Source organism: Buceros rhinoceros, unplaced genomic scaffold, assembly GCF_000710305.1.
Source record: "Buceros rhinoceros silvestris isolate BGI_N320 unplaced genomic scaffold, ASM71030v1 scaffold5886, whole genome shotgun sequence".
NCBI lineage: Eukaryota > Metazoa > Chordata > Aves > Bucerotiformes > Bucerotidae > Buceros > Buceros rhinoceros.
The window spans coordinates 68,025-119,444 of NW_010416839.1; the positions used below are offsets into that span (position 1 = coordinate 68,025).

Sequence of the window (51,420 nt, forward strand, 5' to 3'; positions counted from 1 at the left end):
CTGGTGAAGGAACAGCGCTACGAAGTGTGCACCAGCACCTCAGGGCCCCTAACGCAGTGTGCTGGCCGAGCAGTGTGCATCTCCTGGCCCTCACTTTCCGAGGATCCCACCAGATTTTTCTTGCTGAATGAGCACATCTAAGACAGGGAGAGAGAAGGTATAAAATCTTCTTTCTTTAACCATTTAATTTGTTTTACCAGAAGTGAGTTTTGTGAAGGCAAACCCCTAGAATCTCATAATCAAGAAAGTTAAATATTTTATGGATTTCAGACAAGACAATAAATTCTCAAGTTTTTCAACAACAATAGTGAGAGGCCTGTAAGCCTGTCTCTTGAAGCAGCTTACACTAGCCATGCTATTCCCTCTAGAGGAAGTACTGAAAATCATTTGCAGCATTTCCCCCTCTCTCCCCATCGGCCATCATCAGGTTATAGATCTTCAGAAACAAAAGCTGCCCAGCCCTCCTTTCACACTCTCAGATGGTCTTCTGAAAAAACAAAAACAACCCCAAAAAAACCAAAAAACCAACGAAGACTTTCAAGAGCTGATCATCTGTTCTGCTGCTATTGAAATTAAACAGCACAGCAGGTATTTCTTCCATGATCTTTAACCCTTTGTCCCCAAACCTTTCCATTCCTAGTTAGTATTTGGCTGTGATTAAGTTTATGGTTCAGCTGTGGAGCTTTAACTTTATCCAACAACTGAAGTTCTGTAAATCGTTGCTAGACATTTTCAGTTCTGATTTTTAGCTCCCGTTTTCAGTTAGACTTTTTAATTCAGCCAGGTAAGGTAGAGCTTTACGTTTCTGACATAAAATTAGGCTCGGATCTTCACTTAAAGTATTATTTGTACAGCTGCTGTTGCTGCTTAAAAGTGGCTCACTGAACTCTTCCTCAAGGATAGGGTCTTCTGGTGAAACCGTTGTCTTAATTCTTCTCTAGACAGAAGTGTGGGCAGGAAGGAAACAGTTACAAGAAAGGATGTTCGCTGGGAGAAAGCCAGTAGAAAGCTCTTCAGCATTTAATCAGAACAATTTAATTCTGTGGTTAATTGATCAATAGAAACAACTGAAAAACGCTGCTTGACATCAGAACGGCTTAGCCAACAAATATAAATGTGTATTTGTCACATGAGGGACAGATAAGAAACCAGAATGTGTAGAACAACATCAACCCCTCCGCAATATGAAATCTGGCAAAAAGAAGACCTTTAATAATAATGCTCAGGAACTGCTGTAAGAGTTTCATACAAACTTGCTTCAGTGTGCCTTGAAAAATTAATTTGGATTTTGAAAGAAACAACCCACACATTTGGCTTGATCATTGGCTAATAGAACATATTTTTATTCCCACCCCAAATCACACACAGCTTGTCTGGAAAGAAGACAGCTGCTTGGGCACTAGTGTGTTTCAGTTCGAAGTACATCTAATCTTTATTGAGTTATTTGCGCCTCGTGTGCCAAGTGCAGAAAGGCATGCTTTTGTGGGGAGAGGATTTTTCCCCCCCTTTTAATATTAATGTGTACTTTTTGGCCAACAAAGTAGTGCTTAGGAGACAATAGCAATTCTCTAAATGCATTAGACTTAAAATCCAATAAAGATACCAAATGCTTTGTATAAATCCTCATCCAGTTTGTTGTTTTTGCAGGAACCACTGCTGTTGGAAATCCATCTCAAACGTTTTATTGGTCAATTAATTCTGAAAGCTCCTTAGTGTCTTCTCATCTGATTAGCTTCAACATTTTTTACTCCTCTGCAAATTTTCCATTAGTAAGTCTGATGATGAATTTGGCATGAGTGCCTTAACTGCATGTGAGATTTTGGGCTCATCAGTTTTATGTGCAAACTCCGACTACGTGTTCTCCTACCGAGTGAATGGTTTGCTAGGAGCACGGGCTGGCTAAATCCACTTACCGCAGATCTCAGCGGCCAAATCTGCAGAGTCTTCAGAGGCTCCAGAAAATGTACATCTACGGGTTTTGTTGGTAAAACAATCGTAGATGGCTTGGAGGGGCAGCGGGGAAATCTGCCCGGGAACCAGCAGTTCCCAGTACATCGGTTACAGCTTTGTCCCACTAGCTGAGCATTGCAGTCCCACTGAAGCCTGAGAGATCACTGAGGAGGTCAGGTACTACCCACCGCCCCCACCGCGGCGCATTCTGTCTCCTCTCAAACACGCTGCTGTTACCAGGCTGTGATGTGGTATCTTGCAGAATCTCGTAGTTAGTTACTTTTGACACAAGTCCAAAAGCAGAGGATGAGATAAGATCAAGAACACAAATCTTTCGTCTCTATTTTATGGGATAATGAATCTCAGAAGAGTGTTCAATGAAGAAACTGGCTAAGCTGAAGAGCTGAGACGGGACAGATGGGACAGCAGTTTTGCTTGGCAGCGCTTTCTCTGCCAATCCTGTGTGCACTGGGAGGGTGTGTCCAACCAGGCTATATCATGGGGAGCAATTTTCAGTTACAGTTTTATGTCCCTGTAGTTTTATGCTCCTTTCTGCACTGTGAACTAGTCTCCTATCAATACCTACCCTTCCATCTCAAAACTAGCATTTAAAATATAATTTAATATGCTGCATGGTTCACAGGTTTTGTGACATTAAGCCTTGCCTTCCTGTTTTCACGCTCGTGTTACTTCGCAGTGTAAGTCCTTGTATAGAGTTAATTTTTCTTGATGAAGCATATAATCACAAGAATTGGAAAGCACTGCTTCAAGCCTGCCTGTAACAGCTATGGTTTGCAAAGTATCTTTTATATAGAAGCCGACAGCTCTTGTGAGTATTGTTCTGGCTGTATCTTTGTTTAACTCTACATCTGATTTGGGATTTAGTGCACAAATAAACCTCCTAGTTAGCTGAAAATAAAATCACTTGACTGAAACTGGAGTGCAGTTGGAGCAGTTGCTCCAACATATCAAGATGTTATTAAAGAGACACATGGACTTGGAAAGGAATTTCAGAAGGATGAAACTGAGTTTGGTAACACAGCAGTTACTAAAATGAAAGGTGGCACTCAGATCCTATTAACTAGAAACCAATATTCCCAAAGATGTCAGGTAAGTAATTACTATATACTAGGTCACTGTAAGTACGCGTCTGTGTGCACATGTGTGTGTGCTGTGTCCAAGAGAGCAGGTGTCAAATACACAGTATGATCCCCTGCCATCAAGTGGACGGGAAAGTCACTCACCTTCCGCTTTGGAGCACGAGGCTGTTCCTGCATACAAGACACACGGTCAGCAAATTCAGTCAGTGATGAAGACGTACATGTCAGCGGGATTAAGGTGATACAGAACATTCCCGTGGCACCAGCAGTGCTGCTGCACTTCGATGTCTAACAGCATCTCTGTTCCAAATCCTTTTGGGAAAGGTTTAGAGCCCATTTACTGCACAGTAAGATTAAACTCATGATTGAATTAATTACAGTCAGACATAATACGATAAAATCTTGCTCCGCTGATAATTGTAGCTCATGCTAACGGGATATCACCTCTGCATATATTCTGAGGTTTAACTTCATTAGTTTTCCAAATTATATCTATACGTGTACGTGTGTGTGTATATAACAAACAGCACTACAGAAGAGAGAAAACAGTCAGAAAAAGTGATTAAAAATACAGATCTTGAAAGACTTGCTTAGGAAATATGAGTTCCTCCTTTATACACAGAAATCTTCATCCAAACCAAAATCTTCTTGCTTTATTGTTAGGAATACTTGTTAGGAATCCTTGCTGCTTACCTCACACGTTGTGGGTATATCATTCTCATGCTCTTGATTATCAGGGGTTTTTTACCGCTATGTAGAAAAATGTCTTTGAAGATTTAAAAAGCAAATGAAAGACTCCAAAACACAGACTCGTTCAGGGTTTTTTTCCTTCTAAAAGCAGCATTTACTTCCTGTCAGTAGTCAGTAAATGAAAGTGCCCGAGTGCCATTTTTATGTACGTAGTTTGAATACTGTCTTACAATGAAAGATACGTCTCAATTTTATTTGATGATTTCAGCGGAAGTATAAGACAGACATTCAAGCAATGAAGAACAATCAGAAGTTTAGAACATTTGGTTCTATTCTTTTATATTGTGCCAGTTTTCTGTTTTCCTTTTTTCTGTTTATGAGAATATAATTTATAAGATTTATTGGCAGAAAAAATTTGAAATGTACTGCAGCCCAAAAACTTGCATGTTTTTGGAAGGATTCCATGATTTTGTGTGTCATGATCAATTTAAAAAGAAGGAAAAAACCCCTAAAGTATTTTTATTCTGCTCGTACACTGATTAGTGCTTCCATGAATCCAGCTGAGCTAAACTGCAGTGCAAATCTATCAGTGAAGGGACTGGGGCGTACTGGGGTGTACTCCATTTTTACACAGGATACGGTAAGAAACGGGAACTCACTGAATAAACTGAGCATTATATTTAATAAGGCAGCTGGTAACAAACCCATGGCATTAATTTCTTTACAATCTCTATAGTTATCTTGGAGATCTTGAAGATGCTTACCTATTGTTGTTTGATTTTTGGAGTCCCGTGTTGCCAAGTTTAGTTGTGCGTACAGCGTGTCTGCTGTACGTTACAAATGGATTACAAAATACTAAATTTCCATAGACAGGAATGGTGAATGTTTTGAGAGAAACATTTCTGTAACTCTGCCTCTTTTTTCTTACTTGTCTCCCTTATCTCTCGCTTTCCCTTTCTCAAATGCAGCCTTTTAACAGTCCTCCCTCCAAATCCTCTCTCCCTCTCTCCCCTCGGTGCCCAGACCCCATCCGTTTCCTCTCTGGAGCACTACCTTTGCTTCGTCCTCAGTACTCTCGGTTCCACTTTTCCTGGTTGTCAGAAGAGAGAAATCTCTAGTGAGTGTTACCAGTCTATGTCCACTCTGAGGTTCCTGAAAAGATCTGGCAGTTTGCGTTGGCTGCTGTTCATCTGCTGAGTTAAAATTTGGCAGAGTCCTCTCACAGAATTAGTAGCCTCTAAGAATTTAGTTTTGGCCTGGATCAGCATGGGTAATGTACAGAGGATCTCTTCTGAGAGCGCTCTAATTTGATGCAGACTTCTGGATGTTAACTTGCGCTTAGCGTTCAGAAGAATGTGCACAGGGACAAATCTTGCTGTGTCTTTTACGGCTGCAAAGGTTATGACGCTAGTGAAACCGTTCTTGAGTTTTCGTTGTAGATTCAGAGAAGTGGAAGTTTGTGAGCTGTGAGAGAGGGAACCTAATTTCCCACAGGGAAGCAGGGTTAGGACGTCTTCGGGGAATCCTGATGTACAGTCTAGTCTGTGGTCGGAGGTGGGTTATGAATTGCGGATGATGTACTTCCAACGCATTGCAGTTACAACCTGGAGACTGCCAGGAGTGTGACGTGGGAGTGAGACGGGGGTTTGTCGGTAACACGTCAGTGACACCTACTCTTGGTCTTACCTATTTACTTTTGCTTAGTACAACTGAATGGATTATCTCCTGACTTATTCCTTACTGATTTTAACTGCTTCTTTACATGGTTAATGGATTATATTTAATCCTTTGTAATAGTTTTGCATAAAAATGCAAATCTTCTACCTTGTAGAAGCACTGTTAGGATTCAACAGTTAGAATGTGGTGTTTGGATAACTCAGACCCAAACTTTTGCTTCATTATTTGTTCATTAGGGGACTTAGGGGACTATGTAGTCAATCTGTTCAGCTCACAGTTAGCGTTCATTTTTGTTGAAACTTCCATCACAAGTCATCCTTGCACAAAGAGATATTAAAAACACAGCTAGAAGGAAAGCTTTTCTGCCGAACATAACGTATTCCTAATGTTTTACGTGGCCTGCAGGTGCTCCCCTAACGTAGTCATTAATTACAACAGTAATAATCCTGTTTGAGGAGAGTACAAAACTTCTGATGTTTAGCAAGGTCCTTCCAATTTCTGAATGCTTCAATTTAATCTCCCATTTTTACAGGACAGGAAACAAAAGAATACGCAGCACCCAAAGAGAATAAGCACGGAACAGCCCCGCAAACCTTGCGAGGTTCCTGCCCCACAGTGAAATAGCTCATTGCTCCACTGCTCTTGCTTTTGTGACAGTAAACAGAGAAGAGAGATCTACTGTGACAAAGCATCGTTTTTATTTCAATTTCGGTTTTTCTCGTCAATAGGTTTTTGTAAATCAACGTTTATACTGAAAGATATATTTATTATGAAAAAAGGCTTTACAATCAAAGATTTTTCTTTTAATCAGTTCTTCGGAAATATTTTGATTATAGCAACTGCTCATTACAATGAAAACCAGAAAAGGCATTCATTTACTGCGGCATAGGAAGTACTGCCAGTTCCACATGCCCTACATAGTTTCTTTAAAATTTTTGCGTTCTTTAGGCTTCAACAAAAACCAAAGCTCCTCTTCCAGGTTTGGTAGCAAACAGACTATTATTCTCCAATGCTAACCTTTGGACATCGGTTTCATAATACGCTTTTTTTACATTTTTTAGAAAAATGTTCAGCTTGTCAGTAGGCACCATTGACACAGTGCAGCCACCCCATCCAGCTCCAGTCAGACGTGACCCGATGGCCCCAAATTGCCTAAAACAAAATAACATAAAAAAAATCCTGTAAAACAAACCTAAAAGGCGTCATTTGTCATATATAAAATTCCTATAGAAAACCAGCAAGCACTTTACTCAAAACACATCTACGTAATCTGATTTTTCTGAAGTTCACTTTGTTGTACGTAACATGACAGCAACTGGCAGTTAGAGTTTTGGACAAAAAAAAAAAAAAGCTTTAAACAGTCTTATAGTAATTTCTGTCCATTCCAAGTCACCCTCTTTTATATTGCTTCAGCATCAGCTGTTTTAAGGATCACAGCACAGCTGAGATGAAGAAAGGAGGAGAAGAAAGCAATTGTGTTAGCAACATTCATAAGACATCAGAAGTGAAAACAGAAATACATGACAAAAATAACAAAAGAGGGTTCATAAACTAATTGCACAGGATGGAGGCATGCAAGCCGTTTTCTAATGTGGCAAAGACAAATAGCTCTATTCTTCCAGGGCAGATCTAAAACATGCTGAAGATTCACAGGCTACTGCAGGACTCTGAGCATGCCAGTCAAGCAGGGTTCAGAAACGTCACACAGAGTCCCTGCACTCCAACATCTGCTTATGCTGAACGGACAGAATTCAATCTCTCTCTTTAGAGGAGCCTCATGAACTTAATGAATTTACAGGAGTAGAGGTAAGACAAGAATCAGCAAAAGAATAAATGCTCTTAATAAGGAGGGTGAATAGAAAGAACAATGACAAATAAAATACATCCAAAATAGAAACCATTTCTAGCCTCAAGATACTGGCCTGCCAGAAATGTCCTGCAGCAAATCCCATGCCATTACTCCACTAGATTCAGACACCATCTCATTAGAATTTAGTAGAATTATTTTCATTAGTTTGCTTACCTGTGTTCCTGATCTTTACTTAGACTCAGAAAAAGTAGGAAAATACTATATAATAAGTTTTTTCAAGAATTTTCTAACCTGGTCAGAACAGGATGATTTAGAAAACTCACTTGAAATCTTATTCTCATGAGAGATCTCATCTGATTTGCAAACTAATACTTTTGCTATGTTTCCAATAGCCACACAGGAGAGATCTACCAGTCCCAGAAGGCGTCTGAGGAAGAGGCTGTATCATGTGAGTAACACTGGAAAACAACAGCTCGTTCTGAGTGGGCTGTGGTAATTTTTCACGTGTGCATTTTATGTTAAATGAATCTGATACGCCGCTGGGTTAGTAGAGGCTGAGGTCATATTTCAAGCAAGAACTTACATATGTGTTTGATTCTAAACACGCTTACATCTCTTCTTCAACAAACACTTTCTTCAGTGTCTCTGTGGTGCCGCCCTTCACATTGACTCGATTTTATGTTCATTCTTTATTTCCTGTTGGTGGTTTATTTTACTTATTCCTGTAAGCCACTCATTCTTTGATGCAATTTTTGTCCCTTCTGGTCCATGGAGCAACCTACTAAAATAAGCAGGATCCAATCCAGTCCCAGTTGCAATCAACAGGGAAATTCCCATCAACTTCATAAGGCGCAATCCACTTTTCAGAGTCTGCTACATCAACTGTCTGTACTTGTTTGGTCTGTTACCTCAGCCACAGCTTCATATTTCAGATGATGTCTGGCTCTTATTTTGGTAGACAACTGAAATCCCTTCAGAATTGTTCTGAACCTTTTGCTGATTTCATAATTCTCTGTGGTCATGCTCATGCCTTGTTTTTACTGAGTCATTTAAAAATACTTAGTTGAAATAAAGCATAATGTAGACAGAAAATAGGCCTGTTTGAGAGCTGAAGTCACTGTGTTTCAAAATACTGTGGATAACAGTTTCAAATGTGGTGATATGACGAGACTCTTGGGGCTTAATGCTGAAGAACTTGGTGTATTGATGGGCAGTGCTGTAGCACCTTGAAAACTAGGTACCTGACACTACACAAATTCAAAGGAGAGCACCTAACGCCGCACCTGGTGGAGATGCGGCGCGTGGCAGATGGAACATGAGAAAGTTAACTTTGGAACGGGTCTGAAACTGTCTATTTTGAGTCTTAATCAGTTCAGTCCTAAGCTAGACTCCTCTGGACACGCTCTTCTTCTGCACTGGCATCTACGTCACACATTTATGAAGAGTAGTATGAGCAGACAGTCTTGTGGATGGAGTGCTCGCCCACACAGTGGGCAACGTGGATTTAACGTGTGGGAAATCACCCCGCGTGCTGTGAGGATGAGTAATAGAGGGAGAGATGTGGCAACAAGAAAGTATCTGTAGCCCAGTGTGGGGGCGCTCAGCTCCCAGTCCTGGGTTCTGGCCTTTGCTTCTTGAAGTGGTTATATATATTGTTCCAGTATTCACCGGATAAAAAGAGAATTATCTTAGGAGGAAGGGCATGTGTGTACATGAGAGTGAAAACATGAGTACTGCAGCAAAGGAAAGAAGAATAAAAATGGAAATCCCATAGTTTGGTAAATGGAAGCGATAGGTAAGGCACTGCAGTACCTAATTTTAAAAATAATTGTTCTGTAAGAGGTGAAGAAGTCAGAGCAATAATATTAATTCTAAATACTCCAATTTATGAACCAGCCAATCAGAAAGGATGGAGTTACATTTTGAGATTTAAGTATATAAATGGGGGAGGTATTATACTCACTCTGTTTTGTACTTTTCGTTTGCACTTGAATAGCATCTTTAAGCCCTTCTGGCTCTGAAAGAGCTGCAAGCTTATTTTTGTAGGGTGGCTTTTTGTTCATTTTGTGAATTTTCAAATTCTGCCATGATTCCAGGCTTTGCGGCTTTAAGAAAATCATCAGTGGTAAGAGTCTTGATAAAATGCAGAGCTTTCTTGGCTACCATAATGCACCTGGATGCAATGTAAAAACTGTATATTTTAAAAGTGACAGAGAGGATTCAGCTATTTTCAACCTTAAGGGACGTGACTGGTAACAAAACTGATCACGATTTATAGCACCAAAAGATGGAGAATAAGAGAATGGAAGGAAGTTATTTGCAACACCGAAGGATCCAGAGATACCCAAAAGTACCTAATGAATATTTGTTCCTTAACTGTTACTTATAAAGACTATCAGGTAAAACAGCTACTAACAGCACGAGATAGATTAGAGTAAGCAGACGTCTTCTGTCTTTGCAAAAAGAAAAACACCCCGACTGACCAACTAGTGGTTACAGTTTTCAGCACTACAAACCACAGCAAGTATGGATCCCTTTCTCTCTTGGCAGAGGTTTTACAGTAAAACATAAAGATCTAGGCAAAACAGAAAACATCTGGATATGCAGATTATTCTTCACAGTTTAAACCTTGTAAGGAGAGAGAGTAGTAGACTCGGGCAGTTCTGTGGAATGTGTTTTTGGAAAGGCTTTTTGAAGTTACAGGGCAGCTGTATATCATTGAAGTAAAGAATCTTTATGTAGTTCCTGGCCATTTCTATTATCACATCAGCCAAGTTCTCCTAGAGTGACTATAGTGATTTTATGTCCTTTAGTTTTTTAATGTACAACCTAAGAAAAGTTAAGACTTTTTTTCCAGTGGTTTCCAAACATGAGATGCTGGCTTAAGCTGCCTTGATTTAGAAGAGCTAAACACTTTTAGAAATCTAACCACCGCATCCAAAACACGTCGTGGAATAGCAAACTTCTGAAGGAGGATAGATCTCTTAGGAAATACTCCTGATGGGACAGGTCTGTAAAGAATAATGAACAAATAATCTGCCTGTTTCTGTGCAGTGAATTTAGTAAAAAACCAGATTAAATAATTTTAATATGCCAATTAGAAACCATTTCATGTGAGTGACACTCCACTGTGGTGCTTAGCTGTGCTCATCATTCTAGCTGTGGGCTCTTCTGCTGGTAAGTTAGAAATCTGATGTAACGCGGGCACACACCACACTTTTTTCCTTTGCTACGTCTATTTTGGTGTCTGGAACTGAAATGCTCCGATTAATTTTAATTTAATTTAGTACAACCCTAAATGCATACTGCTTTCCTTTGGGTTCTGTGGCTGTGTCTGTGCTACTGCCTGCAAGCCAGCGTCACGACAGCCGAGCTAGCTCAGAGCAGCAGCTGTCTAGCTGTGAAAGCACAGAGCTCAGCAGAAATGAGAAACAGAGAATTTCCATCCCCACGCTGAGCTCCGCGCTGTACACACTGTTGTTAGCATCCATGGCAGTTTATTCAAATGGAGCACAGGTTCCTCCACGCTGCAGGGCAGATCTTATCAGTTTATACCTGCCTGTGTTCCCGTACTCGAACAGGCTCGTTTTGTCCCAGCATTTCTGAGAACAGGCCCTATCACTATGACTCGAGCTGGATACCTTAAGTGAAGACCCTTAAGTGAAGACCCTTAAAATGGCCAGTCACTGTTGCAAAGTCAGTTGATGCTACTGACTGAGGCATCAACACCAGGTAGTTGCTGTACCTAAAAATAATGCAGATGTGAAGTTTTAAGGCTTGTCCTCTGTCAATGGTGTCACAGAACAGGCAGTGCTGATACCCTGCATTGGATCATGACTTTGTAGCCCAAGAATTCTGGTAATTCAGTAGGGCATAGTCAGCTGAAGACAGAAACTCTGGAGACAATTCTCCTGTCTTGTGTGCATCCCTTTGAGTAGCTGGGATAACCATGGTGAAACTGCCCCACTGAGTAGGGGGCTACAACACGCTGTTGTAGCTTGTTCTATTATGTGGTCATTATGCGATACCATCAACTGAACGTAGCCTGTGAGTTACATACTGGGTTGGCTCCCACGAGAAGGAACGACAATTGTATTGCTAAATTACTATCAGACTGTCCCATGGCTATCAGGGCTGCTCTGTGTTTTATCACAAAGTAGCATGTGTATCCCATATGCCAAATAACCTGCGAATGTCCAGAAGTGTTCTGTTCGGTTTCTGAGTTTGTAGTTTTCGGGCTCAGAGGCTATTCCATCTTGTCTGCACAAGAAATTGGACTAACTGAAATAATCATCTGTATCGTACTCTATCAATTTACAAATGTGGTAAATGGGTACTGCAACTCACAGAATTAAGTAATGTGTTCATAAATTTCATATTTTCATTATAAGCCAGACTAACTTATTAAAAAAAAAAAAGGCAGGTGCTGGTAGAGAAGTGGTTTTGTAACTTTCATTTTGAGGTGGTAATGTATTCATTCACCTTTTTAGCTTCATACTGAAACAGTTTCTGTTTTCTTCAAGACTGAAAGATACGTAGGGAGGAAAGAAAGTGAAAACAACATTTCTTGTCCTCAGGCCTGCAACCACTTACGGTACCCTACATGTCCCTTCGGGCTCAGGGCAGTTTCCCAAACTAAGCGCAGCCTTCTCCAAGAGGTAGTAGGAACCGCAATAGCTGAGCAGGATTATACAGGCAGCATCCTCAGGAGCCGTGATGAAGTGAATGAAGGAAGCAGCTGGGGCAGAGGCAAGGCTGGAGCAGTGGTGGGAAAGCTCAGATAAGCAGCTGTTTATTGCCTCCAGCCACTGTTCAAATGATCAGCAACCACTGAATTCCTTCTGTAGGCACTGAATTTGGATCCCAGTTAGCATAAGACGTCTGTCCATGGTTCAACATACCAGAAAAATGGAAATTGAGAGGGACTGAAACACGTACACCCTTTCATGCTGGCCCTGCGGTACGGAGGGAGTACTGTGTAGAATGCCAGCACTAAGTATTCATTTTTACTTTCTGTGTTAACACGTGCTTGTACCAGGTCTCATCACCCGCTGTAGCAGAGTTACGAAAATAACAGCCTGCTACACACAACAACCTGTGATTTCCAGCTCTCTTCATGCCATTTCTCAAACTCTATTTATTCTGGCTAGAGGATATGAAACTGGGGAGGAAGAGAGGGAGATGAGAAAGGACAAGATGACACTTGGGGAATGCGTTTTGGCGTTGAGAGGACTCGTTTTATTGCAGCCAAACTGAGTCAGGGAACCCAGCTAATGAGGCTGGGGCAGAATGGAGACTGCATAGCGTGGGGAAAGCTCAGATGCACGATGCACAGAGGAGCAGCAGAGTGTTAGCCGCTGTGACAGTTAACACACTCATCTGAACAGTGAAATGCTGACCAACCTGTCTGATATCCTAAATAACACATTTTTTAAACTGAAAAGAATGCCATAGCATTTCACAGTATTCCATTATGATTTCAAGGCAACCTAAGAGTGTGGAACAGCTTGTTATGCCCTGGAATTTCCATGGCGGCAGTTCTGAAATGGTTAAGAAATGTGCAATAAGTAACAGAGTTCAAAGAGAGCAACTAAGATAACTTTTAAAAAAACCCAGTTATGACTTCTGCAACTTCAAAAACAATAGCCAACAGCCTAACGTAACACTTGTGATGATGAGTCAGTCCAAAAGCAAAGCCTGTAATAAAGCTGTAAATGCAGCTTTCATCTGAAAGTATTACACAGACGTCAGCAGGGAAACAATTGACCATGTAATGTCCCTGCAGGAGATTAATTCGGTAATAAGAGCCAAGAATACTTTCATTTTAAAATTGCAATAGCCAACGATGTCATACTTTCTCATCAATTCAAACAGTATTCTCAACAGGCGATTACTCTTCCTTGTGGTCAAAACTTACAGGCAGATGTCTACCAGCCGATCCAGTTCTGGACAGCTGCATTCGTACATCTCCCTGCAGCTGATATGGCTCTGGTTCATTAATTCTCCCAGCAGCTGGATTGCATTGGCAGGTGCTTCACTGCATATCTTCTTAAATTCCAGCACTCGGGCAGCTTCACTATACACATGCTTTGCACGCTGGTATAACTTAAAGCTGGAAACTAAACAAAATTGAATATTAAGTACTACAGTCATCCATTACTATTCACTACAAAAGGAACATACAAAACCATAGTAAATTACATTTTTTCAGTAATTTATATTTTCTATGAGAACTCTCTAGGCTAAAAGTCTTCTGCTTTTTTAAAAGCTCTAATAATATAGTATTTAGAGTTCATCAAAATACAAAGTTCACATTTTGTTCATGTTGATAACTTCATGCATGAACTCTGGTTATTTGCTGTGTCACTGAACAGACCCTGTCTCTCCTTTCACTCGGCAGAGGCAGCCACAAGTTGAGGAGTTAGCAGTGACATCAGTTAGAACATTAAAGCTCTCAGGTTTTCAAATACCAGCAAAGCCGAGTGATGAGAACTCCGGACAGGTACCCAGTGCCCTGCAGGCAGCCACTGCCCAGCGCCCGTTGGCCCAGGGCGTTTTGAGACTGCATCAGTTGTGTAACTGTGCAGATGGACATTTCCTTGAAAAACAACAAGCACCCACCACTTGGTTTTGTTGTTGTTTTTTAAAGAGATTCACACAAATGCTGTTAGCCGTATTTCCTGGTGCGGAGGTACGGAAGCCCTCTCCAGTACTTTCACAGTGATGCAGGCTCACCCTGACTGTAAATAACACCGGGTCACAGGTACAGTGAAGAGCATCTGTGCTTTCAGTTTGCTTTCCAGGGTTTGGTTTTGGTGTGTTACCAGCCAGCATGTCAGTGCTGCCTGTGTGTCTCTGAAGAGATGTCACGACCAGATGGGTGCTGCTTGGTGTTGACTTAAAAGATCAAAGGCTAGGGCAAGGATTTTGGCTACAACTTTTCTGTTGTGCCATAGAAAGCAGTTCCTCTGGGAAGGGTGGGGTGGTGCCCAAACCTGCATGGCTGGCAGGGTAGAGACCTCCACCAAGCGTGAACAGTGGGGCATGAAAAGGACGGGGACAGCTGTAGTCAAAGGCTGATCCTCAAGCTGCTCCTCTTGACGGGAGGGTTTGGATTGTAACTAGTATCTGAGAATATCTGCCTTTCCCAAGTGTGTGTTGTGGTTCATTGTTTTTCCTCTCCCAATATAGTTCTGTTGGCTTTAATATCACGGCTGCTGTTGAGGATGTATTGTTCACCAGATGCATGTTTGACATAATTTAATTTATGATTAAATTGGTTTACTTGAGCTGTTTGGGTGGTAAATTTAGAGAAGTGGACTTTATGTGGAGCACCAACTGTAGTACGTTTCCTTATTTCAACACAACTCAAGCACACTCTTGTTAGAGCACCTCAGAACATCCCTCACTTTCCTTCTGCATGTAAATTATCCTTTAGAGTGAGGTCTCTCTTGTCATTTCAGCTTCTTGTCTCTCTTGCTTTCTAAAATGGCTGATGAAACACTCAGATAGAGGTAAAAAGGGAAGAGGGACAAGCCCCGTATTCAAAACAGAACTTGCTCTCTGACCTGGACACGTGGAGTGCCTACTTGGCTGTTCCATGGAGACTGCCAAGTTCTGGAGCCACTTCTGACGATTTCAGCAATCTACACTTGCAAGTATATGCAAAAATCTTCCTTGAAAGACTGGAAACAAAATTGCATCCAGTATTCAGAGTCTTGTGTGTACACTCCAGATTGCAACCCTTTCAGACTAGAACTTCAGCAGCAGCTGTATAATCCCTTTATATTTCTCTGGAGTAAGTGTAAATCACAACTGTGAATGGTAAAATCACAGCGCTGAGAGAGACACGAGTAGTCTAAAATGACAGAGAAACACTGAAGGTAGCAGTGTTCTGCTACTGGTGATACTGCTTCTAGGGAGATTTATTTTGTAATTCAATACAGCCTGCTACCGAGGAGCCCTGCGTGCTGTCCTCTGAACAGGCCTTCTGAATGCACTGCAAACTAGGACAGAAATGAGAAAACAGAATGCCCCCAGAAACATCATCCTGAGAGTATCACACAGGAAGAGCACATCTTGGTTTCCCATTTCGGGGTGTGCTTTACCCCGCTGATTTGGCTGCTGCTGGAGTTACTTCCACTGCGTTTTGCAGAGATGTCACAGCATTTTCGAGTGCTGAAGAAAGGCAGCTTGGCCTGTTTTGAGGGATGGTTTCTCTTTAAATACTTTTATAAGCCATTGTTTTAGAGCAAGGAGATTTATAAATGTGCATTTGTTTAGGGAATATCTGAAGTTGCGTGAGAGATTGCCATAGCTCGCACTCTCTTGTAAATCACCATTGCACAGTAGTAACCCGAAGAATGAACTGAAAACATGTCTGGTTCCAATTGTAAGGCAACAGGCTTGCCAAAGGCTGTGATTGATTCGGAGACCACCCTTCAGAAGAGCACTGCTCTACGGGCCAGATTACCTTAAAAATCTCCAGGGCTGCGTTGCACCCTTCATGCTATGAATTGGCAACCAGAATGGGCGCTGTGGCTACTGGCTGCCAGCCAGGAGATCTGAGCTGCGTCCTTGACAGCAGTCGCTCCCAGGAGAGCCGCTCTGTGCAGGGGAGAATTTGCTACCTTGACGCTGGCTTGCTCTTGATGCGAAAGCAATTCTTTCAGGCAGCTCTCAAGTAAGAGAGCGCGGCTGTAGGCTATTTTCAGACTCCTTTGTGGGCATTTACTGAATTAGTATCGGTTGAAGGCTGGGATCGTTATGTTAGCTCTTGGTTGGTTATGGGCAGCATCTTATTTCAGAAAATTATGTTTGTGTTTAAAAATACTTTTTTTTTTTTTTATAGTTTGCTTTTCCTCTCTGGCAGTTTACTGTTCAGGTAAAATTATCTGCAGGACAGCAACCCCTCTGTACTCTGTCAGTCCTGTTCTAAAATAATGAAATGATTCACATTACTTTCAGCTTTCAACACCAAATGGCTCCGAGAATAGAGAGACCCTCTTGCACCTCTTGTGTTTGGATGGGCATTCCAACTAACCATCGCTATATCATCAAAGATGGCAGAGCACGTATTTCCAAAAATTACATCTATGTTGGAATCTCCATCACAGCCCATATATTAGATCCACAGAAATAAGATCTGAATTAACAGGACCTGCCAAAGAGCTATGGAGGCTGTGATTTTAGAGAAGTGCAGGAACAGAACAGAATCCGCATGCTTTGTGTGGCCACATTTTTTACAATTAAAAAGGACTGATTTCCTAAGTCATACCCTGTCACGGTTAAGAGAAACAAAACCAAAGTGCACATGATTAGTTTATATACGAACCAGGGCTGGAGTGCTCTGAAAGAGGGAAAACTGGAGCCCCCAAGTGAACCTTCCAGTGTCACACAGGACTGGATTACATGGTCTCACCCTCTGTGGTGCTCGAAGGAGAGCAAAAAAGTAGGTTTTAGGGAACTAATGCCAGATTCTTAAAAGCACATGGACCCTTGAATCTGTTACACTGTATGAAAATTAGGTACTAAATCTAACTGAAAATGTAAATATACTTAATCCAGTAAACTATAAAGGCCTGATTTCTCCCACTTAAACTTATTTCCAGTATAGGCATATAGATACTCTCGGCTTCATCTTCTGTCAGTGAAAAGGACAGGTCAGGTAAGGGTTTATCCCACCCGAGACCCGGATTGCCCTGTGGTACCCACTGCTCTGGTGACTAGGGAGGAACCTAAAACTGCCAGTGCACTGAAACGAGCTGGCTGCCGTGCTGCCCTCATTGGCTAGGGCATGTCTGAAGTAATGTTTCTTCCATGAGGGGATCTGTGCAGTATCCAGTTCGGGTGCTCTGCTTGTTTAAAATGACATAGCACCATTTGGACTGAGGGAGATTTGTATCAGCTGAGAGTCTGGTCTCTGACCAGAATCATGCTCTCAAAAACTGTTCCTTGAAAATCCGGTTTCCCCTCTGCCACATCCTGCATAGCTCGCTGCCACGCTGGAACGAACTGTTTGATTTTAGACCTAGACAGACTCGCACAATCAGAATCTCAGGGTCTCTTCTGTCCCTGTATGTATGGAGTATGAGTATGGAGACTGTGATTTACTTTATGTGGTATCAGCCGTGTGCAGAAGTTTCTTGTGGGCTCAAGAAAGAGGGTAAGCAATACCATTAGGGATTGAGACAGATACAGATCAGAAGAAATTAAAGTCAAAGTGAGACCAAAGAAAACTTTAAGGAGGAGAAGGAATCCCGTATCTGGGTCTGCTCTTGGTGACATTTTGTCATTAAGTTTTTAAAGCATTTTGCCTGTTTTTGGCCTGCTGTTGGAGGAGCTAATCCACCTTCCAGGTAGAGCCTCCCTAGCTGTGTTTCTGAAGTTTCAAAGGGGACACAGTGAATCTACTACAGGGCATCTTCTCCACTGTTAACTGCTTTGTATTACCAGTCCTTATCGGTTTTTTCCGAGAATATCAGCAGCTCTTGCTGACCCTTTGTGGATTCGCTGCATCTCAGCTTTGCTCCTTGGTGGAGGATTTCTGTAATGTCAGGTAACCATGAACAGGTACACTCAGTTCACTTACAAACCACTAAATGCCCTGGAAAGAAACGGTGACATTTTCCAGTGCACTCATAGCTCACATTGCAGCAAGAACTTTCCAAGTTGTTAAGACACAGCAGACTAATATAAATGGAAGTTTATCCAAAATGCATATAAAATCTCTTAAAAATAAACAAAAATCCTGGGCTATTAGGCCCAAATAACTGTGGGTTAATTAAATATTACAGCAAAGCTTACTGTGGGTTTTCAACTGCATAGTCATATTTTTTATTTGAGCTTCACAAAAATTGTGCAAACCTGTCCGCCCCAATTACAGGGTTTTCTATTCTTTAGAGTTAAACATTGTGGCTTCTCAGCAACTTGTACTATTTGTTACAACTTCAGCTTTAGCAGATTCCTTTCTTTAGAGACTTCCTGTACAAGTCTATCTGACCTTTAGCTAAAGACCAACTTCTTCAGGCTATATATTTTTTTCTAGTTGCTTTGGCAGCTTCTTTAGATATGTTTCACTGAAGATTAATGAGCTGCACATGGTTGATGGGACTGTTAGAAATCTACAACAGGAAAAACTCACTGACACAAAATCATGGAGGGGACAGTTTCTACCCCCATTACTCATGTGGAATAGTACCCTTCTCTGTTAGGCATCCTGCTGATTGAACGTGATGAGGGTGAAGGTTTCTGGCTCATAAGAAAATGCTGCCAGATGGCTTTAATTTGAGCCAGATTATGAACCCCCTACTCAAAGTGGGGTCTACTGGGACTGCTCAAGTAACTGTTTGCAATCTGGCTTTCTGAAAATAAACCAGGGGACGAGTCACTGCTGGATTCAGTGACCCATTTAGCAGACACCTGCTTCAAGATTATGATAACCACTAGTTTAAAGTGATTTTTCCTCCAAAGGAATGCTAGCTTTAACAGGGATTTCACAACTAGCCTAGGCTGTTCAGTCCTCACCTAACTTGTGGCGCACCCCAAAGGCCTGCATCCTCCAGGTGGCTGTATGGGATCTGCCTGGAGCAGCTGCCTCGCTTAGAACCATCCCAAGAAAACCTGGTTTTTGTGGAAGTGATGGTATGTTCCCAAATTTCTCCATGGCATGGATCAGCCTAAGGCTGGAGTAGGCACCTGGACCCTCAAGCTGAGAAGTGGCCTTAGCTCTACCAGTTTGGAGGTAACTTCTGCTCATGTAAAACAAGGGCACTCTGCTAACGCACATGTCAAAGCTTTATGTATCCCAGAGCAGGCAGACAAAATATCTGAGAGTCCACCTTCACAGACGCCTGTCTGTGCAAGTAAAGTTGAAACTGTTCTTGCTCTGAGATCAGCATTAATACAAATTACTTGGCAGTGGAAATGAAACGCTATTCAAGCACCACTCATTGAAGCTGCAGCACAGATTTAGAATTCTCTTTCCAGGGGAAAAATAAGAGGGCAGTAAACAGCCAAATCCACACAGCAAAAGGATGTCTGCTCCTCCCATGGCGATTTCATTCCCAGGTTTAAAAATCTAAATTAGATTACAATTTTAAACATGAAAAGGAAAAATCGGCTTAAAAGTACCTCATTTAAGCAGGAAAAACGCATTTCATGGTTAAAGGAATACATTGTTTTACAGGAGAATATCCTTTTGTGGTGAAAGTTATAAATACCTAATGTCCCACAATCACCACACGCTAAATGTTCTGTGAAGCACTCGAATCCAAGTCAAAATTATGGCAGAGTGCACCTTAGAAAGTAATAAGTATTATTTTTCTAGAGATATTCAGAAGCTGCAAGTGCAATCCATGTGCAGACATTCACAAGGGAGATTTAAACTCAGGATTTTGAGTTGGCCAAGGAACAACTTCAAGAAGTTGATGCACAATCTGTACTTCTCTACACCTGGAGATCAAGTGGGCGAACAGCAGAAATCCTTGAGTACCTGCCTATAAAAGAGATAAAAAGTTGCTGTGCGCTTCCACGCCTGGCCTGGGACTTGCCCAAAGCCTGCCCAGGCCATTTTTCTTTGGGATGTGGAGTTTTTATCTGATCAGCCTTATACACCTACAAAACTTTATGGAAGCATACGGTGCCATCACTGGAGGAGTAGAGGAGGCAAAGCTAGACTTAAAGCTAGAACTGTATTTACAAAGCGCTTTGAGATCCTTGAACACAAGATACAATGCCAGTATAAAACATTATTTGTAACTATCACTGGGCTTGGAATAATATAAAATATCAAAGTACTGAAAATTTACATTCAGCCGCAGAGAAGGCTCAGAATCCAGGAAATTAGCTAAACAGTAATTCTCATGCTAATAATTTACGAGAAAAGTTGATAAAATGTGTACAAAGAAAGAAAGATACCCTAAACATTATGGTTCTTTCTTCATGTTGAACAAAGAAGTTCAACAACATTCTGAAATTCTCTGCAGAGATTACTTACTTGTATGTTTTCTCTCAAGCAGAAGCCAGGCATTGTCATTAAAATACAGTGGGAAAGGAGAGGGGAAATAAGAAAAATATTTTTGTCAAACAGCCTCTGGTTTTCCAAAGCCAACATAAAATGTAATTTGTTTAGAGTGTAACAAAAACAAACAGTGGATTTAGATTCCTTCTTTCTGTGTCTGTCTTGTTCTTTGCATATAGTTTTACAGAAATCTGTTATTTAGTTTTGTATTGTACAGGCAAAGAGGCTTTCAGCATAACCCATTTTAACTGGCCTTATCAAATGAAATGATGGTCATGCAAGTTTAAGAGATTCTGTTCAGCAAACATCTATAAACACTGTTCAGAGCTACAGTATAAAATTACCTTTGAGTTTCTTCTATAGCTTTTATCTGTACATTTTTTATCCATATTCTTGGTTTTTAGAAAAAAACACCAAACCAAAATAACCTGTACAAACAATTAAATTCTACGGAACTCTAGAATTTTGTTTGGTAAACCAGGTGTAAGGAGTATAAACATCTGTAAGCTAATAGTCTTGTATTGCTTCATGCAGGGGAGAGTAAGGGGACAGCACAGAAGTTTACAACCTTGTAGTTGAGTGAGCTATACAGTTCAGTACATTCCTCATGTACATACAGCACACAGTTGTTATTACGCTTTCTGTGCAGATAAAGGGCTGGATTAAGAGATCGTATTCCATCCTGGTACCTCTCTGGCAATATAATTAGACAATAAGATAGTTTCATACTCTCTGATAACACTGGGATGCAAAACAGATGTTAGATTCAGGACCTGATCCTTGGTCAATATATAAAGCTTACAGTTGTTCCAGATATACAGATTATTTGATTATAAGCATCAAGTATATGAAAGCAGTCTTGGAAAGGACTGGCAAGGATATAATTCAGCTACAAAACAGTAGCGGTGTTAAGGCTAGTGAAGGGAAACAAGGAAGTAAGGATTAATTTAAGTTCTTAAAGAAAGATTCTAATCCCACTTGGGAACCTGTTATGAACGTAAATCGATTATTTCATAAATGCTCTATTACTCAGTATTACCAGCAACCCTTACATGTGCAACCAGGATCCATGCCATGTGTGCCAATGCTCATGACCGCACGGTATAATCATAAGCAATAACACATGGGAAATACTTGAAATAATAGCAAATCCATCACCTCCAAAAAAAAGAAAAAATTGATAGTGGCAGAAACTTCTTTCTCAGGAGATGACACGCTGCCCAGTGCATGTTTTATGAAGTGGTCATGTATTTATCAATTCAAAAACAGAAACACGAGCTACATCTATGCTGGTCTGTAACAGTAGTTAAGGAAGAGCAAATATGATTCATTTTAATGCTGCTGTAAGCATCCAAAATGTTTGGGTTTGTTAGAGCTATTGCCTAAAAAGGAAGCCTAGTTTAGGCTTTTCCCCAGAAAAAAAAAGTGGGTTACTTAGAGATGACTCTCAAACAGCACAGGCTAAAATAGTAAGTGATCTGCTACTACTACCATTTTAGAAACAGTTCAATCAAATTAAAATTTTGTTCTATTTTAAGTTAAAAGTTAGAATTAAAATCATTATATCAATTCTTTCACTTTCCACCGAGGGTTCTGGCAAGCCTTTCATCACTTGCAGTACTTATTAATATATAAACCTTTTATATAACACAAACATTGTACACTAAAACCCCCCATTTCATATATGCTTACCATCTTGCGTGTTTGGACTAAGGATCTGAGAGCGGAGCTCCTCCAGGCTAATTCCCAGGCATTTACAAATTTCCTCTGTGCTGTAAGGCTCAGGATGTAATACCTCCTCGACAATGGTCAGCATTTCCGCCAGGCTAACTCCTAGCTTGGTCTGTACATCGTGGAGCTTCAACATTTTTTTCCAGTCCAAGCCTTTTGACTTTGAGAGAAGCTAAAATTCAAAGAAATAAAACAGAAAATATTGTGCCTTCTTGTTTAGAACTATGTAATTGTCCATAAGCACCTTTAAGACCCAACTGTTCTTCTCACTTCTTAACTGGGAATCATGAGAAGCTACTTTCTCTCAAGATACAGCAGATAATCATTATACTTATTCAGAAAAGGTCTGTGAATGTCAGATATTCTTCCCTCAAATCAGGTGCTGTCTGTAAAAGCCCTCTTTGGCGTTATTTGTGTGATATCAAAGCGGTGATCTATCCTCCTCCATGGATGCTGTTACTTCAAGCACCCGATAACCTTTACAGTGACATTCAGGCAATTGCTTACACAAATGCTATGATACTTTAGCACTCAAAGTCCCTAAGAAGTCTGCTTCTGTACTGTTAGAATTTTCTCTAACATTGAAAACTCAGTTTGACCTTTCCAGTATGATCCTGGAGTTTTCTGATGAATATTTGAGGTTGTCATTAAAACTCTTTCTCATCATAGCCTTAGAAATATGGAAGTGTGTATAAGATTTGCAGGAGAATTAACCGTAACCTTTCTCCATCTCTAGAGTTTAAAGTAAATTTTAGGTATGTTCTTTTAACATCCAATTTAAAGGAAGTTTTGAGCATTGCAAGAAGGTTTTAATGTTAGTCAGAATCTTCTCCGTTCCTGCATGATTGCTATGATGCTGATTAGTTATAGACGTATCTGGTTTTCCCACTCCAGACAATGATGTCATGCTTTGTATATCTTTGTGATGTTTTGGCAATTGACAGTAGTTACTTCAACCCACCAGAATCCTCAAAGGAAATATGCCAAAGAGTCTTTGCTCTGGAAGGTTGCTACACATGTTGATGCTCTCATGTGCCTATCGAAAATGGTTGAGTGAAGCAGCTTTCATCATACGGTGGAATGTTTTTAATGTTATGAATTACAGAAGAATATTAAGTGGTCATTGTGGAATGCTACTGATGTACCACTTTTAATTTCAACAGATTACTACAGAGTAAAACACAGATTAAAACACATACCGATGTCATTTTACTGTGCTGCTAATTACCTGACATACCTGCAGTTCTGCACCATTTCAGTTGAGAATAAGGTTTTCAGGTGTGCCAGATCAGGCTGTATGTTTGCGGAGACTTTAAACCAGTGCACCAAGACCAGGGAATGACATCTTCCCCCTGTTCAGATCAGCATTAAAACCTCTAATCAACAGGGCCAAGATTTCACCCAGCATGTTTTGTTACTCTTCTCAATAAATCCTGGTTTTGAGTAAGATTGGTTTGAAATCATTTCAATCTCAGTTCAGCAAAGCCATTTAACTTCCTGGGTTAAAAACTCATGGGATTTACATACATTTCTGAAAAGTATTTGTTTGGCTTTGTGCAAAGTTATAGCATGAAAGTTAAGCAGAAGATCTGCTGCCCAACTATTATCTACCAAGTCTCACCCTCCTCCTCTCCTCCAGCAGTGCTTTTGCAGGGGTTCTTCCAGTTTTGCTTTATTACAGTATATAAAAATTAACTACTTTTGGTGCCATCTAGTGACTTGCTAAGATTTATGAGAGGTTCAGTAGAGCAGAACAAACAAAATCGAATCAAAATCCTAATCATATGTCTCTGTTGCCATCTAAAACACCGTTTCAGAGGTAAAGAAGCAGCACTGTCTAGAAGCTAATGCAGAAATCAGGGCGAGAAAATTTTCTTGTGAAAGACTGATTAAATAACTTCTGGCCTGCTTCTCAAAGGCTCTGAGTACCTGGAACTCCACAGCCTTTGTGTAATTGTAGTTTAGCCTACTTACTGGTAAGTTAGAAGAATGATTACCGCTTCATTTGTTTTACTCAAATACTCGCATCTTACGTTGGTGCACGTTTGCGGCACTCTTAAATCTGGTTCGAGGTATTAAATGAACAGAAATTCTTTTCTTCCTACTTTAATCCTAATGTTCAGCACCTCCTAGACTTCATTACCAGAAGTTAAGCAGAACTAAGAATTTACCAAAAAATAATGTTCTGTAAGGCAACAAAAATTTTTCTACTTTATTTTTTAGTAAATAATGCCCTGTAGAAATACGTCACATCTGATCCCGTTTCTATACTTCTAGGGAGATGCTGTATTTTAGATGAGCTGACTATGCTGGGGTTTGACAGGTCAGATGTTCCAAACGGAAATGGACCCTGTCTGGCCAGCGGGCAGGGCTTTCCTGGAAAGGTCTGTACTGCGTATAGCAAAGTTTCAATTCTAACAGCGCTGGGGAAAATGTTACGGGCAAACAGAAATGGTTTTTGAAAACAGTCTAGGCGCAGCAGCTCAACTTGTAATGGACACAGAACAGAAATGGGAAAAAATCCCATCTCTTTAATGTACAAAAGTAATCCCAATACTGATCCCACAGTTGGATATTTTGTTGATGATCTCTGACTAGATGGATTAAGGATGTGGACATCATGCAGCTGGCTCTTAACTGCCAGGATACAGCAGGCTTTATTGTCCTTCATTGTTCAATGCAGGCACAGTGGGGAACTGGAAGTAACTGAGAGGGAAACATGCTTAGCAAATGATGGGACAAATATAGATAAAAGAAATAGAAATAAAAGGAGTAAGTATAGGGATACTTAGCCCTTACACTTTGCATTTCTATAATGTCATCTGAGCATGTTTCCACTTTTAACAAACATTAGTTGATCAACTCTATGGCATTCCAGCTTCAGACATTCTTGGTGCTATTCTATAGCTGACAGTGAAGTGAACCACACACGGTGAAGCAGGGCAGAGCACAGCATTCACTAATGCTACTATTTATCCTGCAGCACCTACTGTGAGGGTTTTCTGAAATATAAAGTACAAGTTAATTTCCTTTGGAATTGCGGGCGCTCTGCAGAACATAAGCGTCTTCAGACACATTGTTAACAGAGTACAGGAAAGCACTCTGAGGCTACAACAAGAATAGAGAAAGCAAAAAAAAAACCAAGCAAACCAAATGACTGTCCAGGAGGGAAGGGAAAGGAACAAAACCTGAGGAAGGTAGGTTTGTGAGGATGATCAAGAGTTCACTTTCTGTAGGGCAGACTGGTATCAAACTGCTCTACGCGAACACCAGCAGGGATACGTTGTGTTGGCATCTTTACTTACATGGAGCTTTTTGTGAACACTATGAAATTCTAGAATGACGGGGGAGAAAAAGCCTATCCTAAGGCACTTACCAACAAGAATTTCTTTTAAAGCATTATCGCGAGGCCCAGCATGTTACTTCATAGCTTCATTAGCTTAATGGTACTTAAAAGACTTCCCTGCTTTCACTTACATACCTGCCTTCCTTCACCCCACTGTAACCCGTTCCTAAAGACAGTCTTTTCCTGGCTCACCGTACTTTCCTAGTGTGTGCAGCTGTCCATCTGGGTAGCATATGTTTAAAAACAGACAGGTGTATGTTGTTAGTCTTTAAAATCACACATCTGCTAAAGGTACCTTTTTAAGAGATTGCATCATATCTAACAGGAATGTAAAAAAAAACCAAAATCATCTTTCCTTACCACCTTTTTCCAGTTTCCTCCACAGGACCAATAATTTAAGCAATTTAGGAAAGTGTGATTCAATTCACGAAATCTGGTATATGGAACAATACTTCAAAAGGTCTTAAAACTTAACGCACTTCGTTGTAGTTTGCCTTTTAGAACAGATCATCTGTGACGGTTCTCTGTTTCTTATGCAAAAAAAAAAAATTTTCAAAAGAAGCTCTTCCTAAAATATGTACTTAGTCAATTTACTACCCTAAATTAGAGGTTTATCACTTACACCAGAACCACCACACAGACCGGTCCTCATCTTGATTTTCTTAATGGCATAAGAATCTTTTAACTTCAGTGACACCAGCTTTAACTACGGTCATTGCTACTATTGTTGTTACCATATCTTATATCCACCTAGAATGCAGTTATGTTCATTGTACTTGAGTTGAAAGCCCATTTAGAAAGTCATCTGACGTTTAGCTTCCCACCTCGAAAAATATCTCAACACAGTGTTTTCCGTTACATTTTATCAGTATCTGATCATGGTAATCTTACATAAAATTATGATGCCAACAGATGCTCAGAGTAATTTTGAGTATTACTCAGATTTTGGCCAAAGGTTTTGTGGCAAGGAGAGCCACGCTGCAGTTTTTAGAACTTTCATCTAGACTTGTGTTGGGTAAAACTGCAGTGAATCTTTATGCTTACTCCACACTTAATCTAATCTAAGAAATATCCGCTGTATTCCTATAACGGACTCAAATCAAACCCTTCACCATATTCTTAAACGTACAGTCTACAAAATCCAGAATTAAAGAGGAATTTAGATTTTTCATGTTCAAATTCCATACATTTTAGAGATAACTGCAAGCTGTAAACTGGCAGCATAACCTGAATGTTGAGGTTTGATTCAAGATTGTTTTTAAGCTTTACCCTGACATACATGCTGTTATTTGGCATTTCCATTATTACTTCCAGACCTCCAACTAGTAGCTTTGATGTCCTCTAAATCCTAGAAAATACACATCTATTGCCATATATACATATAAACATGTGACCACACTGGTTGCTTTCCACTATTTGTCATTATTCAGCTTTAATTAGAAACATTATTAACTTACTGACTGAAAATATTCTTTGCTACAAAATAACTTATTTCCTCCATTGAAATATAATAAATTGAGTAGAAATAAATCACATAATTTTCTATATGAGGGCACAGTCCTTGCACTTTCATTAAACTCAGCAGGAGTTCTGTTTCTGCAGAGATGGAGGTGTCTGGTTCTGGAAAGAAAAATGCTACTTAAAGTAGCACCTAGCCAGGTGTTAAAGACACGACTGGTCAGAAGTGGAAAAAAGCACATATTTAGATGAAGGTTTCATTAGAGTTTGACATAAGCCATACGTTACCTTTGTAGCCAGACGACACTCCATTACCCTAATATTGTAATGAGAAGTTGCTGCTTTATTCATTTCAACACAACTGTTAGCAATAACAAACGCTGCTCCACTTGGAAGTCTAACATCAGTTGCCCTCAGAGGACTGAACTCTATCAACTTGGCCTATTGAAAGAAAAATTAATGGTTAGTTTTAATTTACTACTAGCTAACAGTGCACTTACTTCTATAAATCAAATGCAAATTTGCATGTTTTTTCTCTGAAAAATCCAAAGACAGTTAAGGAAAGAAAACTGACATGAAACAGCGAGAAAAGAGGTTTAACCTCATTGGCCAAGTTACACATACATTTCAGACCTTTCCCTTGTAGCTGGGTTTTAAAATGTTTCCATTAGGTCTTTGGGTTTTCTCAGCATTTCATAGAACTCGACCCAACCTATTTTTCTTGCCTGTTTAAGACAAGAGTTTTTCTTTGATCTACAGAAAAGCACCAGGCCTGGCTGAAGCTAATGTGCGTGCCACTAGAAACAAGGGGCTTCACGTTCCTTTCCCCTTCACCAAGGTCCATCTGCCCCAGAGTTTTCTGATTTTCCACTAAATCAAGGTTAGTTCACTGAGGTACAGAATAGTACCACAATTTTAGGACTGACTGGAATCAGCGATCATGTTACATACAGACAATCAAACAGAGGAATGAAATAAAACTACATGTAAAAATGTAGTTACTCTCTCCTTCCTTCTGACATAAGACACTGCTTTGCCTCACAGATGCCTTACACAGGCTGCGTAAGATGTTCCCAACATTTGTGACCTTTTCATGGAATAAGCTAGGCATCCATTAATTAAATAATTCAGGATGTAATGTAATCAAGAGATTAAATTCACATCTGGTTTTTCATTGGGATAAGTTGTAAATCACGTGCCCTGCTTTGGCTTCTTAGAATAGACTGTAACTCTGCAAGCAGAGCCGTCTTACTGGTTTTGGCACTGTTCACCCCTAGAGAGTTCCCTGAGCAGCTAGAGTGCTAAATAAACAATGACAAATCTGCTCGTACATTATGTACAGCGTGTGTTACTCCCTGCCATTGAGATTCTGGACCACGTCACAAAATTACTATCAAGACAGACAAACTTGCTTACATATAAATATACCCTTTAAGAACTGCTACATGAGATCAGAATGTACCACTAAGCTGGTCCACTCTCTTGACAGTGGCCATAAATGGATATTTAGGGAGAATATAAAAATAGGACATATACAAAGCAATCCTTTTTTTTTTTTTGAGGATGTATTTTTTCAGCTTCCTATAAGCAAAGATTACAGCAGTTATACTTACATTGGAAGAAAAGTCAGACTATTATGTTTAATAGCTACAAATAGGCTAATACTCTATCCATGTATCCCAGAAGGTCTCTTTTGAACCCTTTTTAAACTTTTGCCTTCCACAATGTACGGTATTTCTCAATTTAACAACGAATGTTTTGGAAAAAAAACCAAACAAACTTCCTTGTTTGTTTTTAACAAGCTGCTTGCTAATGTCATTGTGTTTCTATTAATTCTTCAGTTATGAAAAACATTGAATTCTCAATTTACCTTCTTTTATCCATTCAGACGTATTACAAAGCTTCAAAATACCACCCTCAAAGACACTTGTTTTCCAAGTTGAGAAGTTTTACAATAGTCAATGCTCAAAAAAATTAAGATCTTTAATCAACCTCAGAGTCCTTTACTGTACTTTTCTCGTTCTAGATTATTTTTTTAAGATGAAAGGCCAGAACTGCATTCAGCTGCAAGTACAGTGAAGGAATGACATTTTCTGGTTTGTTCAAAATTTCTTTTCTAATATTTTCTAACATTTCTTTGCCTTTTTGGTCACCACCTTTGTACATCAGAAAAGCCTCCATTTATACAATTGTCTGTGTGTATGCCAGGAAAATATGCTGCTTCCTTCAGCACTCATGTAGCAGTGTGTTTACTACTAACTGTATAAAGTGTGAAGGAAAGGTGTAGAGTAGGTACAGGTGATGTGAAATTGAAAAGACTTGTGTTCATTCTGGAATTAAACATTTGGTGTAATTCTAGGAAATAGCTTATTTGCTATATAAAATCGTCCAAGATACGGCATTAAGCAACAAAATCTGTAGAGGTATAATATCACAATCGTAAGTAAAGGTTGTCATGAAATGCTACATTCATTTCCATTAAAGTATTTTGACAGGTATTAGGTTGGAACAGTCACAGTCCTATGCACCTTCCGGGACAGTGGGTGAACTCCACTGTAAATTCCACTGCAAGCATTCATGCAGAACTTGGCAGGTCCTGTTTGTCAGTGCTGCTCCACCTTCTGTCGCCATGTTTAAGTCAGCTAAATGCCTTCTACATCAAAATCTAGCCACAGAATTGTCTGGAATTAGCAAAACTGGGGGGAAAAAATCTCCATTGTCTTCGTAACTAGACCTGGCAAAACTTCCTAGAACTGTCTGGTTATAAGAAGTTTCAAGAAAACATTTTTGTAATAATTATCCCATTTGCACTTAATACAAGGCATACCGACCATTCAGATTTCATTATATGAGAAACATTCTAAGTTCGGCAATGAATTAGCAAGATAATGTGGATCCTGGTACTCTTCTAGAGTACCTCCTTCCCCACATCTTCTCTTTCCTCCTTGCCACTACTCATTTTCATCATCTTATTCCTTCAAACTCATCATACTCTGTTGTACGCAAGTTTACACATGCAATTCCTGTTTCATTTGCCTACCAGTGGTGCTTGTACTGCTTACTAAGGTATTCCAGTTTCTTGTCCTTCTCTGGATACACATGAATATTGGTTTTGTTTACAGAAACTAATATTACATTGTTAGTTTAGATTACAAAGATCCACATACAGTTCCTTCTTCTGCCAGGAAAGAAATTGACTGGTCCATTCCTCCACCTTCTGTGCCAATATAGCGTTCGCTCTTTGTGCAAATTTCTGCAAGTTCCACCTGAAAAAAACCATTAACATCTGAACCTTTGCCCAAGGTTAAAGATGATACTTTCACACTGCTTGCATATGAACTAGTGAGAAAACAAAGGAGATAATGGCAGAGCTCTGAAACCACTGTCTCACACACCAAGTGGTGTAAGCTGGGTATCAACCAGGATGCCACATGGCCCCTTTTTCCTTTTGTTCTGCAGTAAGACAGAACTATTCAGCCTCCACTGGACCCACAACAGCCAGGTGCTTTTCAGAGTATCATTATTTAGATGCTTAACTGGTAGCCGTCCTCCTCCCAGCTTCACTTCGCACTCTTCCATCCCAAAAGCCAGTATTTGTTGATTTATTAGTTGAATCCATCTATATATGCATCTTGGTAGCTTACAGAAAAATGATAAGTTGTTACTTTATACAATTTTAATGCAGTGACTCCACAATCAGAAATTAGAACCTAACTCAAACATCCTCTCTCTCTGTAAATACTCTAATCAGTGGTGCCTGTCATTTCTCCCTGAGATACTGTGCTCTGCTTACATTGTTTATCTGAATAATTTGTAACAATATGTGATTTGCATTCTTTTGTGACGTTTTAGGCATATCTTTGTGCATTCTGATACCTGCAGGTCAAAGGATACTATGGGAGGGTGCAGTATCACTATCATAACTGTCAAAAAGTAAAGCTTTCAGCCATCAGGCCAAGTCAAAACAAAACACAAGAGAAGCCTTGGAGAATGGTCAAAGAAAATAGACTAGTCAAAAAGCAGCAGGTCAAAAGGAAAGCATCCATGTCCACCTACTACAACCCATACCAGTTTGTTTTTCTAAGCACGAGGTAACCACAGGGAAAATGGGAAAAGAACTTTAGAAAAGCCACAGTCTGTTTTTCAGTCTGGTGGCAAAGTCAGATTCAGATTCCACACTAAGGATTTAGCATCACAGGATTGAAACAAGCTAACCGGCAAGGCAGGGACATTAGCCAGCACACGGCTGTAAAAGGCAGCAGACAGAGGCAGTAAATCACCGTGCTAAGAGAGAGGTATGCGCACCGTGCCTGCCTGCCCGCGCCCGCAAGTTCTGTAATGGCACCACAGACGAAGTCATAAAGTCGGAGCTTAGATCAATGTAATCAGGCTGAACTGTTTGCAAATGCACTGACAATCATTTTATTCAGCTTACAATGCAGTGATGGCCAATAGGCATTAAGCGGATAAGAAGAAGTTATCAAAAGAACATTAACAAAGTTACTTTAAAACTAAGCAGACTGGATCACTTTGACATGGTTAACGACCACTTACAGGACAAAGACCATTACAGATAGAACATAGAAAGTACAAGCAGCAAAAACACTCTCCTTTTCTGCACTACCTTTCTTTTGTGTATTTGAAAGACGAGCTGAAATAGAGGTCACGCTGCTTTTGTTTATCTTGAGAAAGTATAGGAACATCATACATTTTGGAGTTTTTTCTTTTTAACAAAAGCCATCTCCCAGCGCCTGACTTTTGCTGAAGACCAGCTTCATCCAAGGTTGGTTTTCCTCCCTTGTTCCATGTCCACTCCAAGCAGTCCCATTTCCAGACCTCCTCATGCCATCAAAGAAAGCTCAACATCCAGTCACTGCGCATCCCTGCTCCACTACAAGTTGGAAATAATTCTGCATAAAATGCTAATGAATGTAATAATGCTTTTTTTCCCTGTTTAATGCTCAATACTCAGCAGTAGCTCCACAGAACAGAAAAAACAAACCTCCACACAGAGCAGCCTCTAGGTGCTCACTCCTTTCTACGTGTGAAGGTGTGCCTATTTACAGACATCCCTTGCTGGGATGTGGAAATGCCGGCATGTTTCAGCCAGTTCTGCTAAACTGCCTTTCATCCCTCTGAGAACACAGCAATACCACATCCCTGATTTTTGTAGCCACTAGCAGGAGACATCAAACTGGAGTTCGTGAGTATTACTCACAATAGATACTTCTCCAAGCTGGTTGGGAAGACCACACCAGCACACTGGTCATGCACACTTAAACAGGAGCAGTGGCTGTGCAAACCTGGCCTGAAGTACAGCTCCTGAGGTACTCACAATGGATATTCCACTCTTGGGCAAGCTGCCTGAGGTATTATTTCATCTGCAATTGCCAGAAAAAGCTTTGCACAGTCAGAAATTAAGCATTTCACCCTTTACTTAGCCTGGCTGTTTGTCATCTCCATATACACATCAGCTACTGCTTGATTGCTTAAATAGTTTGGACTTTATGAGCCTGGGCTTATTAAACAAATATCAGGGTAAGTCTTGCAGAGGAGGAATGTTAACAATTAGGCCAGTGCCACTCCCCTGTCCCTTTACGTGGTCTGGTGAATTGTGCCTGGTTAAGCACTGGGCACTGCTTCGTCCCAGCTCACCAGCTGTCCAGCTGCGTGCGCTGGGCTAACAGCGCCATCTGAGCTTGAGCAACTTTTGTTTTGAAACTTAGCAAGGATTGGCAGGACCACCGAGTAGTAACTGGCAAGGGTTGAGAAGAACCCTCTCCCCAGGACAGCCCAAGGCATCCCTGAGACATTATTTGGTTTCTAATTTAAACAGGCCCTTGCTGACACAGGCTGGCCTTCTAATACTAGGATGAGAAGCATGTGAATGGAGAGGAAATTGTCAGCTGTATAGAAAGCAGTTTCTACTTACTGTTGAGATAATTGGGCAACTGTTTGCCTTTTTGCTAAAATGAGTGAAAGGGCAAAGTCCAGAGGAACTGCATTGAGGCGTTGGAATCTCATGTGAAGACTAAACTGGAGCCTTGGGTACGTATTTGATACTTGGACAAGGATGGTCACGTGACTGAACAGTGAACTGCATGTCGGGAGGTCTGGGCTCAATTTCTCGCTCCACGTTAAATTTCTTGTGATTCAGGGAAAGTCCTTTTAATTCATCATGGCTCCATTTCCTCACTAAAATGAGGATTACCTTCCACCTCTTTGTAATTAGTAATTGCTACTTGGGATTCTTAGATACTAACGCTATAAATATGTGTGACTTCATTACTAGATGTAATGCCTATATAGTGCATATAATGCCTATGAGGAAAGTAAGAGGTCATCAGCTAGCTAAAATTCAGTAAAAGCCTTGGGTTGGAAGCAAAAGATAGAATATATTAACACAAAAGCAGCCTTTGTGGATCAAACCAATGCCACTTCGAGTTCTGGATCTTGTACCTGAAGGTACCTGGAAGTGTGAAAGTGGTATGGACCAAAGGCCAAGTATAAATGGTATCTCCCCAGCATGTTATTTCCTGATAAAGAGCTTCCTGAGCTGAATCTGAATTCTGCACACGTAAGTCATCAACAACAGATTTCTTACAGATGAACTTGTCCAAACTCCCTTTTAACTCATTCAGAATTTTAACGTGTAGAACATCTAGTAACAAGGACCTCTCAGCTTGCCAGGTGAAGAACCACCTCCTTTTGTTGGTAACTAGCTTTTTTTAATACCTTCTGGCTCTTCTAATGTGAGGGGCAGTGAACAATTGATTCCCACCCACTCCATCAATTACATTCACCATTTTATCACAAGAGTCCTAGCTTCCTTTTACGGAGGTCAGTCTGTACCTTTGATCACCTACGTGGCTTTTCCCTCAATCTTTTTCAGTTTAACTATCTTGGTTGGGAAGAAAGGAGAGAGGCAGACTTACAGCTTTTCTTAGACTACCTTAGAGGAAATGTCACAGTCTCTTTTGCTATTTTTAAGTGGCGAATGAGCCACATGAAATGTGTGTTAATTAGCGTTGACACAGGCATACAGTAATGCAACCTCAACCAGTTCGGCACTACTATTCCAGCTCTTTCTCTCAGGTAACCGTCCTGACACCACAGTCAACAGGAGAGATTATGTGACCACGTTAGCCACTCCTGTGCAACGTCCCTTTGTTTAAACCTGCTTTGCAGCGGTACGGCTGAAGCAGATGGTTCCCTTCTGCTGACGGTAGTGAGGTCTGTAAAAGTCAACAATAGCAAGCAGGCAAGTTGGGCTGGAAACTTAAATATCTACAGTTAGTCTAGCAATACCCCGAGCTATTTTGTACTCAGGTATTTTGTACTGGTCTGTTCAGCCTACGAACATGGGAGAGGGACAAGCATAACATGACAGTAGTGGCTGGTAGGCGAGTTAAACCTTGAAGTCTCCCTGGTGATCTGTCAAGAAACACTAAATATTGCAGCTTTTGAATGCCAGACCCAATACGATCCATATAAATGCAAACAGTACTTTTATAGCTGCCAGCAAGTGCACGTGCCAGGTTGGCTGTGCTTCCACGGGAGATCTGTAGTATCCATGAGTTACATGATAAGGGGTTTTTTGTTGTTTATTCAACAAAAAAAGATACAACACATTAATTGAGAATATGCATAATTGCAATAATACAAAGCAACATAATTAGGCGTAGAATCTCAGTGCATACAATTCACCCACTTGACTAATAAGCAATTAAGCATTAAGAAATTAATGTGAAGTAATAATTTATTTAAGGAAGCTGCTGTCTCAAGGATTTCAAAATGAACTCAGATTTTAGACAACTTTAGTTGGAGCATTTGGAAAAATCTAAAACTAACAATGTACAAAATGTATTTTTTTCGGGCTGTTCCTTTTCAGAAGCTTAATCCTAAAGTCTGCTCAGAATGTATCCTATAGCAGGAGGCAGCACTTACCAGTTTGTCTAGCAGGCAACTGGCCCCCATGTGCAGACCTAGGTTAGCCTTTGATCTAAGAGCTCTACTAACTACCTCTGCTTTTTGTTTGAAACAATTCAAGGTTCTCCCTGATAAGGAGCAAGTCAATCTTGGGTTACAAAGGAAGAAATTACTACCACTTATATCTGTTTTATCTTTGAACCACAAGATTTCCTATCATCTACCGTGCAGAAAAGTCTAATCTGGGAAATCATATTAGTGGAGATAAAATTTAGGCTGACAAAGAAGGGTTGTGATTTTTTATTATTAGTTGCCATATGTGTAGTTACTCTAGATGGAAAGATTTCTTGTAGTAAGAACTTACAATAGCTCTGCATCATGTTACCTTGTTTTGGATTTTTAATGGAAAAAGTGGGGTTTCAGTAAAATGATACTTTTCACTAGAATGTATTTTTCTCTGCTTGTTTATGTTTCAATATGAAACACCTAAAATTCAGGTTTTAATTTTCAACTGAGTATTTTTAATATGTAAAGAATGTTGAAGAACTGATAAAAGTTTACTGTTCTGACTGCTTCCGGGCACAATCCAACATTGTACTAGATTTGGCCATCTATATCCTCATACTTCACCAGCGTGATAAATTACAGCTCACTGATTCTCTGCTGCCCCATCATTTCTTTTAGTTTCTTTCAGTTTGATATTACTGATAATGAAGACCTAAATGCACAAAGGTATTTAGGTATCTGAAGAATAATGAAAGTGAACAGATGACCACTTATAAAAAATTCTAAAAATAAAGACCTAAAGGATTACCTGAATGGGAAGAGATAAGGGAGTGTCACCTTTAATAGTCCCCTTGCTCACAGAGAGGCCAAGGGCCAACTGCTCTAATTTTCGCTCATGCAGTGGGTCTGGACAGTATATGTAAACCGTGACAGAATTTGTCCCTATATAACTGCCACTGTCAATATGTTCCATACCAATGATCAATCCCTTTCGATCTCACATAGACCTTTACAGAAGTAAACTTGTGTAAGATTAAACCCCTTGAAAGAGTAAGGCAATTAGTGAGTAGGAGACAGGCAAGTATTTGTTAGTAAAACAGAATTAGTGTTGCTTAGTATTTTTTTGGAACGGCTCAGCCTACATTACCCAGAAATTTGATATATACAAATCCAGAATGACAGCAGCCAAAGTAAAGCAACCTTCTCTATAAAATGATAGGATTAAATTACATCTGCCTCAGTGGTTTTATGTAAGTTCATTTTGGCCCAAGTTAAACCTGCTAGATTTTCTATATAAAACAATGCAGGAGTAGTGAAAGCTAATCTTTAAAATCAAAAAACAATTTTTTTCCTGTTTTAAATGTTATTGCTTGTGAAGAGGAGCTCCATGAAGAAATTATATGAGTTATTTTAATAATGTGAGTTATAATAATATGAGTTATTTTTAGACTGTCATTTGCATTACTCCAAAAGTCACCTCAGCATGCAAATTTAAATGGAGTATTTAAATATCTATTGAGACAAAAGTCCTGCGTGTCATTTACTCTCTCTCTGGCAATACGGGGATAGTTCCCCAATGTATGTTCATTAACATTTTGATCATTTTAATCTGAAAAGGCAGACTCAGGTCTGCCGCTTCCCTTTACAACAAATGATGTTGTTGATTTTAGAGCAAATTTAATGTTCGTTTTCTATGAAATTTCACAGGGTTTGGTTCCCAGCACACAGGACTGAAAACAGAGAAGGAAAATTTATCTGTAAAGATGAGTATTCTACAGTAAGAAGAAAACATTCTCCATCACTTAAGGCACATTTAAAGTCTAGTTAGATGGTGATTTTTTTTCATATATATGTATACATGTACAACAAGAACTTCTGAAATGTAAAGCACTATGTTTCATTTATTAACGTATAAAATGATGTCCACATTTTGAGGTTATTTTTACCACCAGTAATGTCCTTACTTTTAATACCTGGTCTTGACTAGGAATAGACTGCTGAAAGTTACCATCTGCTTTTAGTTTGCATGCAAAACCCTGATTAGCTAAACTTCATATATGTTTTGCAAGGTAATTATGCTTATTTTTTTCTGAAATGGAACAGTATTTGTCAGATAGTATCTGGATGTCCTCATAAGCACAGCAATCCTAGCTTGACTTGGTCTGCCCTCTAACATGCTCAAAAAGGTTATCAATTGGGTTGATGAGAGATTATGGCCTTTGATTACCGCTGCTCCAAAGTCCTCTGTTTCCCCCTGATTACAAACACACATAGTCAAGCGTAACGAGTTAAAGAACCCTGCTTTTTAATTCCACCGGGAGAAAGGAACTTTAACATTTCTCAGTATTAACAGCACCTTAAAATACAACATTTATGTACCATTTTTTGTGTAAGCAATTTGAGTTTCTTGTATAAATAACCTGAGCATGCATCTATCAAATATTTTTGATGCAGCAATATATAAAATTAGCCTAACCAGTATTATCAGCACGTTATTAATTTCAATACTCACAGATTTTCTTGATAGATAGCTAGATATTAAAGCCCAATTGCACATCAGAAAAATTATTAGGAAGCAGTGACATTTCCTTATCATATACAGGCTTGAGAAACACCACAGAAAGGATTCCCATTGGTCTATCTGTTCTCTCACTGAAATCAATGGCATTACCAGGTGTTGTAACTGTTTAAATGCAGGGCAATGTTGAAGGTTTTGAAAATCCCACATTCAAAATTCATCTGAGCCACAGCTTGTAAAAATTGAAGCCAAGGGACGCTGCCATTACAGAATAAATTTAGGTCCTTTATTTATCGTTATGTCTGGCTTAGATTTTTCTCAGATAGACTCAAATATAACTCAACTTCCTATGCTCAACATTTCACATTAAATTAAATAAACTCTATTTGCTTTGATCTATTTTCTCTAGCTCTCTAGCCTAGAACAGCAGAAAAAATGTTAGGGTGACTGAACAGAACTTAGTACCACAACATTCAACATTTGGACAGCAACACTACCATCACATCTTTCAAGTAAATCTAGTTATTCAAAAGTACTATCTGATTTTCTGTCCTCATTAATTCCTACCATGAAACACAAAGATGGGACAATTTAGAGCATTATTCTATTTCCTTCACAAAAAATATCTTCTCCTGATGAAAAGTTGTACAAAAGACTGATTTTGTAACAGTAAATTAAAAATCCCTTTAAAATCAAAAGCTAATAGTGAGCATTGCTGTTCTTTGAGTGATGCCAACAGTCTTAGACTGGTATCCTGTTTGCAGGAGAAAAATGGATTCTTTTTAAAGATCGCATTCTGCATTTTCCATCTTGTTCTTTGGCTGCTATTGCACTGCTGCAACTGGTTAGCACTGCACATCTGGCTGAATTGTCTTGGATTGGTATTTTCCCTAAACTATTGTGTATGTGTGTGATGGGTTTTTTAAAAAAAGTATTGTATGCACACTGAAACAATGCCTTATTGCAGACTGCTACACACAATAATTAGTGAGAGCATATTTTTTTCTGATTTTGTTTTCAACATCAAAAAGTACTATTTTTGAAGTAAGCCACCATGACATTCTAGCTATGCTTTTGCAATATTTTTCATTTCAGTTTTTTTTGGCTCTTAATCCCACAGGCCCAAACTTCACACTGGAAGTGTTATCTCCCAAAAGCTCTAAATTTCAACGACTTTTACTCTACAGCTACTATTTTAAACTTACATTTATCAGGAAAAGTAGCGTATAACTCAAATATTCTCATAAAAATAGTTTCTCAGAAACAAAACAGATAAATGTTCCATTCAGTAAAAGGTCAATTTTTCATAACTTTGGCTACAGAAGCCCTACAATTCAGCCAAACTTGATTCCAAAGCCAAAAGTTTCTATGTCCTGCTGGTACAGACCATCATATTAGGATTTTCAAAGTTCATCAGACTAATGAGGGGCAAAAAGTCAATCTTTTCTCATAAAATTACCACCATGACCAAATATTGTTAGTTATAAATACTACCACTTACACTTTCGCAACTCTTAAGCATTTGGGGGGAAAAAGAAAAAAAAAAAAGATGGAAAAAGAGGCAAAGTGGTATTTCTTCTTAAAAAACCCCAAACACATAAATATCCGGAGCCCTAAAAATGCAAGGTCCTGGTTTGCTTTCTAGCAGAAAGGATCTGGAAAGCCCCTATTTCTGGTCAGCTAAGAATTCCCCTGCCAGGAGGAGCTCCCAGCTGATACACAGCCAGTATTACTGGATCCTGCACAGACACCATTTGACACCAGCACAGGATGCACTAGGGGCTAGAAAGAAGTGGCCAGAGCACGTTTTATACTTCTGAGGCTCACATGCCTAGATTGCTCTAATTTATATGCAGACTAGCCCTGCCTTATACAAGGCAGTTCTGCAAGGCTAAGCATAAATTCAGTGCAACAGAGAATCTGGATGTAGCTAGATACGAGAGGTCTCTAACGCTACATCATAAATTAGCCAAGAACACTGAACTTGGTTTTGCTGTCCTGTAAGATTTGGGGAAACTTAGAGCCTGGACAAAAGTAATCAGTCTTCAGAGCTGTTATCCTCTGTGTGCTCACCACCACAATCAGGTGTTTTGGCAAGCACACAAAACCTTGGGTATGTTCTTAACTGCTCCTATGTTGGCTATTGGGAATTCTCATCTGAACAGTAATGCTAATTTTTCATCACAAGTGCAAAATATTTGGCTGGAGACAGCAGGATTTCCTGACAAAAATGTGCAATCGCATCTCTTGTGTTTGTCCAGCTATACTTGAGAAACAAGGTTAACCTTCAGCAAGAAGAAAAGGGTTTTGGTTGATTGAACAGGACACGAGAAGAAGGAAAGACATTTGGTAGGGTCTCTGTCTTCCTTCTGTTCCTCCACAACTTTCTATGAAAATGCCAAAAGGAGTTTTATACCTTTCTTTAGAATAGGTCTGGCATAATGCTGGCCAGTACTCCCAAGCCATGTGTAAATTAAGTTCGAGACACATACTGTATCATTTATTTTCTGAAGAAAGCTGTGCAGTATGTCTTGGCATAAAGAAAACCTGGCTTCTGGTTTTCCAGATACAGATTTCTACTACCTAGTAAAACTTGGGCTTTCTGACCTCCGTCAGTTTTATGGATTTTGCAGATACCCAAATTTCTGAACACATACACTCCGGTGATGACACTTGATCAGTAGTTCCCAAGCTTAGCTCATTTGGTTACTGCGATCAGAGGTGGTGCTGACCTCTGATAAGACCATCTATGCAAAACTAGAAGCTTCTTGCCCGGCCAGGTACGCATGTATAAAAAAAAAGTACATCTCTAACCCTCTTACTGCAAAGACTCATTCATCAGTGGGATCCTCAGTTCCATGTTTTCATCTACTATTGCACTACATGCCTCACCTCACAAACTACAGCCTCTGTTAGGTATCCAATCCCTTACTTATCTTCTGCCCACGTATCTTGCCAACACAAAGCAGGGTGACAGTCACTGTACCAACACCCTCCTATGCAAAGAAAGCCGCCCTGCCTCACCACCCCTGCTGCTTTCTGCCTTAACCTTGCGTGATGCCGTCCTGAAGCAGGGCCCACAATCTGTGCATTGTGGGGTGGCTCACTTCCTGCGGAGCGGATTGCTGCAGCTACAGCTACAGCTATAGCTACAGCTGCAGAGAGAAGCAATGCACAACTGATCAGCAAAACCTCCTGTGTGGACCTGTTCACCTCCTGGCTCAGATAAGCGCTTGTACACAAGCACAGTTAACAGCTGCCATCATCATGTACCACTTACGTTGGCTTGGTACCATAATTTGGGAATGTCTGCCTCAGACAATAGGCACAAATGTGAATAACAGTCACACTTAGATCTGTTCTTTTCTCTTCCTGACAATGTTCTAATTTAAGATCCTAGTTTCACTTAACCAGACATTTTTACTGGAGGGAACTTCATTCCCATATGGCACCTTCAAGGACAATGACTCCTCCAGGAATTTGTATTACATGAGCCAGATTTTGCTAACAGTTGTACTACTAACAGGTCACATACTTGGGGTTTGTTTTTAGACTAATGTTTGTTTAAAAAAATGAGGAATACATTTTGGATTGTAAATATGTTCCTTCCAAAAAAACTGTGAAGAGAGTAAGGAGAGTCAGATGGAAGAATTTTATCTCTACTTTGTGTTGATTATATAATTTATCAAGAAATTGTTCCACAGGCCTCCAACAGATGCTCTGCTCTTAATGCCATGAAAAGTCATTCAGGGAGAGGGTAAAGGCCTCGGGGGTGTGGTACACATGCCTCAGCACAGATATCCTCAGTCCTGGCCTGCAGATAGCACATCTGGTCCAGGCATGGACCTGATGGTTGGCCAAAGTACAGGCTTACAATAATGCTCCTTTTTTCAGCTTTAATGTAAGCCCGTTTTCTTGCCAAATTAAAACCCTGCCAAAATTTGGCCAAAGATGTTTGCTCAGTTGTGCAATATCTTAAGTTTATATCCAGCAGCTCTTTGAAAAAACAATTGTATCGTGTTTTTAATGTTTACAGGCATTAACAATATTTAATTTTAAGTAGAATTTTACTGCTGACACTCTTGTGTTTTACAGTAAATTACCTTAGAGAGGGTTTTTCCATTAGCTCTTAGTGTCACAAGTCCTGCACAGCACACCAAAGCACTGGAGCTAGAGAGACCAGAACTTGGAGGGATGGTTCCATCTAGCAGACAATTCATTCCAGTTGGGTTATTAAGACCAAAATGTTCCTAACAATGAAAAAATAAACAATTTCAGTTTCAAGTACAGACAGGCTCAGGCTTGCAATTATCTGATACTTAGAAAGAGAATCTTTCTGTTGAGTTGCTGGAATCAAGGACCTGCTTCTGTTCTCTCCAAAATAAAGCAAAATTTCCATTCTATTCCTTAAGAACAAAGCCAATGATAGGGTTTTAGCCAAAGGTATGTCTGCAATTCCTGTAAACAAACACGTATGAGCTGACAGAACTGTACCCCAAGCAGAATTCAGAATTCACCAAGCTTCGTGGGTGGGTGTTTCTTCAACTGGCTCTGCTCTGAGCTGCCGTGGTGACAGTACCAGAGGTTACCAATCATTTTATACCGTACTTTTGCCCTTTTTTCCACAGCTCCTCATTTAAGGCATCCTGAAGAGCTTAAAGTCCACTTTATGCTTCACTTCTAACGCTGGCATATGGTGTTAAGAAGCCACATCATGCTGATGGGGAGCTAGTAGCCATCCAGCTGTATTCAAAGCCACATACTCCCATCTCCTGAAAAACCCACGGGACTGACACTGAGAAAACCACAACAGTACTTGACGGACACTATGCTTTAGGGGACACAAAGACATACCTACCAGCACTGACAGTCTCTGTCATGCTCTTTTTAGAATAAAGTTTAAAATATTTTTACATCCATGACAGATAGCACAAATATATTTAATCCAGAAGACATAAATCCTCATGTACATACTCTTTCAATTACTCTTTAGTTGCTTTGTCTTTTTATTTATAATCATTTTAGTATAAACTTCTCTCCGTTGTTAGTTTGAAATAAACATGCAGTACTTATTTAAAACCCATTGACTGTATTTGGGGGGGTATATGAATAGCTACATTCTGATACAGATTTATATGCCAATAAACTATGTTACAATGTCAATGATCAGAAAAAACGGCAGTGTCTTCCATAAAGAAATGCCTGCCTTCAAAAGATTTCTACTGCTTTTCCTGAAACAACTTCGACCATAAATACCAATGGTAGAGATCAGCAAAGAGCCTCCTTTAATGTCTTCTGCCATCACTTCAAATTATTTTAAGTTTCCCTTTCTACAAATATAAGGGAATTCATACCTAAAATACTATTGCTGCCCCTGCCCCTTCATGAAGAACACTAGACAGGCTTGTTCAAAAACAGAAAATGCCTGAATAACCAGAAACTGATCCACGGTTTCTGGATTGTCTTGTATGTGAATCAGGCCTGCAAACTTATCACGCAATGTTTAAATAGAAAATGTACTTCAGTTTCAAAAATAAAAATAGACTTTGCCAAGTTCTGCAATAGTTCTGTCCCAAAAGGATAGCATGCTCAGCTTAATATAAACAGATTATCCCGCTGGACCCTCCGAGTACTTGTATTTCAGTGTTTCTTAAGTCTGTAATATTTATGTTTAGTTTCCGCCAGTGCTAGAGTCTGCAAACCTGCTTTGCAAATTAACCTTCAACTATGAAAGCTTGTGCTTAGGAAACAAATCTCAGTAGCAGACTACAAAATAAATAAAGTCAGTTGGTTATGCTACCCTTCGTAGAAGAATGGATGTGTTGTAAAGAAACTTAATCTATATCGCCAGAGTCAATGCAATTTAAATGCCTGTGCTACTGAGCAATACAAAATTGGAAATACTCGTGTTACTGCAAACGTAAGTAATTTATTGGGGTCCATAGGGGCAGGGGTCTGTTTAGGAACTATGGGTTGTAATAGAGTGATCTGTGGCACTGATTGTTCCAAATGCTGTAGTTTGAAGACTCTGGTGGCAGGTTTAAGGCAGGCTTTGTAGGCTGTCTGCAGTTGTTATCTATTGGATTGTCCTGGCGGGTAACCTAGATGGTCTACCCTGCGGCAAGCGTCATGCGCTTTAAAAAGCACATTTACCCGTAATTTGGGCTGGCTGTGGTGACCTGGTCCTGACCTCACTATCGCTGTTTAGCCCATCTGCCCTCCCATAAATATCACTGGATTGACATTGAGCTGAGAAGTTGCCGTGTTTTTTCTTCAGAGCCATGAATCACCTGCACACAGCAGGTGAGATTTATAGGAAGCTTTAATTGTGAGCTGAGGCTGCCTCCCAAGACAACACTGATGACCCGCACTTGCTTCTCAGGCAGTTTGGTCTGGAGCCAGGCTAGCTCACACAGGCCGAGATAAGGCTCAAGTGAGCAGTCAGGAAAATGTCTGCCTGTTCAGTGTTCCTGCCTTTACCGTAAGCGTGCTGTTTTCTGCAGAGCTGCACTAGTAACTCAGGAAATTTTGAGAAGTCTGTTCAAATTCCACACACCAAAAATCTGGATAAGTAATGGTTCTTGCTGGAATATGTCTTCTGTATTCTGTTTACTTAGTTTTTATATTTTCTTTTGCCTCCTGCATGAGTCTGCATGAGTTGCCTGCTGCAACTGAGCTTCACTCAGTTTTTGTGCATAAGTTGTAATGATGGAAAATAATGTTTTTAAGAATGTTTCCATAGGAAGAAAAGGACGTGATCTTTGTGTCCTGACAGACAAGCCTCCAAGCCTTTTAAAAAACAAATTTTAATTAATGATTCCATTGGAAAGCATTCTTTTTAACTTCAAAATACATAAATGCCATCTTGATAATGAGTTTGGTCGTGACTTTACTAAATAAGTAATTATTTGCTCTTTTAAATGATGTCGAAAATATGAAAATAGTGCTCTGCAAATATTTTAAAATAAATGCACTCATACCTTCCCTTTAGATGTTAACATAAAAATATTAACCACATGTCAAGAAAAGCTATAGAACGTAGGGAGGTATTTTGAGGGTCAATAGGAACACCTGTGGTGTATTATTTCTACATTAATTTCATAAGTTAAATGGATTTGGCTTACCTGAATACCCTGCAGTCCACACAGGAAGTAGTTATGCCATTGAGGTTTGGTTTTATTAATCTGGATGTTATTAACACTAGTACTGAAATCCCTGCAAAAACAGAAAAACCTTGAAGCTTTAAATTGTTGGTAAATTTAGATTGAAAAAACGTGGCTTATTACTGCCACCTGCTGATGAACAAAAACATTTCAATGTTATTTTTTTTTTTCAGTGCAATGTTTTTTGGGGGAGGGGGTTGTGCAGATCTTCTTTAGCAATCAACTCTCTAAGGATATTTTAGATAGAAGAATTTTTGCCTAAGTTACAGAATTTATTAAATAAATTCAGGGATTAAGCTGCTTTTAGCATCCTTAATTAAGGCAGCATGCCTTCCATCACGTGTGTGTGTTCTCTTGATCTCCTAGAGAAGTGAAAAACTAAATAATTCTATCTGTCAAACATGCAATAGAGATAAACACACTTCAGGCTCTCTGCTAATCCCTGCTCAGGAATTCATCTTTATTGCCCGTGCTCTGAATGGCACTTCACTAAAACAGGCCTAATGCTGCAAAATTAGAGTATGTATTTTACAACATATAATTAAAATAATTTAGTTTAAAATGGTTTATCTGTTCCCTCCAGGATAATGGTTTTCCAACTCCACCTTCATTTCAAAATAATAAAAATGGTAGCAAGCCTGAAGGTTGCTAAAGAAGCAAACGCTACAGATAGGTGCTGTCAAAATGGGCATGGAGCGACGTGCAGAGGCCTCAGAAGAGCACGCACTGATCACCGGGAGGTGCAGATTGTGTAGAAGTCTGTACTGCTGAATGCCCAGTAACTCTATCTGCCTGATGTCACTGCAGCAGATGCCCAGCAGAGAAAGAGGAAAGGTACTGAGAATGCCAAGAAAAGCTAACAAAAATTACTCAGAAGTTGCAGGCTAAGCTGTGCCTTACAAGTCAAGGTCTGCTGGACAATACAAACTGAGGCAGCAGAATTCCTGGAAAATATATAGGTTTAATGGGAATAAAAACACTTTCAAGAAATTACACAGGAGGGGACAGCTGCACCTCCTAAGAGGGTGGAATTTTTCATGTTTTGCCACAAGATGAAAACCGATTGATAATTACCATTCTCTGATATTCCTGAAGGCATTTGGAGAAATATCATGTCAGATATTCTCTGTAGATGTACTTCTCAATAGCGAAGATGTTATGTGAAGGGGAGGTATCGGGAAATTCAAAAGTCTGTTAACTTTTGAATACTGTTTTAGCCCAAATAACATCCCAGTTTCCTAGAAGGTACTATGAACTAGCAGGGTGGAAAAGGGCTACAGAACTGTTAGCATTTTACCAGTTCACAAAACAAGAATAAGACGGGTGATTCTACGGAGGCTTATGGTTGGTTCTTTTTCGCCAAAGGCTTCTATATATACACATTCACCACAGGCATAAATCTACCAATGTAACAGGCTGGGAAAAAAAGATATACTGTCAACAGTTTTGTTATGTGGTACAGCATTCAAACTGTTGAAAAATATTTCTTTGTTATGAAATTAGGGGCATGTTGTAGCTTTGTTTTTAAGCAGCAGTATCTCAACAAAACAGAGATGCTTGATGCCGTATTCTGAGACCTCTTCTTGGTTTCTGGTTAAAAACACATGATTTCAAACTGAAACCAGGGCAGATATAAATATGTAGTGACTGTGTATGCAATTTGCATTCAAAGCCTGTAATTCTAGACTTGGTAGGAACTGTCTGACCTTAGGAGGAGGCCATTTCAATCGTGATGTAATGTGCCAAAGCTTAAAGACCAAGTATAAATGTTTATGTTTTGGTTACTGCTTTATTTAGTATCCATTATACCAACTTTTCCTAATCAAAGCTGGTATAATTCTGGAACTATCACCTCTTGCAGAATGGTTTTGCAACACAGCTTAAGCCCCGTTGAAGGCTGCTATTAAAGAATGGGAAAGGTCCCTCTCACATCTTCCATTTCCTTTCCCGCAGCTCACCGCTGCATGTTCCCACTGTTTACCCTAAGTCAGCTTTAGTGCTGAGTACAGGGCAATTCAATTCACTAAAATGACAGAAAATTATTCAGGAAAAAAAAGGGGTGAATAATGCACTTTACCTTAAGATCAAAGAAGTACTACACCTGGTAAAAGACAGAGGGTGGATTGATGTGCAAAGCAGGGATAGGGAGACTAGGGGTAAAAGAAGCAAGTCGTTGCCTTTTGGCAGTGGCAAACTCTTAATTTAGACCAGCTATAATGTGAAAATAGACTCTGCAAAGTGAGTGCAGAATATTTCAGTATTTATACTTACCGTGGAAGTAAAAGTTCCTTTCAACCACCTTAGTTGCAGGCAGCAGTTCAGAACATGTTTTTATAACAAACTGAGCTTTAAGCAGGAATATGTGCTTAAATAGTTCCCACTTTTGGCAGTATGTTCCTGTCCCTGGGTTGCCATACACCGTGCTTGCAGGGAGTAATTTACTATTGGCTTAAAACAGCGGCTTAATAAAAATAGCTTAAAATAAGCTTGTGCTGATTCTGATTTTTGCAAAATCCCCACAAAAGTTCATGTGGATGCGTGACCTGATATGAACTACCATGCAACCACACAAATATCGGTCTGTTTACAAGGAAGGAGGCAGAAAAATGTGGCCAAAGTTGAAAAGAATGGCAGGATTATTTATCTACGTTCAGCACTTGTGAGACCATAGCTGGACTACTGTGTCCAGCTTTGGAGTTTCCCAATACAAGAAAGACATTGGCAAACTGCAGGGCGTCCAGCAGAATGCCATCAAGATGGTCGCAAGGGATCTCCAAAGGTCCTTTCCAACCTAAATTCGTCTATAATTCTGCAAACAAGCAGCTGCGGAGGAAGTGGAAGAGCCAGGATTGTTGCTAAAGTTGTGTTGTGAAAATACAGCCCCAGGTTCTCCAGAGCAGGGGGGTGTTAGCTTACATAGGCAGTAACTGATTACAAAACATTTCCCTCCCTTCTCCAGGAGAAACTGAACTGCTGCCAATTATGGGGATTACATCAAGGAAGATGAGCTAAAAGAAAGAAAGACAGGATTGCACTTTTAGAAAAATGGAAAAATCAGAGGGCCTCACAAAAGAAACCTGAACAAACCGGTGTGAGACAGAAGCAGCAAACCGATTGCTCTAAACTAATATGCACAGCATAGAGTCAAAGGGATTCCATCTGCTAACAGCGTTAATTTTACACAACTAAACTTTACTGCAATGGAAGTCTGTCAGATTTCTGAAAAGTAACCTGTATTGCAACTGCAAAGAGTTTCATAAAAGTTAGTGAATAAACAAAGCCATTACTTACAAGTACAAAGAATTGGTATTTGCCAGGTGCACAACTTGAGTTTTCACAGGTTCTACTGCAATCAGTATGTCTTGTTCTATAGCCATGGGAAGCACAGCATAACCACAGTAGTCTATGTGTTCTCCTACCAAAGAAACAGACAATTAGAATATTTTGGAATAATTATTTTTAGAATAGCAGTAACAGGGCTTCTACAGGAGTTCAGTGCTATTTACCGTATAAGACAACTTGTGCTTTCTTTAGTGATTTTTTTTATTGCATCTGTTTATAAATCTTCATGTTTTAACATGGGCTTATAAAAATTAAAAAAGATGTAGATTATTGTCCAGCAATCAGAATAGCCACATCATTTGCACGCTGTTGCATCAGTACAAAAATTAAGTCTAATCAATCACATTTAACTGACGACTGGAGAAATAAAGGCACTGTATGACTCCTTGTTATGTGATCTCCTCTGCTCATGTGAGTGACTCATCAGCCACTAGATAAAACTTGTGGTGAAAACTTCAGATTTTTGTTTTCATAAAATTTCTGGGCTTTCTTTCAAGAAGTGAATTATTATATTTAAATAACCGTTAATACAGTTACATACAACGCATAAAGTAACGTTCAAATAGAAAATGTATGTACTTCACATCCTCTCTCTTGGGAATAATTCCCAATTAGCATATGCTGTTTATTTAATCTATATGATATGTCCATACAACACCAAGATAAAAATTATGGCTAATTACACAAGGTAATAATTAATTTTTAAAGCTCTGTTTTGCAGGATCTTCAAATGCGAAGAAATTGAGCTCTGGGGAGAACACAATCCTAACATGGATGGACAAATCTCAAAATAGGGGTGCCACAGAAATATAAGTAAGTCCTATATACAAAATAATTGTGTCTCTCCAGTTTGCCAGTGAATCACAACCAACTGTTCTAAGATGGGTGGACACATCTCTGTGGGAAAGCACAGAAGAGGAGATGATGGTAGAGTCATTTCATGCTTTATCATGTGCATTGCTGTGTTGCTATTTATATTTAGTAACTTAAATTATAATGAAAGGGAAAAATATATAATTTAATTGTGGATGCACAGTTTACCAACTACTTTAGATTAGATTTCCAAAGCATTTAAAAAAAATTGTATCCAACCATTAATTACTCCAATTTTCAAAACCATCACTAATGTCTGTAAACGTTTTTTCCATAACTTGAGTGTGCAGTTGTTTATAATGAGGTGCAGTAAAAGCTAGTAAAGTATTATACTCTTCCATTTGTCACAAGCAACTTCTCAAAAAAAAATGAAATAAATTAAGACCAACATTATTTTGATTTTGTGTTTCAACTGCTAGGCTTCCACGATGGCAGATAAAATAAATAACAGAAGATTAATTTTTGTCTTTTACCTATTAAGTTGACTCGCCCTGGTGCACGAACATAAAACTTGGGAGCTGATCCAAATTTTGATATAAATATCTCCTTCAGCTTCTGCAATCTGAAAGGCAGGTTAGAAACATTTAGAAGCACTATATTTGCATAAAAGGGGGGAAGTTTCGATGTTTCTTGAAACAAATTTGCTTCAGCTTTTTGGATTACTCTGTTACATCAGGAGCGACATTAAGCTGCTTATTTTTGCTCTTCACATAACATTGATTGTGACCAATTTGGAATATTTTAATTAATAAAAAATGTGTATCTTCACTTGAACCGGATCGAAGGGGGCTTTTTTTTTTTTTAAGTTCTGTGTCTAGGTTGGTTCTAGACAGAAGCAGGGAAGGCAGGTGCCTGGGGTAGTCAAATACCATGGGCTCCACCCACCTCTCCTACGCCCCAACTCTGTAAAACTGCTTACAGTTTCCAAAAGTTCTTCAGATTTTCCATCTGGAGGTGCTAGCCCTGCCTCTGAAAGTTCCAATGCAAAGAAAAATTTGGCATATTGCTTTATTTCCTAAGACTGTGTTTGCAAAGTTGGGATGCTTTAGCGTGACATGCAGGAGCAGTGGGTAAACAAAGACTAAGAAGAGATTAAGCCATTATCTTCGTGAAGCATTAGAAATTTGATAGTGATTCCCTTCAAAACTACCTTAAAGCCATTTAGATTGCACACTAACGCATCACCTTTCATTGATGTAAGCAACAAACTAAAATGATGAAAGAGCAGTAATACAAGAAAAATAAGCTTGAAAACGGGACTTACTGACATACCCTGTTGGCTTTAAAGCATGTAGCCCATTACATGTACTTTGGGGGGTTTTAGTCTACTAACAAAAATCCAGTAACAGGAACCCTGCTAAGGCTTCTGCATTTAGTCTAAAACTAGAACTGGAAGCCTGGTTAATGCAAAGCCTAAGAAGACAGCGATAAGAAACAGATGCTACAAAATTTCACAATCAATTATTTAGTTTGTACTTCTTCATAAAAGCTGTTATTGTCCAACTACATATATTCATAAGTTTTGTAAGATTTCTTTAGATGGAAAGCTACAAAATATTACTATTTTGTAATACAATATATTATTTGTTGTGATTTTTTTTTAACAGATCTGTCAATACTTTTCCATCTGGGTGCCCAGCAACAAAACTGTATTAGGTCCCTCTGTAATTTTCCCTGCTTATAATTTTCCTGGGTATTTTATCACTCTTCCAATTAGCAGGAGCAATTTCTGCTGTTTCATTGCACAAAGGCCGCTCCAAAAGTAATGAGTCCTATTTTATTGTGTTGGCCCACAACATCAGAGGTGGTTGTTGGTAGTATGGCAGAGGACGAACATTTCCACCAATATTCCGTTAAATCCTGTTGGCGTGCAACAGACGGCAGCAGAGGGGCAGTCTGACAAAATGGTCTGACATGGAAGTGCGTATGAAGTAAAGGTATGTAACTGAATTCCTCCATGCGGAAAAACTTGCACCTTTTGACATTCATTGACACTTGCTGAACGTTTACAGAGACCAAACAGTGGGTGTCAGCGCAGTGAGGGGGTGGGTGGCGTGTGCCAGCAGTGGTGACAGTGATGGTGGGTCCCCTCCGCTGGGGCAGATCGTTATGAGCGCTGTGTGCAGGCCCTTGTTCATCGCTGGTGAAAACGCACAGCCCATGGTGGTAACTATGTCAAAAAATAGCATTTTGTAGCTGAGAATTTGCTCTATCTGACAGCATCACTGTGCTCTTTGTATCTGTTGTAGTTTCCATGGAAATAGCAGGCATTACTTTTGGAGCGATCTACGTACAATCCCTTTTCTAGATCACATTAATAATATTATACTCCATGGGGGAATCTGTTGGCAGAATTCTAGGTGTTAACTTTATTCTTTTGTGTGTCAGTATTTAGAACACTTCTTTGTTTTACAGATATTTTTATAGTGGTGTTGGTACCAAGAGACTAAGAACAGAGCAGTCGTGGGAGCATGTTTATCTAAGTGCTGGTTGATCTCTTTTCTTAATGTGGGTTTTCCAACCAGGCTTGATGAAAGGCCATTTACAGATTTTGGCCAGCACGCTGCATTTTAAGCAAAGATAATCAAAGATTATCAAAGATAACTGTCAGAAGAGTTAAGCAAAGGCATCCCTCACAACTTCACACGTCCAAGTCTGGCAGTGCTGGATTGGTCCTTTCTGCATGAAAAATACGAGGAGGAAAGATTAATGAGGGCCGTCAGGGCTGCGGGAGCTGTTCGGTGGCCAAGGGGCCGCTCACCAGCCAGACCTCTCTGCCGGCCCGGGCCCGCCCGCCGGCGGGGCA

The 51,420-nt window shown here is 39.7% G+C and overlaps 1 protein-coding gene across 1 annotated transcript; it reads right to left on the reverse strand.

The window, feature by feature from the left end:
- Window positions 1-6,100: 6,100 nt before the first annotated feature.
- GALK2 (galactokinase 2) lies at window positions 6,101-49,176 on the reverse strand (the record flags this gene model as incomplete). The annotated part of the gene is made up of 9 exons (XM_010137956.1): window positions 6,101-6,569; window positions 13,145-13,346; window positions 21,941-22,151; window positions 27,072-27,224; window positions 29,951-30,049; window positions 41,340-41,486; window positions 44,361-44,451; window positions 47,691-47,814; window positions 49,088-49,176. Coding segments are annotated over 9 exons (1,324 nt in total), but the record flags the coding sequence as incomplete, so codon positions are not given.
- Between the last annotated feature and the right edge of the window lie 2,244 nt (window positions 49,177-51,420).